Source organism: Capra hircus, chromosome 28 (genome assembly GCF_001704415.2).
Source record: "Capra hircus breed San Clemente chromosome 28, ASM170441v1, whole genome shotgun sequence".
In the NCBI taxonomy this organism is placed as follows: Eukaryota; Metazoa; Chordata; class Mammalia; order Artiodactyla; family Bovidae; genus Capra; species Capra hircus.
Genome location: NC_030835.1, coordinates 44,042,429 through 44,114,517, shown reverse-complemented (window position 1 = coordinate 44,114,517; position 72,089 = coordinate 44,042,429). Strand labels below are relative to the sequence as shown.

At 46.2% G+C, this 72,089-nt stretch overlaps 1 pseudogene; it reads right to left on the bottom strand.

Moving 5' to 3' along the window:
• LOC102184591 lies at window positions 39,650-40,571 on the bottom strand (annotated as a pseudogene).

Here is a 72,089-nt window from a genome sequence, read left to right as displayed (position 1 = left end):
AGCTTTCTACTTACTCGGAGCAGAAGGCAGAGGGTTCCCCAGAAAGGAGGAGGGACCCAGCTGAGGTCCCCACCAAAAGCTCTATCAGACAAGGGGGCAGCCAGGTACCCTATCTTCACATCTCATCACACAACCTTCCTGCAACCATGTGTCCTAAATAGCCCACTTTTTTCAGCAGTGAAAATCATTTCTAATGTCTCATCTGCTAACAGGCTCTCTGTGCAGATTTATCCTGTGATGTTTGAAGCTCTTGCTAAAGCTGTCTATCAAGTGGAAGCTCTTGATCACTTACTATCCTCTCGTGGGGTATGAAGTTAACTCCCCACTTTTATAAACACATGACAGGGTCACACAGAAGGATTTTGAAATTTATGGCAAACAATACTATACAATGATCTGGCCCTAACCAACTTCTTTCAGATTTTTTCTATGAAGCCCTCAAACTCTAATTAGACTGTCCAGTGTAACCCTCAGCGAATCAGGGTCTTCTCAAGAAAAGATGGCATTAATTCACATGAAAAGTGTAATCATAATACAAATACAAGTAAACAATACAAATTATGAGCAGACAACAATAGATGACACTATACCCATATAGGTCACTTAAATACACAGTCCAATCCACAGCTCCTATGGGGTTGGAAGTGCCCAGTGGCTTCCCAGGACTTCCTGATTCTGACAAGTGACTACCTCCCCTCACCTCACTTCAGACTGCTGCTTTTACGTGAAATCTCAGGTAAGAGTTGGTGTTGGTATCCTTCTGAAAGAATATCTAAGAAGGTACATTATCATTTCTGGTTTCTTCATCTGCTTCGCCAGATGTTCTATAGTTCAGAAACTAAAAACCCTAATCCTAGCCTTCCCCCCATCCCCTGCAGCTGCCACTCTTACTAACCCTTCCTCCAGTGTGGGTACAGCCTCTTCCTCTTTATTCTTCAAGGGCTTCCCAGCTGGCGCTAGTGGTAAAGAACCCGCCTGGCAGTGCAGGAGACTTAAGAGACATGGGTTTGATCCCTACCTCAGGAAGATCCCCTGGAGGAGGGCATGGCAATCCACTCTAGTATTCTTGACTGGAGAATCCCTTGGACAGGGGAGCCTAGTGGGTCACAGTCCCCAGGGCCTCACAGAGTCGGACTGAAGCTACTTAACATGCACACGTGACAAATAGCAGGCCACTGGTGCACCCGTCTGTTCCTGATGGTTTCGGCTTAGGAACATCTGAGACCCCAGTGTTGGACTCATTTTTTTCCATGCTTCATTGATTACTTCTTCTCCCAGGCACTGTCTTCTCTCCCAGATGCCAGCCTGTTGGGGTATTGCAGGGAATCCATCCCCCTTCCCAGTTCGCAGGTCCTGGGACCAGTCGTTGTGTCTCTAGCTACCACAAAGGAAACAGAACATGGGCAAAGCAATGTCTGCCTTACCCTCTCCTCAGGTTAATTTTTTTATAACCTAAGAGTTATTGACATGTTTCACAGACCTGGGAAACTTCTTCACTCTTGGAAGAATTTTGCCAGACCAAATTGTCCTAAAATTTGGAATAGCCCTACGCCAAAAATTTCTCCATTTCCCCACTTCTGAGGCTATGTGTGTGTATTTTCACAGGTGTAGGTACTAGATAAAGATAATTTCTTAACAAGTTTGTTTTCATTGCAATAATCTAGGAATTCAAAAACAAATGTATTCTGGATTTTCTTGGTGACTCCAGTAGCCCTGCTGATGTTTCGTATTTATCTTTACTTATGATCAGCTTGGCACAAGTGATCACCTGCAGTGTTTCATTTGCATAACCTCAAAACCTGGGAGCTTGAAGGACTGGTCCCGGGGTCTGAAATGGTTTTCTTTAGAAAGACTGGTGTGTGTGCTCAGTCGCTTAGTCATGTCTGACTCTTTGCAATCTCATGGACTGTAGCCTACCACACCTCTCTGTCCATGGAATTTTCCAGGCAAGAATACTAGAGCGGGCTGCCATTTCCTATCCCAGGGGAACTTCCCAACCCAGGGATGAAACCCGCATCTCCTGCATTAGTGGGTAGATCTTTTACCACTGCTCTACCTGGAAAGCCCTTAAAAGGACTTCAGAGTACTTGATACTATAGTGAATATATAGTGACTGTGCATATACTGTATATATATAATGACTATATGTATGCTCTATATGCTACATATCATATATATGTATTATAGTTGCATTTATAATAATGTATACATGCAAGTCGGAGAAGGCAATGGCACCCCACTCCAGTACTCTTGCCTGGAAAATCCCATGGACCAAGGAGCCTGGTGGGCCACAGTCCATGGGGTCGCTAAGAGTCGGACACGACTGAGCAACTGAGTGACTTCACTTTTCACTTTCATGCATTGGAGAAGGAAATGGCAGCCCACTCCAGTGTTCTTGCCTGGAGAATCCCAGGGACGGGGGAGCCTGGTGGGCTGCCATCTATGGGGTCTCACAGAGCCGGACACGACTGGAGCGAGTTAGCAGCAGCAGCAGCATACATATAAGTATTCTCTGTGTGTATATAATAATATATACATATGTATTACATATGTGTGTATACAATAATATATACACATATATACACAATATATTATACATATAATTTGTGCAGGTACTGCTTTCATATTAGATAGTCGTTATGCTTCTAGACCCTGAAGCTGGTCGCTGTGGAGGGGCGCGGTTTTGTATAAGGATATAACTTCATTTGGCAAGTATGTAGTCCCTGTGCATGAGTGGCCAGCTTCAGGTTGTGGGGATGTCCCCCTGCTAGAGTCTCAACCCTCTACTCCACTGCTCATGCTTTTCTGCCAAGTTATCCCTCTTGCTTCCCTGCCATCTGCTCATCCATGGTGCACCTTATTATCTCAGAGAAGCTGATTCAGCAACTGCCTCCAGCGTGGCTCACTCACTCTTGTTACTCTCACTCCCCTGGCAGGACAGGCAGGTCCACTACCTGAGGCCACACCTTGGAAGGGGGAGAAAACTAATATCATCCAGATGCCTTAAATTTCCCCCTAATAGTCTCATTTTCTCATTCAATTGGTCTTGCTGTCCCCTAGAACTTATTCTTCTGTATTATTCATTTGTCATTTGATGTGTGTATTCATCAAAGAAGCTTTGTACTTCCCTAGCAAAGACTACTTTTAAAGTATATATTGTATTTGAGTCTTTCTGGGCAGATAAGTTTTTCTAACTTACTTTGGGAATTTTTGCTCCTCGCTCAAGGGATGAAGAGAAGCCACAGGCGGGCAGCCAGCAGGAAAGGCCAGCGCTTCAGGCAAAGGTGGGGAAAAGGCTCCCAGGCAGGAAATGGTGTGTCTGCTGTGTGCACAAGGCCAGATGAGAGCACGCACCTGGACAGGATGCAGAGAGATGCTGGCCAGGGAGCCAGGCCCCCCTTATTAGGGGCCTGCCTGCCTGCTAAGTCGCTTCAGTCATGTCCGACTCTTTGTGACCCTATGGACTGTAGCCGGCCAGGCTCTCTCTCCAAGGGATTCTCTAGACAAGAATACTGGAGTGGGTTGCCATGCCCTCCTCCAGGGGGCCTCCCAACCCATGGATCAAACCTGCATCTCCTAAGTCCCCTGCATTGGCAGGTTGGTTCTTTACCACTAGCACCACCTGGAAAGCCCCATTAAAGGCATATTCATGGGCAAAGTTCTGACACGTTGACCTTCCAAGGTCAACGCCTGTGGGGAATGAAAGGGAATACTGGTGTGGTCTTCTTGGATTCCAATTGGAAAAGGGTTTGGAAGTGAATAAGAGGCAGGGAGCTGGACTGTGGAGGGGCCCTGGTTCCTGATTCACAGATTCTACTGGTTTTAACACCTGTGAAGTAGGTGCACTCTCTTGAGTGTTTCAACTAGTCTCCCCAGATGAAGTCCGAGCCCCTAGGTGACCAGCACTCCTCCTGGCTTTAAGGGGTCCCTAGTCCCCCAGAACGTGTGCAAGAATGCTTCACTTCTCTTGTTTACCATTTTGTTTTTTCATGAATCACAGGTCTGTCAAAAATACCTTTGACAAGGGTATGGGATAGAGGGAACATAACTCAGCATAATAAATGTCACATAGGACAAACCTACAGCCAACATGATACTCAGAGATGAAAAGCTGGAGGAGGAGCTTTGAGAGGCTAAAAGATCAGCCAGCACTGTTTCTGGGCCCGCAGGACCCAATCAACTGACAGGGGTGCAGGGTCTGTGCTTGTATTTTGCCTGAGTTCTAGCACGTGGGTGTCCAGCAGTGCCTGGTGGGAAAGCAGTAGTGCCTACAGGGTGTGGATTTACACCTAAGGCACCCTCTAGGGACCTGAAGGAGGGACTGGGAGGACTCTGTGGAGGTGCCAAGATCCTAACTTTGACTGTTAATATAGATGTGATTTTCTGGGCCTTCTAGATGCGTGGGAATATCTGCGTAATGATTAGAAAACTATTGACTATAGCTGATAACACTGTATTTTCTAACTGAAGTTCGCTAAGAGAGTAGAACTTATATGTTCTCACCAAAAAGAGAAAAGAAAAGTAAATGAGGAAACAAAAAGAAAACTTGTTAAGTCAGTGGATTGAACCACTGATCTACTGAAGCTACGAAAGAAAAACTGGTTTTTAAGCTGGTCAGTTTTGAAAATTGGTTTCCATGTTCCCCATCCCAACACTAACATCTCCTTGCTGCCCTCACCCGTGTGCCTGTTTTTCTTTCACTGAATGTCCTGGAGTGATTCTAAGCTTAGAATCAGAACACATTGCATCCTTGCCCTGTACCCTCTGTATTGTAAGACGCTTTTGCTATATATTTCAGACACCATTGTCAGTGCCTCCAGCCAAACGCCAGGAGGCCCCTGGGCTGAGCATGTTGAGTTTATGCACCTTTGCAGCGAGGGGGGATACACACATGAGCCACCCAGTGCCTCTACCCATGAGCATCTTGGTCCAAGGGCTCAGAAAGCACACGCAGGACGAGGCTGTGCTGACTGATCTGGGGAAGGACCGTAAGGGGACTTGGGTTGGATGCTATTAGGAAACAGGAGCCATTTGTGGTTGGCTATCTTAACCAGCTCATGTAGAGTAAGGGCAGGCTAGGCCCACCTCCAGCCTGGAATTGGCAAAGAAGTTAGCCAGGGAGCATGTGTTGGTGCTCTGTGGTTGGAATATGCATGTTGTCTGAGTTCAGACCTGATTGCAGGGGAGTCTTGCCTCTGTCTTGCCCCATCATGGTCATACGTGGTCTTGTCCATTGTTGATGTTCTGGGATGTTGCTGTTCAACAGGAGAGCATCAGGCCTAGCTGCACTCCGCACCTGGAGGACCAGGCCAGCCCTGGCGTGGGGCTGCTGTTTTCACTGTTAACTCAAACTCACTGTCTGTTGAATTTATCTCTGGGACTTTTTATTTTTTTCCCTTTACCACCTGGTCTACTATCTAGGATGCAGCTGTGAATTTTGTGTTTATTTAAAAAAAAAAAAAATTATGTCTTTTGGAATCCCTCTTTGTGGCCTCCTTAAGTCCATGGCTCGTCTGTCGGGCAGAGATCATGACCCAACTCCCCTCAGCTTTTCTCATTGCCCAGAGCCCTGAGGTTTCAACCAGTTCTCAAGGTGGACCCTTCTCTCCCATGTCAACATTCTAAAGCTGGACCACAGCTCAAACACAGAAAAGAACTGGGTCCCAGCACTGATCTTGCATACTCAAGGGATACGAAAGTGATTTGCTCAGAGGAGAGGAGCTGGGTGGGAGGACAAACCTACTCTCCATGTTTAGAAAGGCCTTTGGCTGCGCTGGGCACCTGAGTTCATTTCCTCAAAGCAGAGCAGCCTGGGAATGAGGTGGGGCCTGGTCCTCTTGAAGGGTCTACAGGCTCCTTTCTCCCACCAGGCAAGCAGCAGGGATGTAGATTTTATGTGGATGCTTTGTTCTGTTACTTTCCTCACCCCGGTGCCTACATGACCACAGCACAGTGTGTCCTTTTGCAATCAGATGGGCCCCTGCTATGTGCTGCAGAAACTGATTTTGGCAAATGATCTTCCCAAGCCAGGAGGATGTAGGGTGTCCACTGTGAAACTCTCAAGAGCTGACCTAAGACGAGGTCCATGCACCCTCCAAACCCAAGCCATCTACATGCTTTGGCTTGACGTGGGGCTGAAGGTGGCCCAAAGAGCCACCTATCCAGGAATCCCCAAAGCTGCCAAGAGTGCAGATGCCCCAGGAGATGTGTTAAAATGCATATTCCTGGGTCCTGTCCCAGGAGTTCCAACCAAGTAGGTCTGAGGAGGTAACCAGGAATCTGAATTTTTAAGTTGTCTGGCCTGAAGTATTCTTATAAACCACTGGGAGGTTGGGAACCACTAATCTGATCCAGTGTTTCTCAGCTAAAGGAGGGTGTGTTCAGTCCTAGGAGCTTTATTTTCCTTCAGAAAATATGTGTCTGTGTGTCTGTACGTGTATATATGTGAGTTATGTGTGTCTGTGTGTTTGTAAGTATTTGTATGTGCGTGTCCATATGTGTGTCTGGGCATATGAGTGTATGTATGCTTGTATGTGTGTGTATGTGTATATATATATGAGTGTGTGTGTGTCTATATGTGTATTCATGCATGTCTGTGCACATGTGTGTCTATTTGGGTGTGTATGCAAGTGTGTATTTCTATGTATGTCTATGTAGTATGTGTGTGTCTGTAGGTATATGGATATGTGCACATATTTCTCTCTGTGTGTATGTATGTGTGTTGGTAGTCTGTGTGTGTGTATGTGTGCATATGTCTGTCTATACGTGTGTGTGTATGACTGTGTGCCTGTGTGTGTGTCTGAGTATGTGAGGGCATTTACGTGGGTATGTGTCTGTAGGTATGCATGTTGGTAAGTATATGTATATGTGTATGTGAACATATATCTGTGTGAATGTGTGTCTCGTGTATGTATGTCTGCTTGTGTGTGTAGGTATGTGTGTGTAGGTATATGTGTTTGTAGTTATGTATCATGTATATGGGTGTATTTCTGTACACACAGAAGTGGATATGTCTGTGGGTAAGTCTGTGAGTACATGTGTGTCCGTGTGTATGTAGGGATATATACATATATATGCATGCATTTCTCTGTGTGTATGTATGTGTGCGTGAGTATATATTTGCATGTATGAATGCATGTGTGCATGTGTGTGTTTCTGTGTGTGTAGGTGTGTGGTCTGTGTGTGTCTGTCTGTCTCTGTGTCTGTATGTATGTGTGTGTGTGTACGTATGTGTGCTGTATGTGTTTGTGTATGTGTGAAACTGTGTGTATATATGTCTGTGCATGTGTGTGTCTGAGTGTATGTGTATGTATGTCTGTTTATATGTGTACCTGCATTTCTGTGTATGTGTGTGCACGTGTGTGTGTGCGTGTGCACATGTGTGTGCCTGCATTTCCGTGTGTGTGCACGTGTGTGCCTGCATTTCTGTGTATGTGTGTGCACATGTGTGTGTGCGTGTGCACATGTGTGTGCCTGCATTTCCGTGTGTGTGTGTGTGTGCGTGTGCACATGTGTGTGTCTGCATTCCGTGTGTGTGTGCGTATGTGTGTGTTGCATGAGTCTGTCTCTGTGTATATGCATGTGTGTGTGAGTGTGTATCTTTTCTTCTCCCCACGTGTTGAAATGCTCTCTGGAGAGAAAAACAGTGAGGTTCTAGAAAAGCTGCCAGTGGTTATAATACCTCCCCTCGCACCCTCCTTTCCTGCTGTGGAAATCACTAGAGGGGAGCAAACTCTGACACCCCCTAAATGTGACTCTTTGGCATAAGGATTATCTTGAGCTGGTTATTTTTAAGAGAAGCTCTGAAATCCAAGTACGAGTTACCCTTTGTCAGCAATATTTACATTTATAATGGAAGTCTCCACGTGTCAGAGTTTCACCCTGGTGGACCAGGAGGACAGGATGACTCTAAATCTCTAGAAATCCTCATCGGTGGAGAAGGCAATCTGCAACTCTGATCTGCATAACAATCAACAGGCTCTGTCTGGCCGGCCCATAACTGCCCCTCCCCCAGTATCCTCTTTTGTCTTTAACTGGAGATGGTATTTAAGGTGGTGGTTGGACTGTGGAGCAGAGAGAAGAGGGGCGTTTCTTAGTTTTCCTGGGTCTCTCCCACGTATACAGGAGGTCACATGTTATTAAACTTGTGTCTGTTCTTATTCTGCTAATCTGTCTTTTTACAGGGGCTCTCAGCCAAGAACCCAGAAGGGTGGAGGGGAAAATATTTTTCCTCCCCTGCCCTATGGATCAAGTGCGGGTGTGCAGAGCAGCCCTGAGGCTTGAGGAGGCAGGCCGCCTGCTTTCAGGCTCTGGGTCAGCCGAACCCTCGACATGGCCCCCTGAGCCCTGGACTGCTTACAGTCCAGAGCCCCTTGCTCAGGACGCTGGGGAAGATCAGAGTGAGGACTGGGCCTGGAAGAGACTGGAGGGGTTCCTCCATGAAGATTCTTCAGAATAGCCTCAAAGGGTGAAGAATCAGCTGGGCTGGGAGGAGCCGGTCCTCAGAGGGAGAGGGATTCAAAGTGATGCACAGCTGCCTGCTGGAGCAGAGGGGCCCAGAGGTTCCCAGGGTTAATTAACTTGCAAAGTGGTTTTTACTCCTTATCTCTTCCCAACACTTTCCCCAGGCGGCCCCAGTGCTCTGCTCCCAAAGCTGCTGCTGCTTCCTTGACTCAGGCACCCCAAGAAGCTGCTATTACCCCACAGCCTGTACTAACTGGGCCCCTCAACTGTGAATGCATCCCAGCATCCCAAGGTTCCCTGACGCCTGAAAAAGAAAACACAGCTTCCAAAGGCCCCCATTTCATACTGTTCACGAGGTTCTCAAGGAAAGAATACTGAAGTGGCTTGCTATTCCCTTCTTCAGTGGACCATGTTTTGTCAGAACTCTCCAACATGACCTGCCTGTCTTGGGTGGCCCTACATGGCAGGGCTCATAGTTTCATTGAGTTAGACAAGGCTGCGGTCTATGTGATCAGTTTGATTCATTTTCTGTGATTACGGTTTTCACTCTGTCTGTGATCTGATGGATAAGGATAAGAGGCTTATAAAAGCTTCCTGTTGGAAGAGACTGACTGTGGGGGAAACTGAGTCTTGTTCTTCAAGAGATGGGAATACCAGACAGTCCTTACCTGCCTCCTGAGAAATCTGCATGCAGGTCAAGAAGCAACAATTAGAACCAGGAAAGAAACAACAGACTGGTTCCAAATTGGGAAAGGAGTACATCAAGGCTGTATATTGTCACCCTGCTTATTTAACTTATATGTACAGTAGCTCATGCAAAATGCCAGGCTGGATGAATCACAAGCTGGAATCAAGATTGCCAGGAGAAATGTCAATAACCTCAGATATGCAGATGACACCACCCTTATGGCTGAAAGCAAAGAGGAACTAAAGAGCCTCTTGATGAAAGTGGAAGAGGAGAGTGAAAAAGCTGACTTAAAACTCAACATTCAAAAAGTGAAGATCATGGCATCCAGTCCCATCACTTCATGGCAAATAGATGGGGAGACAATGGAAACAGTGAGAGACTGTTTTGGGGGGCTCCAAAATCACTGCAGATAGTGACTCCAGCCATGAAATAAAAAGACGCTTGCCCCTTGGAAGAAAAGCTGTTACCAACCTAGACAGCATATTAAAAAGCAGAGATATTACTTTAGAACAAAGGTCCCTATAGTCAAAGCTATGGTTTTTCCAGTAGTCATGTCTGGATGTGAGAGTTGGACCATAAAGAAAGCTGAGCGTCAAAGAATTGATGCTTTTGAACTGTGGTGTTGGAGAAGACTCGAGAATTCCTTGAACTGCAAGGAGATCAAACCAGTGAATCCTAAGGAAATCAGTCCTGAATATTCACTGGAAAGATGGATGCTGAAGCTGAAGTTCTAATACTTTGGCCATCTGATGCGAAGAACAGACTCATTGGAAAAGACCCTGATGCTGGGAAAGATTGAAGGCAGGAGGAGAAGGGGACAACAGAGAATGAGATGGTTTGATGGCATCACTGACTCAATGGACATGAATTTGAGCAAGGTCTGGGAGTTGGTGATGGACAGGGAAGCCTGGCGTGCTGCAGTCCATGGGGTCACAAAGAGTTGGATGCAACTGAGCAACTGAACTCAACTGAACAGAAAGGCCCCCAGCTCTCTGAGAAAATGCAGACATAAGCAAAAAGAGAGAATTGAAGAGATGTCATTGAAATTTCCAGGTGGAAATGCTGTGGTACAAAGGCCAGAAAATCCACAAGCACAGGCCTCCCAGCCACTCACAGCTGGTGGTGATGGGCCCCCTCAAAGGTTGCAACTTCAGCTGCTGGACCTGCCCCCAGCCTGTTCACTGAGAGCTCAGGCTCAGCCTGTTGCCAACTGGCCATTCCCCGTGTGAAGGAGATTTGCTCCAGGGCCTTCTCAGGGTGTCAACCACAGATAAGCGGGCAAATTTCGTTATCATAGATTTGTGAACTGGCCAGTGAGAAGAGGTTTAGCTCTGTCATGGGGATTTCCTGTTCCTTTGGGTTTCTTGGCTCAGTCAGCATTTGCAGCATGGATTGGCAGTGAAACTATTAGTCACTCAGTCGTGTCCAGCTCTTTGCAACCCCAAGGACTGTAGCCCACCAGGCTCCTCTGTCCATGGAATTCTCCAGGCAAAAATACTGGAGTGGGTAGCCACTCCCTCCTCCAGGGGATCCTTCTGACCAAGGGATTGAACCTGGCATTGCAAGCACCTTCTTTACCATCTTAGCCACCTGGGAAGCTCAGCCACCTTAGCTTCCAGGGAAGCCCAGGAAGACAATGGATAGGCAGAAACAAGCTTAATTCCCAGGGTTAGTCCAGCTCAGTCTCTAAGCTGCAAACTTGGGTCACTCAATCTCTGTTCATCAGGCAGGAGTTCACTATGAAATGTCATTCTTTCTAATGTCAACATTTGGTGCAGAGAAGAGGCTTTGAGGGTGCCAGGGCTGGAAGCAGAGACAAGTTCTAGGAATCAGCTTCCAGCATCTCAGCTGCTTCTGAAACTGCATCTTATCAGTTCCCCAGTTACTTCTAAAAGTCAGACCCTCTGTTGCTTGACATCTTCATGGGATTCAGGTGAAAGGTTTGCCAGAGTCCTTAGCTGCAGGTGACTGGAATCTATACTAACTAGTGAGACAGAAAGAAATCTAGAGAGTTTGGAGTTCTTAGGAAGGTTGAAAAGAAAACAGCCTGTAGTCAGAACTTCCAGAGGCAGTCCCTTCCCCAGCGCCACCAAATAACCCCCTCTGCAATGACAAGCAATGGATGGGACTTTTACAGTAACAAGAGACATTTTTCTTCCCCAAGCCATTGTTATTTGAGGCTTTATATCACTCTCAGCTAAAAATATTCATACCCAATTAACAATATATTTGATTTCATTAAGCACTTGCCGACTAAAGACTGTCACTTGCCACCCAGCTCCAGAGGGTTGAGTCCTTGGCCACTGCAGTCGCTGACCTAAGAAGCTCAGGGTGGAAATCAGGATGAGGCCCTCTGTGCTCTGGGAAAACTGGCAGAAACAGGCCTTCAGATAATTAGATATTTTCAGAAGAAAATTTTATGAGCTTGGATTCTTGTGTTTTCCTGTACTTAGAAAAGCTCTAAAACCATTATGTAAGCTATCTGCTCCCCACAGCCAGAAGCAGCCTTCTGCTGAGGTGCCTGCTTGGGTTCATGTTCCTCCTTCTCCAAAATTACATGCATACAATTTCCTCCTGTAGCTCTTCAGAGCAGTTTCTCATCTGAAAGGCTGTCTCCTGGGCTATAGTCCTCAGTAACACACAGAATAAACTCAACCCACAGCTTTTACATAATGTGGTGGGTTGTTTTTTTTTTTAAGTAGATAACACCAAACCCTAATCACTATTCACCTAATACACACAGACTGATTACTCCTATGCGCTCTTCTCTGCACATTTGTGCTCTTGAGGAAAGACCCATGAAGGGCTGCAATCTTCTGAGGCAGGCGCCCTTGAGGGACACCCTAGTGCCTCATGGACATGCATCCTCTGAGCACCTCCCCAGCTGGGCAAGGAATGGGGAAGGCTTCCCATAGGATCCTCTCCAAACTGAGTTCTGGAAGGAAAGCTGTTGGCAAGTTGGGGACAGATACCTAAGGCATGACAGCTGCGCGTGCAAATGTCAGAAGCAGAAAAGAGCTCTATTTTCAGTGCAGTGAGAAGGAAAAATTGAGAGCTTAGCATGGGAGGTCTGGCCACTGGAAGCCTCAGGACGATGAGGAAACTTGGATTTTGTCCTGAGGGTAATGAAGAATTATTTTGTAACCTGGGAAAAGTGATCAGCTTTGCAATGTGGGATGCCTGGTCAGGCTGAGGGGTGGCCTGTCTATGATTAGCAAGAGGCAGGGCGCTCAGAGGAAAGGCTGTCACAATGCTTTCAGCCTGAGAGAAGCTGTTGCTGTGTCGGGGCTGCAGGAGACACAGGATGTGAAAACTAGAGGATGGGTGGGCCTGGGGCCACTGGCCTCTGAGAGGAAGGGACTGGGGGAGCTGTCATGTCACCCAGTGTAGGGTTTTGTGAGAAAAGCAAACACGTTTATAAGGGAGGGTCTGGGGCCCCTCTGAGTGGACACATCCCCTCACTGTCCAGGGAGGAGAAGGCTGCGCTCATTCACTGGTGCTTGATGGTTTGCAAGACCAGTGCCCTCTGGATAAGAACTGGAGGCTGCATTGTATTTCCATGGTTTGGAAAACATTTTGACACTTTGTTTAAACCATGCTGCTGCTGCTAAGTCGCTTCAGTCATGTCTGACTCTGTGCGACCCCACAGACGGCAGCCCGCCAGGCTCCCCCATCCTTGGGATTCTCCAGGTAAGAATATTGGAGTGGGTTGCCATTTCCTTCTCCAATGCATGAAAGTGAAAAGTGAAAGTGAAGTTGCTCAGTCGTGTCTGACTCTTAGTGACCCCATAGACTGCAGCCCACCAGGCTCCTCCATCCATGGGATTTTCCAGGTGAGAGTGCTGGAGTGGGATGCCATTGATGATTACCCCTGAAAACAGAGTACAATGAGAACCCTCAGCCCAGAGGAATTAGACACTGGTGTTGGATGGCACAGCCCCTCTGCCCACCCTCTGACTGTGGATGGGAGCAAGCAGGGCTCACCAGCAGCGGCGATGCACAGGGGAGGTGGCTCCCCATCCCCGCCCTCCAGCCACAGCCTCAGGGAGAGAAGAGTCATGCACAGCAGCACCATGCTGTCAGGAGGCTGAGGAGTCAGTGCTGGTGAAAGAATGACATCATGCTTTAGAAGGACTTTCAGGTTCTCTGCCCCAGGAGAATATATTAATCGCAAACTTTTGGCACCAGTCTTGCCGGTCACTTCCCTGGTCTAGCTCTCCTCATCCTCTAAACCACCTCCACCATGGCGGCTCCTCTACCCCCGAGCATGTCCTCCCTAAGCCATCTCTTAAAGCATCTACCATACTGCCCTGTAGGGAGGTGCCATGTGTGTCTTTCCTATGTGCTAGGACCCATTGCACTTCACTCTTAGCCCCCACAGCCCAGCGTGTGCCTGGCCACACATGGGGCTGCACGCAAGCACCGCACAGTTATTAAACAGAGGCTGCGGGATAAATCGATTGTTAAACAGCCTCATCTCCATACACGGCCGCACAGACTGTATGCTAGGCAACCTGCAAAGCCACACATACTGGCTCTGAAAAAAGACAGGACCTGATTGGCTGGGCTTCATGAACAGCCTTTGAAAGTCATTAGACCATTGCCCACTTTGAACCTGGGCAAATCGCCCATCTTAACAAATTCCTTGGCATTGCTACACACTCTCACAAGGTTATATTCATATTCATATAAGCCAGCAAACATTGTCGTATTTAAAATGGCAATCTTTCCTTGCCTTTCACCATTCTTAACTTGACCCAAGGAATCTCTTTCATCACCTAACAAAGATATTTTAGCTCAGACCACCCTATTTCAGGGATGGTGACATACTCCATCAGGCAGGCAGGACCTAACAAGTTTCCCCTCCTAAACCATCGAAAATGGTTCCAGATAAACCCGGGCCTGCCAAGAGCCCCAGCTTCCAACATGTCACAGAATCCCTGTGTTCACCTTTGCCTTGCCCCAGAGAGACTGCTATCCAGACCAGCAGGAGGAGGGACCCTGTGTCTGAAGTACACTTCCGTGGGGACCATGCATTCAGTACCTCCCCCACCGGACCCCGCTCCATGAACAGTGCAGCAGGACAGAGCAGATTGGAAACTAAGCGCTTTCTCTAGGGTAACTGATTTTCCATCACTGGTCAGCTCATGAGGGACTCACAAGAGGAGATGACAGCTTAGAGGACATCCAGCAGCCCCTAGGTTTATAGATGAGGACTCAGATGGGCTCAGACCCCCGGCCAAACCTCAGGCATAACTGTGGGGCTGTCACAGGGAGGCAGAGAGAAGAAAATTCAGCCCCTGATGTCTTCCTGCTTCCCTGCCACCCTCGTGTTTCCTTAGGGAACTGGCTCCAAGGCCACCTCTGAGAAGGAGCTCTCTCCTCACCCCACCACACCCATGTCAACCGAGACACTCATTCCCTTCTTCCTGCCCATCCTTCAGCCTGGAGGCTTCGTCACAGAGCTGGTCCACCTGTTTTCCTGCCTGGAACCACCCCCCACCCTGTGCCTTCCCCCCTTCCATCTCAAACTATCTCCTCCCTGGCTTCTGGTCCTCGCTCAGATAATGGATAGCGGCTCCAGGGCAAGTAAAAGAAGTACAAAACATCTTCTGAAGCATTAAATACTAATATTAATATTTAATTGCAATTAATATTAAATTTAAATGTTAAAAATATTAATTTCAGAGACAAGAAGAACACATAGAAGATTATTAGAAGACAAAGCCAGGAAGGGTGCTTCTAACCTAATTTATGTAATACCTGGCAAAGTTCATTCACATACATCTTAATTCCATCCTCTCGACAAGCTCATGCAGAGCTTCTCTTCCCAGGTTACAGGTTAGCCTGGCAGAATTGGGGTTCAGACTAGAGTCCCACAGGCCCCAAGCCCCAGGAGTTCCTCTCCACAGCCCCTCCAGGGTGGGGGGCAGATGCTGCAGGACAGCCACTGTCACCACTGTGAGCTGAGAAGCCAAGGAGTCTGATCAGAAAAGCAGATGCAGGAGGGGCTGCAGAGAACCGAGACCACTCAGAAGATGCTACGCCTAGTGCCTTTGACGGCAACACGGAGCTCCGCTCAAGGCGGCCAGCGCTATCAGTCATAAGACCTTGTCTCTAGGGCAACACGGAGCTCCGCTCAAGGCGGCCAGTGCCAACAGTCAGAAGCCCTCCCTCCAGAGGGCTGGGTCAGTGAGGTCATGAGCCCTCTTCACCAGAAAATCTCGACAAGGAGGGACCAGCACCTCCAGACCTGGAGACTGTTGTGTCAGCTGGGATGTGTGCTCTCCTTCTGCCAGCCTCAACCTCTGGTCCCCTGGCTTTGTCTCCAGGTGGGGAGTCCCTCCTGGGGACCGAGCCCGTCCCTGCCTGCCCTTGGGCCCTGGGCTGAACTTCTGCGAGGGAATCCGCGTCCTTGGAGCCTCCTATAGCTCCTGTGCCTCATCTCAACCGGGGAACCCCTTGGAGACGGAAAAAGGAAAAGCAGGCACGCCCACTTACATCCTATGGAGAAAAGTGAAATCTTTCTGACAAGAAGGTGGAGAGCCCCAGCAAACCTGATGGAAATAAATGCTTCCAGATTCAGAAAAAGACCGTCTCTGTGACGGGGATGGGTTTCCAGTGGGGAGGTTGGTGCTGGCTACTGAGAGCCAGCCAGTCAGGTTGGCCCCACTGGCATGAGGTCTGGGCATGGCCCAAACATGTCTAGTGAGTGACTCAGCCCCTGTCAACCTCTCTCCCTCCGGGATGCGGGAAGGCAGTTGAGGAAAGCCGGACCAGTCTTTCTGGAGGTGGAGGGATGGATTGCTTTTAATTCCCCCAGAGAGCAAACCAGCTAAACTTTGCCGAAGTATTTAGAAAAAAGTTCAACCAAACCGGTAACAGGGCCTCCAGAGCATCTTGAGAAAAACTTCCCACTCAATAGAAATCACATGCAAATTCTTTCCTGCTGACGGTGCTGACACCAACCTGTACCTCAAAGCTGCAGCCTATTCCCAGGCCTTGTGCTGAGATGCTGGGGACCATAAGATAGAGTCACCTGCCTCAGATAACCCTTTGAACAGAAAGTGTGAGTCACTCAGTCATGTCTGACTCTTTATGAACCCATGGTCTATAGCCTGCCAGGCTCCTCTGTCCATGGGATTTCCCAGCAAGAGCACTGGAGTGGGTTACCATTTCCTTCTTCAGGGGATCCTCCCAACCCAAGGGTTGAACCTGGGTCTCCTGCACTGCAGGGAGATTCTTCACCATCTAGGCTACCAGGGAAGCCCTTGAACAGAAAATTCCCCAATATTTGACTGCTTTTGAGTCATGGCTTACCCTGTGCCTGTCCTGTGCGGTCATCATGAGGGATGAGACAGTATTTCTCTCCTGGAAGAGTAGCCGGTGAGGTGAGTTCTTCCTGGACCACACTGAGGAAGGGCTGGGATGGGGAGGGGCTGACAGCTGCTGGGCACTCACTTGGTGCCGCTCAGTTGAAGGCAGAAGAGAGAGTAAGTCTCCCCTTGTGACAGGAGAATTCAGACCCCAACAGAGATGGAAAAGTCAGAAGTCACAGAGGGGGTGGAATGAGCTCTATTGTTAAAGCACCATTCAGAGTGGGAAGGAAGTGGGAGGGCAGGGGCGCCTAGGAGCCACACGAGGAGGCTGAGTGAGGCTCCTTCCTCTGCTGTCCTGCGAGCCTTGGTGCTAATGGGCCCGGGGCTCCCTGACCTTCACCTCCCCTCCAGTGCCCACAGCACCATCTCTGGGCCTCAATAAATGTCTGAAGATTAGATGAGTGGATGTTGTTCATCTCACAAGTCCATCAAAAGGACCCTCAAGGGAACGGCCTAGTCAGATTAGATTTTTAGGAAAACATCTCTAGCAGCTGGTGAGAGAGAAGCTAGGGTGTGGGGGGGGGTGCAGATGGAGGCAGGACATGTGTTGGGGCCCATTATGATGCTCCCTGGCCTGGGTCTCCTCCTTGACTCCTCCAGCACCACTGTGTCACCGCCCTCATAGACCCTTCCCTGCATCAGTAAAGGGTTCCAAGCAAACATCACGCTGCAGCCCCAAATGGCACCTGTTAGGAGTCCTGGACTCACCTGTGGGTGGGCTGGGCCTCTGGCCGGAAATGTGGCAAGAAAAGCAAAGGCGGCAGATGGCCTGTGAGCAGTCCCATCCTCTGTGCTCACCTGCTCAGGCTTCTGTAACAAACGACACGGTCAAGGGACTTAGACAAGTGGGATTTACTCTCACAGGTCTGGAGGCTGGAAGTCCAAGATCAAGGTGCAGCCCACTCAGGTCCCGGGGAGGCCTCTTCCTGGCTTGCAGGCAGCTGCCTTGTCACCGTGTCCTCACTCAGTAGATAAGAGAGAGCGCACTCTGGTGCCCTTCCTCTTCTTAGGAAGACACTAATTCATCATGGGGGCCCCACCCTCATGACCTCAGCAGACCCTCATTTCCTCCCAAAGACCTCATCTCCAAATTCCATCTCATCGTGGGTAGGGTTTCAGCATATGAATTTGGGGGCCTCAGTGAAGCCCATGGGATCCTCCTCACTTGGGGGGAGTTCCCCTGAGCAGACAGACTCCCCAGGGCAGGGGCTTGCAGTCTGTGTTCCTAACCATCTTCCCATGTGACAGAGCCAATCGTGTGGATTTCGGAATCTCCTCATGGTGCCAGCTGGAACAGCCTAACTGCTTGAGGGAAAGCCAACCTTCCTGCAATAAAAATGTTCTTCTGTGTGGGCTCCCAGGGCACCCAGGGGCTCCAGCCTCCCTGCAGCTTTCTGAGTGGGGATGACTATTCAGAAAGAAAGAATGGTAAAACAGTTGTTCCCGTGTGATAACAGCCTTGCCGGGGGAACAGGAGAGAAGTGACCACTGACCCCTGACCCCCTTAATCATTCTCTCATGAGCACACATGAAGACTGATGGAGTCTGGCTAATCCTGAACCTCTTTAAGGATTAGATGGCTGGTTCCTTAATAATTAATCACAGCCCTATTTGCAATTATATTCTCAAGATAACATTTTTAGGTCAGCTTGCTTTCTATTTCCATAAGAATCTACTAATAATGGGGATTTCATAAGAAATTTTTAATGATTTCTTAAGAAAATGGAGAGAAACCTGACATAAAAAGATTGTCTTAAGCAACAGAATTATGAATAGAACTGTAATTACTCAGTTTATAATTATTTACAAAGATACTCTTTAAAAAATTTTTAAGTAAAATGCATATCATAGAATATGCATGTAAATAACATAATTTTGCACCATTCAGAGAGGTTTTTAAAATGTGTCATTGGAAAAAAATATAAAAAAGAAAGTATATATGTATAACTGAGTCAACTGGCCATATAGCAGAAATTACAAATGTTTTTAAAAAATGAAGAGGGAAAACAGAAATAAATGAATAAAATATTTCATTGTTGCCTCCCCAAATTCCTGAACTCCCCAAATTTATGCTGGGAAAATGGACCCTTCCTACCTCACTTCCTTGGGCCTCAAATGCCGATTTTGCTTCCTCTCTGCCCTCAGAAGAAGGTGATCTGACTCTTTCCCAAGCCCCTTCCTGTTGTCCCCCCACAGAATCACATCTTGGTGGTTATATTCTTCTTTGGAGCATCATTATGTATGAGCTTATCTCTGGCTCTCACTAAATCTTTATTCCCTGAGGGTCTCGAAGATGGGGCATCCATACCTTGTGTTAAATGCTATGGTTTATCCACAACCCACACTTTATAAATGTGTGTGAAATAACTTAAATCAAAATGTGACAGAAAGTGGCCCATGAGCATCCAAAGCCTGGGCAGTGCATTGCCAAACTGGAATCTCAGTTTAATGTCTTATCCAAGCTATAAAGCTAGCAAGATTTAGTTCCTCCCCTAAAAAAAAGGCTAAGTTTTACCATCCTTTGCTGCATGCCCCTGGTTGTGAGAATACAAGCTGGTGGTCCCTGCCCTTGACTCCCCCAGAGCTAGCCACCACACCACCCTGAAGGCATCCAGCTACACCCTGGCCTTGGGACCTACATTCTTTTTCCTGAACCCAAAGTCATGGTATTAAAAGTGGAGCTTCTTGCACCCAACACCCTGCTTATCCTTGAAGCCAGCTTGTCCCTCCTAAACGGGTGCACATCCTCAAAGCCCACGTTTTCATGTTTCTGAGGGCTGTTTTCATGACAAACAGAACTAGAAGACTTGGGAGGTAGAGGACAGACAAAAGCTAGATGGGGAAGGAGTGTGACTTTAAAAAATCAAATAAGGAGAGAAGCATCTGGTGTTTTTAAAGATGAAGAAATGTATTCCATCTGCTATTTGCCTCCATGTGTTGCAATGAGAGAAGAAAGAATTTTTGAAGGAGCTTGAAAAGTCATTTTCAAATATCTTCCTGAGTTCTATTACTTGACTAGACAGTATTTCAGGGAACACAGGAGGGTCTGAGGATGCCAGTTTGCTTTGTAAGATGAGGAGCTCAGCAAAACGAAGGGCACAGAAGGCTCCCTTGGCTGTGGTGTCTGGGAGGAGATGGTGGGGGTGAGGGATGCCTGAGGGAGTCAGCCCAGGGGTGGGAAAGGAGAGGGAAAATTTAACTGGAGAACAGAGGCAGGAAAAGGAATTTAAAGATGGGCTATATTTGATTAAACAACTTAGACAACAAGGACAAAGTCCCCTTGAAGCTCGTTTCAACAAACAATTCTAAATGACAGTACCAGAGCTTAGGGGTTTTCAGAATGGAAACCTGGCAGAAGGAATCAGACATTTGCTTTCTTAACATAGTGATTGACTGACCAGCCCACAGTTGAGCTCTGAGGGCTGGCATATTGGGAACCATAAATGGTACCCCGGGGGGAACACAGAGGGGTGGGGTACCCCAGGAGGGTTGATCTCAATGAGCCCAAACTTCTGATGGTTAAGAAAGTCTGCAATTAAACTTTTAAAAAAGCCTTCTTAAACTTCCTTTCTGCCCATCCTTCATGTTGTGGCTAAGTTGAGATGGAGATTGCTGACATTAAGGAGTGGATTCGATTTATTCAGATGAATCCCCGAAAAATGATTGTGGATCTCGAAGAAGTTGAAAAAGCATTTAGAGAAGAGTCTTAGAGGGACAGATGTGTATTTCTTCCCCTCCTTTATCCCACTCCATAGTTTCTTACAAAACTGAGAAGAATCTCCCCAACCTTTAGTATTTGGGAGTCTATACAATCAGCTAGTAAAGTGGATTTTCCTGTCTTCTGGTGGGCCCAGGGGCATTTTTCATCCCCAACTCACCAGCTTGTTTCTAGTGACCCAGAATTTCTTTATCCCAAAGGAGACCCCATATGTAAGTGGGGAGAGGGTCCTGGGCTTGCTGAGGGCTCATTTGCTGAAGTCTGTACATGGTGAAAGGGAACCCAGCATTATTCATCTACAACCAGAGGAAGAAGGCTCTGGAGTGGGTAGAAAGGCAGGGACAGACAGACCACATCCCTTACAAAGAACCTGCTTCTTACCATCATGAACTGCTTCCAGAATCTGTTCTAATCGCTTCCTCTTAGCTTCTATTTGGGCCAGTAAGCCCCGCAGGACAAGGCCCATCTGGGTTAGCCTTTTATAAAATTCCTTGCTCTACAGCCAGTTCTACATTAGTTCATTTTGAATATTTTATTGTTTGTCCATTTTACAGGTTAAAAAAAAATAGAGGCTAATTACAATAAGAGATTTTAAAAAACTCGCTATTAATAAGTACTATGCGCTATTATATTTTTATATGCATTATTTTCTTTGAATTTCATAACAATCCAGTGAGCTCAGTACCGTTGCTATAGCCAAAGAATAGATGAGGACACTGAAGCTCAGAGAGGTTTACTTACTGCGCCAGGTCACACAGCTAGTGAGCAGTGGTGGTGGTGTAGTTGCTCAGTTTGTCCGCTTCTTGTGACCCCAGGGACTGTAGCCTGGCAGGCTCCTCTGTCCATGGGATTCTCCAGGCAAGAATACTGGAGTGGGTTGTCATTTCCTTTTCCAGGAGATCTTCCTGACCCAGGAATCAAAGCCGGGTCTCCCGCATTGTAGGCAGATTCTTTACTGACTGACTGAGCTATGAGGGAAGCCCTGAGCGAGTGGGCGGTAGAGCCTGGATAACGAGGCTGCTCAGCCTGACTCCAAAGCCTCCTCCCTCTTACCTGTCTTCCCCACCCCCTTGTCCCTCTGCCTTAACCACTACGGGAAGTTAGTTATAGAAAGGGACAAATAGGTCTTTCAAGGTTTACTTTTGCTCTTGTAGAAAACTGAAACCCAGCAAATTAGAGACACAATATCACCAGACTCACCCTTGGATTCTTCTAGAAAATCAGTATCTGAGAAAGCATAAAGGCTTCCATGAACAGGACAACTAACAATAAAACACCAAACAGTGAAGATTCTCAAGCCCTGGAGGAGAGTGGTCAGGACAGTGAAGCAGAGGCAGGCAGTGTCTAGAGAGACTCCCACATCGGCAGAGCCCCGAGCCATGGCTCACAGGTCCCAGCCCCACTGCCCACTTAGCCAGTGCCTACCTCTGCTGGTTGCATGTTAGCAGAGGGGACGGAGAGAGAACGCAATGGAAACAGACCGCAGGGCAGGCCACACGGCTGTCCCTGTGGCATGTGGCTGGGACCCTCTGACAAAGCCAGCCCCAGACGCGGGGCCAGCTTCCCACGGCTGCCACTAGATCAAGTGCTCCCAGGTGCCAGGTCGGGCTCAGGGCTGTACTGCAGGTAGGGCAGGAAGGGACAGCTTGGAGGGATGGAGCCCCTCATGGGATCGCTGGGAGGCTAATGCAGGCCAGAAAGGGCCCAGGTCCACCCGCCATGGCCGCACCGCAGGACCAGGCTCCGGGGGCCTGGCCCCCCGCTGCCATCCAGTCAGAGTCCCAGGCTTTCTCCAGGACCCCGTCAGTGCCTTTTCCCTGCCTCTGTCTCCCCACAACTCCATTTCCAGTTAGTTTCGTCGTATGTCTCTAATATGTAGGACTGACACCACAGCTCATGCAAAGGCTTCGGGAAGGACAGATTGGTTTCCCAGCGTTTGCAGAACAGGAAGACACAGCAGGAAGAAGTTGGAGCAGGTGCTGAAGGTCAGTGAAGGTCAGTGAAGCTCAAGGGTGTTTCAGAGGCCCCTGTGCAGGCAGTCGTGGTCACGGCAGAGAGGGGGAAAAGCACCTTTTCTCTCTGGAAGGTGGCCTGGTTCTCAGAATTTCCTTGAGGTGCTCTCTGTAAGCTTTCAGACTCCTCCCTCACTCCATCCCATCCTTGGGCAGCTGCTAAATCTGAAGAACATGTTACAACCTGCCCAGGCTCAGAGCAAAAGTGGGCATAACATTAGAAACCCCTGCTCCCGGTCTCTCCCTCCCATCCTGGCTTCTCTGCCATCAAACTCCTTGGACATGTTTCAGTTCAAAACGTGATGATTTCTAGAGTCAGCCAGGCTGAAAGCAGCAGGTGCCCCCACCCCAGACCTGACTGCCCACAGTGATGCTCAAATGCTGGAGTTAATTAAATCCATTTAGCGCCTACCCCAAGTCTTAGCACAGGCTGCCTGCATGGAGATCAAACCCAGGAAACATTTAAATGCCATCTCCTGCCCAGCATGACACCTGAATCACATCCATCATGGAAAAATCCAGGCAGAAAAACAACAGTACATGGAAACCACTTATGCAACAGAGTCTGTGGGGCCCAAGTCCTAGTGTCCAGCCAACATAGGGCATTCAGATAAGGGGCTGCCAGCTGGGTGGTGGCTGATGGCTTGTGAGATGAAAGTGCCCATCTCTTCCCTGTGTCCCCCTGCTGGTTGAAGCCCAGGAAGTATGACACTGCCCCCAGCACCATCTTGCAAAGAAAGAATGTTCTGCTGGCTCCTCCTGACCTCCTGGTGCCAGAGTCCCCGTGTTACCCAAACTTGACTCCTCGTCACCCTCGAGTCCCCACTTTGCCTCACCTCCTCACCAGGCTGCTTCACTGCCCGTGGGCCCCTCCCTCCTTCACTCCTGTCTCTGCCTTGGCCTCTATAACCCGGTCAGTAACTCATCTTTCTAGATCTTAGATCAGGTTACTGTTATACCTCGACCGAAGCCTTTCTTTTGCCAGTAAAATGTGATGGACACAATTCATGTCGCTCCCAGGCAGGAGCCCCAGGGGTCCACATCTGCCTTATCTGGTCCTCTGGCCACAGAGTCTGGCCAGGATCTGAGTCTGCTTCAAGGGCCCAGGGCTCAGCACAGAGACCCAGAGGCAGCAGCTATGAGGTGTCTGCAGGTCCAAGGAAGAGCAGCATGACCCCATCTGCCCTGAACCATCAAGAAACAGGAGCATCTGGTTGTTTTCTTCTTTAGAGAATGTCACACATCCTCTAGATCATGGCTAGTACATGAGTTAGAACCTGGAATGTAAAACAGGAAGGTTAAGATAGTATCATAAAAGGAATATGACTGGCCTGTGCTCCTGGTTCCAGAGAGGGAGACTCGAGTGCAAACTCAGAATCTCCCAAGTAACAGGAGTGTCATTATTATTCATGAATCCAGACATCACATATCAGTTTATGCTAATGAGGCGACTCATGGGAGCCCCTAGGTAGTCCCGGGATGGGGGAGTCAGGTTGAAAGACCTAAAGTGTGATTGATTAGAGGGTCGGGGCTCTGAGTCTCCGATCACCCAAACTCCAGACCTTCAAGGAGGGGTGAGGCCTGAATAGAGTCCAGTAATGTGGCTGCTGATTCAATCCGTCATGCCAAGGTCATACAGCCTCTGCACACTGAGGTAGAGTGGGCTTCCTGGATGTGCTGGGAAGGTGCTATGTGTTGATTCCTCAGGGTGAGAACACTTGGCGACCCGTCAGAACCTGCCCTCTTCATCTGGCCACTTCTAATTTGTATCCTTTATGATAAAACTGTAAACATAGATTATAGCCCTTTCCTGAGTTCTGTAAATCACTCTAGTGAATTATCAAGTCTAAGGGGCTCATGGGGACCTCTCAGCTTTGTGGCAGGTCAGTCAGAAGCCAGAGCAGTCTTGCCAGAGACCCCAGCCTGTAATCTGCGGGGTCTGCTCTCACTCCAGGTGCTTAGCCCCAGAATTGAACTGCAGCCCACCTGCAGGCAGGGTCATGGGAAAATAGGTCAGAGCGTGGATGAACCTGGGAGGTGCAGCAGGAGGGAAGCCTCCAGATGGTGGGGTGGAGATGACGGCTGTGGAGAGGAAGGGGTACAGCTCCCTGAAACCTGAGCCAAGTAAGCTTCTTAGACCTCACATTCCCAGCTCCTTACAGCCACACGAGACTCTTGCCTTCCTAGCACTGGGCTCAGCCCAGCATCAGTGGCTTTACCAGGGAAAGCCACCAATGTCTCACATAGAGAGGGTGAGGTGCCTGCATGGAGGGTGAGGACAGCCCCACCAGCACTCCAGTTCACTCTGTTCTGCCCGTGTCCTTATTCTGGGCATTCATTCATGATGGGCCAGGCCAAAAGCCATAGTTCCCAGGTCCCTCAAGATTCCTCCTAATTTGCCTTCTAGGAAATTCAAAAAGCTCATCTGAACATCAGGACACAAGGAGAAACTATACATACCACCTACAATAGTCCAGTTCTCTTAAATAAGCTTCAAAAACTCTGCACCCAAAAGGTGGCCCAGATTGAAAGTAGATCATTTCAAAAACAGCCGGATGAAATAAGACGCCACTCGAAATAACAAGCCAATATGTAGTGAGAGTGGGAACTGGGAGCCTGGCAAAGCTTTAGGAGCAGGGGTGGGGTGGCAGGCAGGGGGTGTCCAAGAAACATGGCAGAGCCCAGTTCCTCACGGCCTTGACATCTATTTGCAGGAGTAAAGTTTTGGAAAAAGCCTTGCAAAGCAGGCCATGGTTAAACTGCCAAGAGGGCTAGACAGACCAAAAGTCAGTCTGGTGAAGAATTTAAAGAAAGAATTGAGCCTCAAGTAAATGTCACAAATGCTGTGCGTCTTGAATGGGCTCTTGACAAAGAAAAAGTTTTTTTTTTAATTTGATATTTTCATTGTATACTCTTAACCTACTGGAATTGCATGTCCATGTGTTGTCACAAAACATCTGGACAGTATGGTCAGGATGGCTGGACCGTGACACTGACCCAGAAGATAGGCTGAGTTCTTAAGGATGACTTTCCTAAAAGGACAGAGGACCAGCCAGGTGCCCTGACACCCCACTTCCTTCCTCTTTGCTCCCTGACAGTCTGCCTTTGCCTGTTATGTGTAGCACCTTGCTGGGTATACAAAGTATCCAAAAACCAGCCCATTGGAAATCAGGAGCAAAACAATACTGACACAGAGTCACCAGCACGAAACTGAGTCGGACAAAGTAACATTAAGATACCTCACAGAAATCCGGACCAGGAACAACAAAAATCCAGAAATCTTTGGGTGAGGTGAGAATGGAGATTAAAATACCATCTGCAGAAAATCCTTCCTTCATTTTGTGAGGGAAAAAATTTTTTCTCTGTCCTTCTAGGTCCTTCTGGCTGGTCTAGCAATTAAACCGACATAAGACAGATTAACAGGAGAAAACAAATTTAATTCCACACATGCAGGAGCCCCACAAAGACAACATGAGTCTCTCTTATAGGCAATCGAGGCTCACACACCATTCTGAATTAAGAGGAAGGGACCGGGAGTCTGGGCTCCAAAGGGGAGGAAGACAATTCACAGGAGGACCAGGAAGAGTAAGTGTTTGCCAGGCCATGGGAGACAATGGAACACAGAGAAGTCTCTGGACATACAGGCGCTGCCAGGTCCCCAGCTCACCACAGCTGGCGACACTCTCTGTGGTCATCTCTGATAATGGTTCTCTTCCTGGACCTCTTTCTAAATTCTTCCAGCAGTTAAGGTTACAGGTCAAGAAGCAACAGTTAGAACTGGACATGGAACAACAGACTGGTTCCATATAGGGAAAAGAGTACGTCAAGGCTGTATATTATCACCCTACTTATTTAACTTATATGCAGAGTACATCATGAGAAACACTGGGCTAGATGAAGCACAAGCTGGAATCAAGATTGCTGGGAGAAATATCAATAACTTCAAATATGCAGATGACACCACCCTTATGGCAGAAAATGAAGAACTAACAGCCTCCTGATGGAAGTGAAAGAGGAGAGTGAAAAAGTTGGCTTAAAGCTCAACATTCAGAAAACTAAGATCATGGCATCCAGTCTCATCACTTCATGTCAAACAGATGGAGAAACAGTGAGAGACTTTATTTTGGGGGGTTCCAAAATCACTGCAGATGGTGACTGCAGCCATGAAATTAAAAGATGTTTGCTCCTTGGAAGAAAAGCTATGACCTACCTAAACACCATATTAAAAAGCAAAGATAATACTTTACCAACAAAGGTCTTTCTAGTCAAGTGAAGTGAAGTCGCTCTGTCGTGTCTGACTCTGCGACCCCATGGACTGTAGCCTACCAGGCTCCTCTGTCCATGGGATTTTCCAGGCAATAGTACTGGAGTGGGTTGCCATTTCCTTCTCCAGGGGATCTTCCCAACCCAGGGCTCGAACCCGGGTCTCCTGCATTGTCTAGTCAAAGCTATGGTTTTTCCAGTGGTCATGTTGGACTGTAAAGAAAGCTGAGCACTGAAGAACTGATGCTTTTAAGTTGTGGTGTTGGAGAAGACTCTTGAGAGTCCCTTGGACTACAGGGAAGTCAAACTAGTCAATCCTAAAAGAAATCAGTCCTGAACATTCATTGGAATTACTGATGCTAAAGCTGAAACTCCAATACTTTGGCCACCGGATGCAAAGAATCAATTCATTGGAAAAGACCCTTGATGCTGGGAAAGACTGAAGGTGGGAGGAGAAGGGGATGACAGAGGATGAGATGGTTGGATGGCATCACTGACACAACGGATATGAGTTTGAATAGGCTCCAGTAGTTGGTGATGGACAGGGAAGCCTAGCGTGCTGCAGTCCATAGGGTCGCAGAGTCGGACACGACTGAGCACTTAACTGACGGCTTTCCTCGTGGCTCAGGCTGTAAAGAATCTGCCTAAAACATAGGATACCTGGGTTCAATCCCTGTGTCAGAAAGATCCCCTGGAGAAGGGGGAATGGCTGCTCAATCCAGTACTCTCGCCTGAGGAGAATTCCTTGGAGAGAGGAACTTCGTGGACTACAGTCATGGCGTCACAAAGAGTCAGACATGACTGAGCAACTAACACTGTCATTTTCCTGAAAAAAAATCAAACAAGCAAAAATTTTCCTGAATTTTTTCGGCCTTAACTGACTTCAGCTCAAAGTAATCCATAGGCCAAAGTGGCACCTCTGAACAAGACTCATTCTGAACCCCTCATTTAAATGAGCTCAGCCAGGAGGACAGCTAGGATCTCAGTCAAGCTATTGGGAAAGGACCCAAACAGCCACAGCCAGAAAAGGCCTACGGGCCCAGCCCTCAAATGGGTGGGTGACGTGGGGACCCCTGGGGCCAGCGGGGGCAGTGGCTGGCATCACGATGTGGCAGGTGGGCCAGGGCAGCAGCACTGGGTCCCGGTCCAGGTGGGCTGTGACCAGGGCAGAGCCCAGCCACCTGCCTCAGAAACAGGACCGAGGACACAGCCTCTGGGTGAGTTTAGATCAGAGCTCAGTCCCAGGGATGGCCTGGGAGAGCTCACTTCACCTTTGGGGAATCTCCTTCCATCACTCCCTTCCTCAGTCTAGGTCAGGAGTCCCTGCTGAAGGCTACAGCTCTGTTCCTGCCTGTTATTCCCTGCATTCAACAAGTGCTCAAAAACCATTAGTTGCTGCTGTTGCTTGTGGATTGTAAACCAGGAAATCCAGACAGAAACCTGGTAAAGAGCCCATGGGCCCATCTGCACTTCGAGAGCCAGCCCTGAGAGTCAGGCCAGTTTCCACACACAGATGAGACCTCGGGCTGCCATGGAGACTCAGGACACAGCCATCAGCTACTCAGAGCAGCGTAGAAACTCCTAGGGGCTGAGCCTCGGCTGGAGGGTCAGTGTGGTCCAGGGACATCAATGCCTCGGCTGGATGGGGCTGCGGAATGTTACAAGCTGACACTCCTTGTTAGATTTGCACTGCCCACTTAGAACAAAGACCTTCTCTGCATAGCAGAGGTTACTCCAGTAGCAGTGCACAGAACAACCCTCTGAGTAATGGGCTGTCCTCCTTTCACAGGGAGGAAACTGGGCTTAGACCCCGGCAGGTAGCCTCCAGGCCCCATGTCCACCTTCCTGAGGACCCCCCAGAGGTGAGTGCTCTGCAGGGGCTAGGGTCACAGGTGGAGGTTCCCGGCAGCCTGTCTCCGCATCCTTGCTCCAGCAGGAGAGCCTCACCTCTCCACAAGGGGTTCCAAACATCCTCCAGAATTATACCTTAGAGCCTCTCCATTGACCAGAGGGGCTGAACTTACCCAGGCTTAGTGGGGTTGGGTTTCCCCACACTGCAAAACTTGCCCTGCCCCCAGGGGAAGCCCTGGTATCTGCTTTTGCTGGGTTTCTCTAAACCAGGCCCTGTATTCTCTGAGCTGAGAAACTTGGGGTGGAACCAGACAGTTGCTAACATCTCATCTGTCCCTAAGATCTCAAGTCCCTTGGGTCCTAAATTCATGCGCAGCCACAATCCCAAAGGAAACCAAAAGTGGGAGATTTTGCAGGGCAGGGGGGTGAGGTACAGAGAGATTGCAAGAAGCAGAAAACAGGTGTGGGAAACACAGCAAATGGAAACGAGACAGAAAGGAAAGCCGTGGATGTTTCCATGGTGAGATGCGTCTGCACGTGTGGTAGTCTGCTTGGACTGCAGTAGCAAAAGAGCCACTGGGTGGCTGAGACAGCAGGAGTGAGCTGCCTCACAGACCTGGAGGCCAGAAGTGCCAGACCAGGCGTGCACAGGGTGAGCTTCTTCCAAGGGCTGCGTGGGGAATCTGTTCAGGTTTCTCCATTCATTCCTGGCGGCTTGCTGGCCATCTTTGGTGTCCCTTAGCTGGACATCACCCCAATCTCTGCCTTCACCTCATGTGGTCTTCCCCCTGCGTGTATGTCTGTGTCCAAATTTACTCTTTATATGGACACCAGTTGCATAAGATTAGGTCACCCTAACGACCCCATTTTAACTTGATGACCTTTGTAAAGACTATTTCCAAATAAGGTCAACATTCTAACGTACCAAGGGTTAGGATCCAACATCTGTGGGGGGACACCATTCAACCCATAACAGTATGCATTTTTCTCACTTTTCAGAAGGGATCTAAGCCTGTGGATTTTAAAGAATTTTAAAAATAGTACTTTAAAAATCAGTCTATCAAATGATTGTCAACTGCTAATGATCAACCTAGTGTTGAGGTGGAAAGCCATGGGGTACTGATCCTGTCGCATTAAACCCAATTTCCCACACACTCCCTTTCATGATCCACGTCTGGCAGAGGCAGACTCCTTGGAGCACCGGCTCTCTCCTGTGGCCAAAACCCATGTTAGGAAGCTCCCTTCTCTGTCTCTCTCTTTCCCACCTCTTCCACTAGAAGATGATGACTGTCTTCATTCACTGAAGATTCAAGTTCGGCAACAATTAAAAGAAAACTATTTTACTTGGCAATGTAAAAGTTGCCTTTTATAATCAGAATGCCCATCTTTAAAAAGTCTACAAATAACAAATATTGGAGAAGGTATGGAGAAAAGTGAACCCTCCTACACTGTTGGTGGGCATGTAAGCTAGCAAGTTAGTGCAGTCGCTATGAAGAGTAGTATGGGGATTCCTCAGAAAACTAAAAATGGGGCTGCCATATGATCCAGTCATCACATTCTGGGCATATATCCAGACAAAACTATAATTCAGAAAAGATATATGCACCTGCTATGTTCATAGCAATACAATAGCCAAGACATGGCAACAAGCTAAATGTCCACTGACAGATGGATGGATAATATATATATATACATATATACATCACTAGGTTGATCATTAGCAGTTGACAATATATAATATTCCATGGACAGAGGAGCCTGGCAGGGTACAGGTCATGGGGTTGCAAAGAGTCAGACACAACTGTGAGACACACACACACACACACACACACAGTCAGTTAAGAACAAAATAATGCCATTTGCAGCAACATGGATGTGACTAGAGATTATCATACTAAGTGAAGTAAGTCAGAAAGAGAGAGACAAACGCCATATGATATCATTCATATGTGGAATCTAAACCACGACACAAATGAACCTACCCATAAAACAGAAACAGACTCACAGACACAGAGAAAAGACTTGTGACTGCCAAGGGAAAGGGAGCTGGGGGAGGGACAGACTGGGGGTTTGGATCAGCAGATGCAAATTATTATGTCTATACAGACTGGATAAACAGCGAAGTCCTACTGTATACCACAGGGAACTGTGCTCAATATCCTGTGATGAACCACAATGGAAAAGAGTATTTTTAACAATGTATGCATATATATATACATGCATGTATGATGTACATATGTGTATAACTGAATCAGTTTGCTATACAGCAGAAATTAACACATAGTAAATCAATTACACTTCAATAAAATGAAAAAAGCTCTACTTTTAACATCATTTGCTTTATTTACTTTTGGCTGTGCTGGGGCTTCACTGTTGCATAGGTGCTTCTCTAGCTGAGTGTGTGGCTCCTCTCATGCAGAGCATGGGCTCTAGGCACTCAGGCTTCAGCACCTGCAGCAAGTGGGCTCAGTAGCTGTGGCTCCCTAGCTCTGGAGCACAGGCTCAACAGTTGTGGCACACGGGCTGAGTGTGTCTCCTGCATTGGCAGGCGATTCCTTACCACCAGGAAAGCTCTGAAATGAAATTTTTTAATTTAAAAAAATAGTAGTTTTCCTAGATTGAACTTGAGGATCTGATGAGACCAGTAACAGAAATATTTGAGCAGATGAGCTTGAGAATATTGAGCCCCTAGATTTTCTTAAACCCAGTGGACCACCAGAAACAGCCCAATCTTTTTTTCTAGAAAACAGTATTCCTTTGCCTAGAAATCAAGCAGTCAAAGACCTTCCTGAAGTAGGTGATTTTTGCACTATGATGTTTTTTCTCCTCAAGAGTTGTTCATACCTTCGCTTATTGATTCCAGGTCAAAAGTCCCCTGGATCAGAAAATGTAGCCCCTGCTCCAGAACACAGTTTGCATGTTAAATGTACTGCAGCCCTGGTTAATAAATACTATCAAGAAGTATGAAAACAGGGAAAATAATTTTGAGGGTATTGGCATCACAACAACAGACTGGTTCCAAATAGGAAAAGGAGTACATCAAGGCTGTATATTGTCACCCTGCTTATTTAACTTATATGCGGAGCACATCATGAGAAACGCTAGGCTGGAAGAAGCACAAGCTGGAATCAAGATTGCCGGGAGAAATATCAATAACTTCAGATATGCAGATGACACCACCCTCATGGCAGAAAGTGAAGAGGAACTAAAAAGCCTCTTGATGAAAGTGAAAGAGGAGAGTGAAAAAGTTGGCTTAAAGCTCGACATTCAGAAAACTAAGCTCATGGCATCTGGTCCCATCACTTCATGGAAAATAGATGAGGAAACAGTGAAAACAGTGTCAGATTTTATTTTGGGGGGCTCCAAAATCACTGCAGATGGTGACTGCAGCCATGAAATTAAAAGGCACTCCTTGGAAGGAAAGTTATGATCAACCTAGATAGCATATTGAAAAGCAGAGATATTACTTTGCCAACAAAAGTCTGTCTAGTCAAGACTATGGTTTTTCCAGTTGGTCATGTATGGATGTGAGAGTCGGACTGTGAAGAAAGCTGAGTGCTGAAGAATTGATGCTTTTGAACTGTGGTGTTGGAGAAGACTCTTGAGAGTCCCTTGGACTGCAAGGAGATCCAACCAGTCCATTCTAAAGGAGATCAGTCCTGGGTGTTCTTTGGAAGGACTGATGCTAAAGCTGAAGCTCCAATATCCTGGCCATGTCATGCAAAGAGTTGACTCATTGGAAAAGACTCTGATGCTGGGAGGGATTGGGGGCAGGAGGAGAAGGGGGTGACAGAGGATGAGATGGCTGGATGGCATCACCGACTCGATGGATGTGAGTTTGAGTGAACTCCGGGAGTTGGTGATGGACAGGGAGGCCTGGCATGCTGCAATTCATGGGATCACAAAGAGTCAGACACAACTGAGCGACTGAACTGAACTGAACTGAACTGAAGGGAGATAGGCTGGAGAGGGAAGAACATATTTGACACGGGAGCCCTCACACGGAACTCAGGTGTCCACATTCTGACAAAGACGCCTGGAGCCAGTCCTAAGAGTCTACGGAAATGCCTAGAGGGCACACCCTCCACTAAGATGACAAGGAATGCATGTGGGATGGCTATACGGACAACTCTGAAAAGCCTGCCGAGGGCCACACTTTTTAGAGGAGATTTGACAGTGAGAGATGTCATAGAAGTCGGCTCCCTCCTATCAGTGAGGATAATGGAATAAGAGAATCACAGAGATTGGGGGGCACCCAAATTAAACAAGGAAAAGGATGTAATCACTGAAGACCAGAATAACAATCAAGATACTATTAGTGCTTGACTGTAAGGATGTGTGGTGATGACTACTGGATCACGTGTTGTCAGCACAAAACAGATGGGAAGCCAGCCAGGGTACCACTCAATTTGTACAAAAACCTGCAAGCGAGCCCTTCATTCAGTTCTCAGATCTAAACCATTCTCCAATGAAGGAGAACCTGGATCCTCTTGAAGGAAGACTCAGTGATGACATCACAAGCATTATGTAGGAAACCTCTCCCATCTTTCCCCCCAGGTGGCCAGATTTCATCTGCCAAAGTCACTAAGCCCTGGGGGAGAGACCTAGACAGTCACTTCCTGGACTATTAGCTATGGGTCTGAACGGACATAGATGGCAGGTCTGAAAAGCCATTATGCTCCTCCAGTTAGAGTTGGGAGATATGAAGACCAGATGATAAACAGAATATTTCCCTAATTCATCTCTGTCTCCAGGGAATGCTGCCCAAGGTAAAGGACCACTTAATGCAACTTGCCCTTCTCATCACTAAGAAGCACGTGCTTGACAAAGAGCTCCAGATCTTAGGGGCATCAAACATGATACTGGAAATACTCCTCTGACCCACTGTTAGGTGAATCCAGATGCTACCAGTCTGGAGTGGGTCACTGAGCAAGAGCCATATAACCCACCAGGTGCCAGAAGATTTTGGAACAAGGACTCTCCCTCTCTTTTGTTGAAGATGAGTCCCTGCTGTCACCACTGAAAGTGGTCGAATTCATGTCTCAGGACATCCCAGGAGCCATCAAAGTTTAGGAACTTGGGAGAGACTTCAGGAGCAGACCTGGTATCTCCATAAGCCCCTCCTCATTCCTGCTCGCAAGGGACTGACTTCCACCAGATGTGGCTTGAACCCTGCCTCTGCTTCTTAGAGAGTCTGTCCTGCAAAGTTACCCGCTCTGTGTCCAGAATTCACATGCTTGGATTTGTTGTGGGGCTCAGTCTCCCCAAGGACAGAACAGAGGACGGGTGAGCAGGTTGCCTGTCCCCACAGGATCCTCCACCCCATGCTCACCATGGCATGGGCAGGAAATGATTAGGGCCCGGAAACGATCAGGAAACCTCCCCAGGCCTGTTTCCTCACCCGGGAAGTGAGGATGAGGTTATCTGTCCCACAGATAACCAGTGCAAAGCACCCGGAGCACAGTCACTACTTGCTGGTTGCCTGCCATCTCTTTATCCCCAGGGCCAGCTTCCAAGCTGCTCACGTTGTTTGTATAATCTACAATCAATTTTGTTAACCTGCCAATTTTGACTTAAGCTTCCTAAGGATTTTCAGCTCCCAGGGGCAGAGCTCCCTGCTGTTTGGCTGCTTCTGTGTTGTATTCAGGGCAGGACCGCAGGTACAGAGGCCCAGACCGGCTCGTGGCGGGATGTGAAGACTCTGCGGTCCCCTCACTTCTGCCCCCTTGTCATCAGGCATTATCTCAGCAGCCCCAGACCCATCAGGGAAATCTGCCCTTCACCCCGTGCCAGGCCATTCTGCTCAGACTTTCAAATCAGGCCATTACCAGCCTGGAGCTCAATTGTTATTCACTGGGCCTCAGCTTCCAGCTCTTATCTAATCAAGGCACAGACCTAGTTATGCAGCCAGTATTTATATAACCCCTTCCTGCTTGGGGCCCCTCTATCCTCCAGCTGCTCCCCTGGGCACAAAGCTATGGTTTCACTTGATCAAGTGTCCCAGGTAACAAGCCATTCCCCACACACCCCCAACCTGTTTGTTTTAGCAGGACTGGCAGGCAGGGAAAGAAAGCACTGAGGCCTCTCTCCTGGAGCTGGGCCCCTGGAGAGAGCCTGTCCTGCAAAGTTACCTGCTGTGTGTCCAGAATTCACATGCTTACATTCCTTGTGGGGCTCAGTCTCCCCAAGGACAGAACAGAGGCTGGGTGAGTAGGTCGCCTGTCTCCATGGGATCCTCCACTGCATGCTCACCATGGCGTAGGCAAGACATAATCAGGGCTGGCTGGGCATCAGCTTCAAACTCCTCACCCAGCTCTTCACTCACAGTGTCTTCTTTAACCGTGACCCCAGCTCTGCCAAGTGTTATTATTTCTATTGTTCAAATGGGGAAACAGAGGCAGGCAGCTTATGAGTGGCTAAATCATCCTGACTGGCTGACTGGCTGCATGTACACCACGGCCCCAGTCCAGCCTTGCACAGCTGGGTCCACCCCTGAAGATCCTGCTTCATTAGATTTGGGGTATGCCTTGGAAATCTGCCTTTTTAAGGCTCTCCAGGTAATTCTGCTGCATTACTAAGGTTGGGACGAGCCCCAAGTTTCTTTCCATCTTTGCTTGCTTTAGCTGCTAAGTCGCGTCCAACTCTTTGCGACCCCATGGACTGTAGTCTGCCAGGCTCCTCTGTCCATGGGGATTCTCCAGGCAAGGATACTGGAGTGGGTAGCCTATCCCTTCTCCAGAGGGTCGTCCCGACTCAGGAATTGAACTAGGGTCTCCTGCATTGCAGGCGGATTCTTTACCAGCTGAGCTACCAAGGAAGTATGTGTTGGAGAAGCTGAGCGACCTTCCATCTTTAGAAATCCTCTAATTCTGAGAGATGGTAATCAGAAAGGACAAGTTAGAGGCCCTGGGCCCCCCTCACAGGCCCCCCTTCACTGCTGTCCCAGCCCTCTCAGTGCCCCCACCCCAGCCCCATCAAGTCAGGCAGCTGTCGTCACAGGACAGCTGCTACCTCTGGGTGAGGCTGGCTCTGAACATAACGCCAGCTTCCTTCCGAAGCCTGCTTGCTGCCTGAGGGGAGGGGCCCTCAAATATTATCTCCTTCCAGCCCCAGAAGACAGAGGACAGAGGAAAGGCTTGGGTAGTGGAGCCAGAACTGGGGCAAGACAGAATTTACAAATTTTCACCATAAATTTGCCACTCACCAACCTATCCTCGGAGCCTAAAAGGTAAGGGGGACCCATCTCTGCTCAAGGTCAATACCCCCATCCTCACCCTAACAGACCCCGCTGACTGGCTACACGCACAGCCTAAAGCGAGGACTGAGGGTGAACACGAGGGCTTTGGGAGAAGTCTCCAATGGAGAGCCCCATCCCGCAGTGCGCCTTTAAAACTGTCTGGAAAAAAGTCCGCACAAGAGCAGAAGTGACGGGTGTCCCTGTGCAGAGGCCTTGGGGAGAACCCTGAAAGCAGCTGGGAGGCCCCTGAAGCTCCCTTCCCAAAGGCCTCTGTGCCACACGAGGGTGTGGCTCACACAACAGCGAAGCCGCTGGCCCAATCTGGCCAGGCCACAGGGCCCCGGGTTCCGGATCACAGCACTGAGACGAAGGCGAAACCTGAGTGAAGCAGGGTTCAGGGTGAGTTCCTCCAGGGTGGCACTTCTCCACGCGGACGAGAAGTTTGTGGTGCCTGGGGATGAAGCCCACCTCCAAGGAGGGGCTTCCAAACCATGTGCGCAGAAGGTGGAGCACTCTCGGTGTCTGTGCCTTCCCCCCGCCCCGAGGTCTGAGCCGTGAGGATGCCGCGGAGGCGAGGATCTCACACGCACGCGCACCTGTGCCCCTCCGCATCCTCACCTCCTCATGTGCACACTCACTTCCTGCTTGACCCTTCCTTCTGTAAGCTGGGGACCCCAGACGACCTAGGCCTTTCCCTACCCTCTGCAAATAGCACCGAGGAAGTCTCAGTGAGCAGAGAAAGGAGGCTGTGTAGACTTATGACGGTCTACGCAGTAGAGCTCTCCCGCTCCGGGTGACATAGCAAACAAGCTCCAGAGGGCGTCCTGGAGGCGAGATTCAAGGCCTATACTTGGAACGAGGTGCCCTTTGGCTTGAAACTGGTCTCAGGGTTCCTCCCCTTCATGGGCCGTTGAGGACCTGTTTCTGGACCTTGTGCCCCCAGGTGTCAACTGCTCTAATCTCCCAGCACACATGAAGGAATTTCTTTTAACTCATGACGTTACAAATCAACAGTCTAATAAGGTGACCAAAATTGAATTCATTCTATAGTATAAAATATCAGTGGGTTATTAAACAGTTCAGTTAAACATAAATACAGCGACGTTTAGATGTGTATCACCTTCACGTCCTGAACGCACACAGCTGCAGTGGGAGCCTCTTACCACCTTGCCTCCTCTTGGTTCTCAGCCGGCGGCCCAGCCCTGGTTTGTCCAGCCTCTTCCCTTTTGTCACCTGCTGTTTCCTCCACCTGTGTGTCCTGAGCTAGTCCAGACTAGCCCAGGTCAAGTTGATCTCTGAGTGTCAGCAGGGCCAGGCTGTCTGCAGAGACTGCTCAGCTCTCCATTGCCCTGCCTCAGGGTTCAGCTGTAAAGGGACAGAGCCTTCCTACAGAAGCGCACTGCATCCTCAGAGTCACGCCCCCTGACTGACACAGAACCGCAGCAGGAGGAAGTGTGCAGACCTCAGGGACGCCGAGCAGGGGAGAGGGCTCCCTGGTGCCTGTCAGAAGGCTTCCTCTCTGTGATGGCTCCCTGTCTCTTCCTCAGCATCAAGTCTCTCCACCCACCACCCGCAGGGATTACATCCACAGCTAAAAAGCAACCAGTCGGTGCAAAATCTGCCTCACCGAGGTTGTGGGTTTACCCTCTTCATGCTGAGTGTAAAGTGACCAAGATGTGTGGGAGGATAAGACTGTTACCAAACCGGGTTTGTTTCCCTGACACCCAACAAGCCAAACACTGAGAAGCCGAAGTGTGAGGCAGAGAAGGGGCTTATTCATGAGGCAGCCACTGAGGAGATGAAGATCAGATCTCACATCCACCTCCCCCAAGGCAAGAGGCTTGAGATACACATCGGATAAAGAAACCGAGTGGTCTGAGGCATGGGGAAAGGTGACTGGAGGAAGGGGAAAGGGGAAGTAATTGACATTCTATGCAGGTGTATCCGAGTTACATGCTTCTTCATGGGATGGATGTTCAAAGATGAAGGCACTTAGCGTGCTCTGAGGTGGAGTTTTGACACTCTGACATCAAAGGCTGCTCATCAGACACCTGCACAGGCCCAGTTTTAAGGTCAGGGATCCCAACCAGTCTTAGCTGGCTTGAACTGGACAGGAGCTGACTCCAAGAGCCTGGAAAACAGCTTATGCGCCCGTTGCTATAGCAGCCCAAACATCAGCGGTGCTATCTATAGGCGGCAGTTAGTGAGTCCAAAAGATAACTAGGGCGAGCTTGGTCAGTGAAGGCAGGTTCCAGGCCAAGGAGGGTTTACCAAGCTGTTCTCTCACCTGCTGTTCTATAAGACAAGCTCAAGAATTTCTGTTAGTCACCAGTTTCTGTTAACCCTATGGGGCATGGTTTCAGGATAGATTTTTTAACCCTAAAGAGCACGATTTCAAAGCAGCTAGACTGCTTAAGGTATAATCCCAGAGAACCAAAAGTACCTATTAACTGAGTTTTAACAAGAAAAATCTTCCTTTGTTTTGTTTTAGCCCTAATGACTTTTTAAAAAATCTTTCTGAAATGTGAACAAGCAATATCATGTACAAGGAAACAAATAGGGTTGTTGACTGGGCACCAGGAGATCTGGGTTATTTTTTGTTTTTTAATATTGGAGTATAGTTGATTCACAACGTTGTGTTAGTTTCAAGTGTATAGCAAAGTGATTCAGTTATACATACACGAGGAACTTGAAAGAGAAGAGATCTGGTTTCTTTGGCCAGATTTTACAATTATTTAGCCATGTCTCCAGAAGTATGTTCTGGGCCTGCGTCTCCTCTGCGTAAAGCCAGGGAACTGGATTGGATGGTTTTCAGTGCCCTCCCCATGTGTATGGGTCTAGTTCACTTTTCTTTTTTTTTAATCTACTTATTTATTTTAATTGGAGGTCAATTACTTTATAATATTGTGGTGGTTTCTGCCATACATTGACATGAATCGCCCATGGGTTCCCCATGTGTCCCCCATCCTGAACCCCCCTCCCGCCTCCCTCCCCACCCCATCCCTCAGTATTGTCCCAGTGCACCGACTTCGAGTGCCCTGCTTCATGCATGGAACTTGGACTGGTCATCTCTTTCACAGATTGTAATATACATGTTTCAATGCTATTCTCTCAAATCATTCCACCCTCATCTTCTCCCACAGAGTCCAAAAGTCTGTTCTTTACATCTGTGTCTCTTTTGCTGTCTTGCATATAGGGCCATCGTTACCATCTTTCTAAATTCCATCTATATGCATTAATATACTCTATTGGTGTTTTTCTTTCTGACTTACTTCACTCTGTATAATAGACTCTAGTTTCATCCATGTCATTAGAACTGATTCAAATGCATCCTTTTAAGACACCAGATCTTAAACTCATCAGTGCCTGACATCCAGAACAGCAGAGATGGGAACACATTAGCCAGATTTAAATATTTAAATCATAAAAGGTTTCAGTCTGTTGTCCATCAAATGTTAGAAAGCATCAGACATAATTTCCAGTTGAGTAAGTGAAGCCATGATAAAAGGGGAGAATATTCTTGGGGAACTTTGAATGCAAAGCAAACTCCAAGTCAATAATTTCTGGGTCTCTGTGTGCCTGCCAGACTGACTCAGACCCCTGACAGGACTTCATGACAGTGTCCATTCCCCATAAGCTTCCTTTCCCCTCACACTCTGAGTTGGAGCACAGGGCCTCGTGAATGTTCAACTTACACTTCAAAGCAGAAGGAGGGATTCCCTAAGGCTCAAGTGGTAAAAAATCTGCCTGCAAAGTGAGAGACCTGGGTTCGATCCCTGGATTGAGAGGAGGTAATGGCAATCCAACCCTGTATTCTTGCCTGGAGAATCCCATAGACAGAGGAGCCTGGCAGGCTATAGTCCATGGGGTCGCCAAGAGTCAGGCTCAACTGAGCAACCAAACCACCACCACCACCACAAAGCAGACAGACCAACCTGGGACATTAAGGCCAGAAAGTTAACTTGAAAATCACACAGTGATAGCCTCCGTTTTAATCAATGTTCTATTACACACATGGCTATTGATTTTTAAAACTGGTTTCATGTTAGGTGTATCTTACATTGAAAACAATATAGCCCATATTCACATTAGTGTGCAATCTCCACTAATTTCTGACAAAGAGAAAATACACATATTCGACTTTTTTCTGGCACAAAACCTTGATTGTCAGCTGCGGTCGTCAGAGACAAAGGTGCTCAGGAGTCTTCGCAAAGCACGTCGTCTACCTTCACGTCGTTCTCATCCACCGGGACCTGGAGGCAGATCTGCTCTTTGAAAGCCAAGGCTAGGGGGTAGGGTTTCACGTCCTGGGACTGCAGACAGCACTTCAGGTAGGCGTCACAGTAACCCTTGCCCGTCCCAAAAGTTTGCTCTGTTTGTCGAACCCAAGACCTGGCACGAAGATGAGGTCAAGTCCCCCTGTTGACAAGGCCTCCTCCAGAACCTCATCCTCACCAGGCTGCTGAATGTTCCAGGAAGTTCTGGGCAGTGAAGCGATTTCCTCTGGCGATGCTAACTTCAGCACATCCATGTGATTGCTCTGCTACTGGTACCGTGGTATAAAGCAGGTTTTGCCTTGTCGGAAAATGTCCTTGATGGTCTCCTCTGTCTCAGTTTCATCTGGCACGCTAGTTCACTTTTCAGTCTAACACTGAGGACCATGCAAATCTCCCTTCGATCATAGAGAGCTGTGCAGTGTGTGACTTGCGAGCCCTGGGCCAGTATGGGAGTGGGTGATGGGTTTCCCACCATGCTCAAAGCTAATTTGCCTGCTAGAGGGGGTTAGAAATGGAAGAAAGGAGATCTACTCCAAGGGGATGGAGCTCTAGATCCCTCCCCCACTTCAACCAAGGCAACCCCACTTATATTTTTATATGATAGGATACAGTCTCCGCTCTCATCTAACCAAAAGTTACAGTACAAAAACCAGTGCATAGAGGATGCTGGAGGGAGAGGTCATGTTGGATCAGATAAGACCCTGGAACTCACTCTCTTTCTATTTCCTAAATGCTTAACGAGAGCTGGTTTTCTTATCAGTTACCCTCCCTTGGACTGCAAGGAGATCCAACCAGTCCATTCTGAAGGAGATCAGCCCTGGGATTTCTTTGGAAGGAATGGTGCTAAAGCTGAAACTCCAGTACTTTGGCCACCTCATGCAAAGAGTTGACTCATTGGAAAAGACTCTGATGCTGGGAGGGATTGGGGGCAGGAGGAGAAGGGGACGACAGAGGATGACATGGCTGGATGGCATCATTGACTCGATGGACGTGAGTCTGAGTGAACTCCAGGAGTTGGTGATGGACAGGTAGGCCTGGTGTGCTGCAATTCATGGGTCGCAAAGAGTCGGACATGACTGAGCGACTGAACTGAACTGAACCCTCCTGATGGGGGATGGCACGGGTGGGGGAACTAGTGTAGAAAAGATTTCAATCAATGGGGAGAATCTGCTTGGTTGTGATTCCGCCATCTATGGCTTTCTATGCCAAGGCCAGCAGCAGTGTGTAAGTTTGACTGCTTCCCACAGCAGCCTCTGGTTACCCCATGGAAAAATGACACCCCAACATCAGGAAAAATTCCTTTGCAGGGATTACCTCCTGCTCTTGTTTTCTCCAACAGAAGTGAGGTGGGCAGCTAGGAGGAAATAATGTCTGATTCCGGTGAAGCTCTGATATGCTTTCTGGGTGCTTGTGCACTCAGCCACTCAGTCACATCTGACTCTTTGCAGTCCCATGGACTATAGCTTGCCTGCGAGGCCCCTCTGTCCATGGAATTTTCCAGGCAAGATTACTGGAGCAGGTTGCCATTTCCTACTCCAGGGATCTTCCCAATCCAGGAATTGAACCTGCCTCTCCTGCATTGGCAGGCAGATTCTTTGCCACTGAGCCACCTGGGAAGCCATATGCCTTCTACTCCACCTTTAATAACACTGGCTTCCTAAACCACACAGCACCTTGTTCCAGCTGCACTGAACGCATGGATGGGCTCAAAACTATGCTGTTTTCCCTTTTCATTTATCTCCTCACCTCCTTTTATCCTTCTTTTCTGATTTCTTAAGAGTAGTGCCTGCCACGGGGATATAGGTTTTTCTAAAATTCACGATGTACTCCAGTTCAGCCCTTCTGAATTTACTCAGGATGGTCCACACCTGCAGCTGATTTTCTGCTCCAGGGCAATGGTTTGTTCACTCATTCTCTCAGGAAACATATTTTGGGTACTTCCACAGTGCCAGGCTCTGTTTTAAGCACTAAGGATACAAAGATAAAGATAAATGCACGCACATTTCTTGACTAAAGCTAAATATGAGATAGTAGGGGAGACAGACTGTCACAAAGCATGATGCTGCTGAGAGCAGTGGGGACAGGAGGGCCAGGACCTCAGAGGAAGCATCTCATCCAGACAAAGAGGCAGAAGCTCCCTGAGAAGTTGCTCTACAGCTGCATTCTCAACACCCAGTGCTTCAGCAAGGAAGACACAATGGCTTGAGACATCTAGCTCTCCTGACCTCACATAAGGAGCAGTGGCCTGCACAAAGAGCTAGGTCAGGTCCCAACACTGCCTGCCGCCCAATGGTAGGTACTGCCCATGAGCAGATCCATGAAAGTACCATACTGGGCATGTGTTGCTGGATGGCGGTGGTGGTAGGCTATAGCACCCAACCTTCAGGGTCGGGGTGGAGGCCCCCCAGTCAGCACAGACTGTCCACAGAGGCAATCAAATAGGACCCTTGACTCTCCTGTGAGCCTTCCTGCTGCAGTAAATGTTCTGGCCAGCCATCCTGATATTGCTTACCCAACAGGCAGGCCAGAGGACACTTAGGACAATGATGTAATGAGAGAGACTCGATTTTTCATTGATTTATAAAAGCAATTATACAACCTAGATGGAGAAAACCACAACTTTGTTGGACTACCTGCACTTATTTCTGTGGTTTAGACTTGTTTGGAATCGATGGGGTCATGAACAGACCAAATGTTCTCGGTGCTTCGGGCTCCCTAAAGATCTCACTCAGCCTGTCCCAAGTGTAAGGAACTTGTGTGCTGACAAAGCTTGCCCTGCTTTCCTACCTGCCTCCAGGTCCAGAGAGTGGGGACTTTGTTGCCCTCAGTTCACTCTACAGACACCCTCATGGGTGATTGAGTGACCGGCCCGCACACCTCCACATCCTCTTCTCTGTGTCATTCATTACCACCTCAATTAAAATTAGGCACAGTATCTTGCAAGTTCTGAGAAATGAGGAGACCTCCCTGATGGTGGGGTGGGGAAACATCATGTTTTAAAAGGCCTCCTTATCCGGCACCAGTGGCATCTCCTCTGGTGTCTCTGAATCCATCTGGACACTCTCGTTTCTGTGGCTCTCTGATGGAGCTCCCTGCTCTGCTGCAATGTCAGACCACTTTCCTTCAAGCCCCTATTCCCTGCCCAGAGTTCAAGGCCCATCTTAAAACGTCAATTCATCTAAGCCTTCATTGTCTATCCCAGCCTTCACTGAATACTTGTCTCTAGATTTCTAAAGCATTTTCAGTTATTGCTATACAACTTACACTCTTGAATATGCCTAGTAGACCCCAGAGCCCCTACAATCCAGTTTCAGCAGGTTTCCATGAAAGGGTTTCCTGTAGCATTTTTTTCTTTTAACGAGCAGTAAAGCAATTTGATTTAAAACCTGGGACAGCATTTGTAAAATATCCTGTCCTATCCTCTCCTTTTCAAGTCTCTGGCACCCACGGGTGCTCTGAAGCTTCCCACGCCCTGAACATCCCACCCCTCACCCCTCTGCCCCTAAACCTTACATATGCACAGCATTTCCAGATCCCTTGTTCCCATCCCCTGTTTATCAACTCTTGATGATACACATAGACTTAACCTCTTTACCAGCCACATGAGGCTGGTTTACACTCCATAGCAGACTTCCATGCTCAAAAGCATTCTCTCCAGCTTCAGTCTGTTCTGGGTTGTCAGAACCCCAGCATCAGAGCTTCAGAAGCAGCTCTTCCTGTGACATGCTGGTCTCATAGCAGAGGAATGAGAGAGATGGTGTAGCCATGCAACTGCTCTCGAGTCTCCTACTCAGAAATGGTGGAACTGAGCAGTACCCTGTGGGGCTTGTGGGCGCAATAGCCTTTCTGTGTCCCCTGTGTTTTAGTTTTCTTCATCCAGCCTCCATGACTTTCCCTGAGTTCCAACTGGAAAGTTCAAACAGTTGCAAATCAGGGAAGGGAGGGGATACAGAGACAAGGGAGGAGAAGTCAAGAAACAGCAGTGCAGCCTTGCAGCCAGGGCCTGGTTTCCCCTCAAGGGATACGGATTATAATATTTTTAAGCTGTTTGGCAGATACTGAAACCCCCACCAGGTTGGAGAAGTTAACTGTATGCTTCCCACAAGTCCATTGACCCCCGGTAGGTTTGAACCCGAAGGTTGATGATTCTGACTCCCTCTTACCTCACTACCAACCATTCAGAAGAATGTTCATGAGCTAAGCACACCTTTCTCTTTGAACCATTTCTATGAAACTCCTCACCACCCACTCCAGGTCAAGTAATACAGGTTTGAGGGTGTGAGCCCACTGTGGTCCCCTTTACCTGGCAAAACAGTGAAACTCTTCTCTTCTACTTCATGAGAAACTCTGTATCTGAGATTCAATTTAGTAACAGGATGCAGAGGCTGGATTTCAGCTACAGCAGCTCCATATTGACCATCCTGTTTCAGGGCATTCTATATCCAGGAGGGATGATGACCTCTAGATTCCCTCCATGATGTGGTGGAAGACTCATGACAAAGGATCTAGAGATCAGTAAATGAGGACATCACTGGCCCAGGTAACTCGGGTAGTGACCCTGCCCCTGTCATCCCATCCAGCCACCTGCCTGTCTGGGGCCTGGCTGCTGCCTCGTAGCAAATCAGGAAGCAAGCCAGTCCCAATACCCCTTCTTGCTGCAAGAAAACTTGTGTCAATAACTGGAGTTCATCTGCCCCAAGTGGTGGGGATCTTCTTTCTAGAAGCAGAGCCACCTGGTAAGCGTTCTCTTAATCTTTAGTCCAACTTTTGCTGGATTTTATAGGAAACACTTTCCCCAGAGGTGGGATAGAATGATGAGCCCATCATCAGCCAGGGGAAAGTTCCTTTGAAGCAATTTGTTTGTTTTCTTTTCTCTCATGCCTCCCTTTTGTCATTCTTCAATCAGGAAAAAAGTACTAAGTTGTTCCATGAGATAATTAAGGGGGAAATGATTGCACAGCATTTTAGGAAAATATCTCAACAAATGAAAAATAGCAGATTTGCTAGAGGAGGGCAGTTGAGAAAACAGGTCTTTGACGAGAGTTCAGAACTCCCTGATAAGCATTTTGCTGAAAACATTAGTCTTTACTCTTCCTGCCAAAATTAGGCACCACTATTCTTTCTCGGTAATAACAACCTTGGAGCTTACTAAACAATTGTGTCAGAAAAAGAGTTATGTACTTTAAGCGTGGAGGTTCATGATGTAGAGGAACACTGAAAATTTCCAGAACCACCCTGTCCAGGAACTATTTTGCCTTTTGCCTCTGACCAGATATCTCCAAAAGAACATCTGCTCTTCAGGGAAGGGAGGAAATGACACAAGGGAAAAGACTTGCACAAATAAGTAACCTCTGCCCAGGAGATCGCTTTAAGTAAGGTAGATGGAAAAGGAAATCACTAGAGATGTTGAGAGGTGGGGGAGTAAGGAAAGAGAGGGAGACTCAGTAACCCCACTGATCAGCTTCAGAGATGCTTGAAGTGTCCACACAGATTGAGCTCACACACCACATCCTCAACCCCTCTGTGATGGCACATAAAATGTATTTGACTCTCTCTCCCTTCTAGTGATACCAACCAGGGTTCTTGGCCTCCCCCAATCAATAGAAATTGACTAGAAGCCAGATGAGAAATTCAGGCAAGGCTTTTATGGGGTGAGGGTAGGGGCATGTCCAGGAGTTGGGCTAGAGGGGTGGCTTAGGTGGTTTTCCCACCCCTTTGGTGATATTGTGTGCAGGGGGCATGTGCAGTTCTCTGCTTTCACTCCTGACACCCTGTTTCTTGCTTCCAGAAGTGCTTCATAAGTGGCAGTTGGGGTTTTATGGTCGTTTTGTATCTTGGTGTCTATAACTTGCCTCAGCTGAGCATGCTTGCAGTTCCTTTCAGTCCCTTATAGTTTCTTTGTATCCTGTTGCTTGAAGAGCTGTTTATTCAGGTACAAGCACTGCAGCAAAGGGTCTCACGTCCAGTCTGTCTCACTAGGACTGGGCCACGTGAGACACTGGGCCTTGCCCCACTCAACACACAGGGGGACAGATGAACAAGGAGTAACACGCATTTGCAGCCCTTCTGCCTGACTACTTGGGATACTACCACAGCCTTATCTTCTAGCATCCCAAGATGCTAATTCCATGACCTCATACTTTTCTACCACTTCCCAGGTGGTACAGTGGTAAAAAAAAATCTGCCTGCCAATGCAGGAGACGCAGGAGACATGAGTTCTATCCCTGGGTTGAGAAGATCCTCTGGAGAAGGAAATGGCAACCCACTCCAGTAGTCTTGCCAAGGAAGAGAGGGGCCTGGTGGGTTACCGTTCATGGGGGTCACAGAGAGTCAGACATGACTGAGTGGGCACAGTGCACACTTTCCAGGAAAGGGGCAGCAGATGAAGTGCCCGAGCCCAGCTCACAGCAGGAAACTGTGAGGCAGCTTCAGCAGAAAGAGATTCAGGGAGGCAAACGGTAGTGATGAAGTAAAAGCAAAGAAGGAAAGACATCATTTCTTGGCAATGGCACTTCAGAGATGCTTTATTGCCAGGAAGGTTGCATTTACACCCAACGACGGATGCAGAGAGAGAGAGCCTGTGAGAGAAACAATGGTCCACTGTATATTAGTAGCTCAATCTAATCAGATACAAAAATGTAAGTTGCTCTCCGTCTTGTCCCACCTTTGATCTGGTGGACAGCGATTGGAAACTACCTTCCCCAGCAAGTGCTCAGCCAGCAGTTGTGTTAGCGGGTGGACACTTTACCACAGTGAGGAAGGGAGAGTTGCTCTCTTCTGTCACTAATGATTTGAGACTCCTGTTTTAAAGCTTCCTTCTGACTTAGTTATCATGGCTTTTGGTGCAAGAAAAGCCTGGAAGATGCCTTGAGTGTGGGAAAGGAACAATGGATCCAGGCAGATGATGGCAGGAGCTGAGAAAGGGAATGAGAAATAGAGGAGGTGGGGGCAGTCAGAGCAGGGAACCAAGTCGGCACCTGCATGAGGGACGTCCATCTCGGTTGGCGGAGCTTAGATGCCCAGAAGCTCCTTCAACTTGGGTGTTTTCACCTGGTCGCTACAGTGCACCCTGTCCAGCCTTATATCATGATCTTGGTTCCACATACCTTGCACACAGATGCACACACATATGCACACACATGCCATAATACAAAGGAGTCTCCTGGCATTGTGCACAGTGGAAGACAGAGTGCCGCCTGTGCCAGGGGTTAAGTTGAACAACTTGAGTTAGACATGGGTGTCAGCACTCATTAGGAATACACATTCCTTAAGAAACAAAGGGATTTTGTGTATCTGTAATAAAGTAAGTTTGAGGCAAACTATGTACCATAAACTCTACCTAAGATTGTGTAACACTGTGGTGGCCAGCCTCCAGGTGGCCCTGAATGTCCAGACTCTTGGTCTTCACACCCTTGTACAGTCCCCCCACACTGACTCAGGGTTGGTAAGTGTGACCAGTAGAGAATGGCACAGGTGATGGTGTGTGGTTTCCAGCTCTAGTCATGTAAAGCACTTCAGCTTTTGTCTGGTCCTCTGGGGAAGCCACCATGCCATGAGGACTCTCAAGCACCCCCCATGGTGCACAAAGGAAAGAACTGAGGGCTCCCATCAGGAACCAATACCAATTTGCCAGCCAGGGCAGTGAGGCATCTTGAAAGTGGGTCCCCAGCCCAGTCAAGTCTTCAGATGATCCAGCCCCAGCACCCACCTCAACTGCAACCTCATGAGAGACCCTGAGCCAGAACCACCCAACAAAGCTGCTTACAAATTCCTGACACACAGAGACTATGCTCTTGTCGTTTAGTTGCTAAATTGTGTCCGACTCTTCTGCGACCCATGGACTATAGTCCACCAGGCTTCTCTGTCCATGGGATTTCCCAGGCAAGAATACTGAAGTGGGTTGCCATTTCCTTCTCCAGGGGATCTCCCCGACCCAGGGATCGAACTCACATTTTCTGCATTACAGGTGGATTCTTTACTCCTGAGCCACCAGGGAAGCCCTGCAACTGTGAATAGGAAACCTACTGAGGTCACATCCAAGTAACAAGGAAGGATGGAAGGGAGAACTCTCTTTAGATAAAAGGACACTTGTACCTAAAATCCATATGTTATAGATGTTAAAGAGCATCTGAAGTGTTACATCATCATCAAAGGTTTGGTGATGCTTCCAACTGGCCTGGTCTGGATATCTTGGGAAAACTGTCTCATCAGATGTCATCTGTTTCAATTCCAGGAAATCTTTACTTCCAGGTCACAGGATGATGTGCAGGTCCAGTCAGGGTTTGAGGCTTTCTTTAGGTGCATCCTGTGAATCCAAGTGTCTATTCCTTGAAGTTTGGCATCACAAGGTTTGGTTGGCAGTACTTGATAAAGGCCTTTTCCCTGAAGTTAAAGAGAGTTATTCTGGAGATATCTTTTGAAATAGAGGAAATCTCCAGTTTGCCAGATGTGACACTCATGGTCTTCATCCCCTGAGGACACACTATGAAAAGTTGCTCTACCTAAACACGGTTATTTTTAGTAGAAGCAGTTAGGGCTTTGCAGTATTGGAGTAGCACCTTTTTATCAGCTGTGGATCAAAAGCAGTAGTAGCCAAGTGCCTTGGACACCCTCTGACTGTCTCACAGGTTGAGTTTATGGTTTCAAAAGGAGTGGATCTGAGATTAAGGACCAATGACTGTGCTTTTGGCCAAGGTATTTAAGGGCCTCTCCAAATTTTGCAAATTGAATTTTAATAATGTATTTAGTGTATTGGAGTAAATCAGAGGATTGAGGGTGGTAAGTGTATTGAAAGTGTTTTAAAGCCAGCCAAACATCACAGACATATTAAAACTTCTTATCAGTAAAATGGGTTCCCCAATCACTGTGAAGTTCAACAGGAGTGTCCCACGTATGGATAATCTTTTTCTGAAGGACTTTGGCCACAAGAAGAGACAGTAGCCTGTCTGCAAGGGAAGACTTCAGTCCAGTGTGAAAGCATACAGACCATGACTAAAGTTAATTTATATCCATGAGATAAAGGGAGTTGTATGAAATCCATTTGCCGGACCTCAAATGGTCCATTAAGCTGTTCAAAATGTCCCAGGGCAGTACCAACAGGCTTCCCTGGATTATTCTTTGGACAAGTAGAAAAAGTGAGGAAGGAATTTTTTCAGCCTGGTTAATGGTTGCCCACCATATTGGTTCATGAAGGCTCTTACTGTGTCATAGACTATAATGGCTTAATGAATCTACAGTGGGCTGGAAATTTTATAGACTGAAGTTTGCCTGCTATTGGTCTCTTTAAGGACAGCATTTCTTGCAGAAATGTCAGCAAGATGATTTCCCTAGCTTCAAGAGAGTCAAGATTAGAATGCCTGAGAATCTTAATAATAGCTAAAGTGGTAGGCAAAATCATTGCATCTAATAATTCCTGAACATGGGAGCCAATTTTAGTTTCTTCTGAAAGGAAGGGAGCTACGTTGCTTCCACAACATTCCAAAATTATGAACTACTCCAGAAGCAAATCTGTTATCAGTTTAAATATTAGCAGTTTTGTCCTTGGCCAAAGTACAACCTGTTTAAGAGCAAATAATTCAGCCTATTCGGCTGAAGGAACCATAGATAAAGAAGCTGACTCAAGAAGATCCTGGAGAAAAAAAGATAAAGGAGAGGGTGACCTGACAGTCCCCCTAGGTGTCAGGTGGACTAGGGGAGAAACACTGAGCCAGTTTGTTTTCCACCATCCTTTATGGCCACTGGGGAACCTGCATCCAGAAAGAACTCATTTCCTTTCAAGAAGGGTAAGAGACTCCACCCTGAGAATGGCTCAAAGAGCTAGAAGTGAGGAGGCCTGAAAGTACAGCACCCAAATCACCCTCCCAGGTGCCTTCCAATTGAAAGGCCTGTGTGTGGGCAGAGGCCTGTGGACACTGGGCACCCTTCCAGGCCACAAGCGTGCCACCTCTGACACAGACCTAACCCCTTTCAAGCCTCACTTCTTCCATTTGCTAAATGGGCTAACAGTACCAGCCTCACAGGACTCTGGGTGGATAATGTGAGAACAAGAAGCCCAGGCCCTCCTTTCCCACCACCGTGCTCTACTTACGTCAAGACTGTATATTGTCACCCTGCTTATTTAACTTACTTGCACAGTACATCATGAGATATGCTGGGCTGGATGAAGCATAGGAATCAAGATTGCTGGGAGAAATATCAGTAACCTCAGATGTGCAGATGACACCACCCTTATAGCAGAAAGTGAAGAGGAACTAAAAAGCCTCTTGATGAAGGTGAAAGAGGAGAGTGAAAAAGCTGGCTTAAAACTCAGCATTCAAAACATGAAGATCATGGCATCCTGCCCCATCACTTCATGGCAAATAGGTGGGGAGACAATGGAAACAGTGACAGATTTTATTTTGGGGAGCTCCAAAATCACTGCAGATGGTGACTACAGCCATGAAATTAAAAGATTCTTGCTCCTTGGAAGAAAAGCTATAACAAACCTAGACAGCCTATGAAAAAACAGAGACAGAAGAGCAAGATGGCGGAGGAGTAGGAAGACGTGGAGAACATCCTGGATACATCAGGAAGACACCTTCAGACACACAGAAGTGTATGCAGAACACTTCTGCGGACGGGAGTACCTGACCAGCAGAAAAGAAAATATAGAACCATGCAAAACTCAGTAGGATGAAGGAACTAGGGTGAAAAACAGGAGTGTTAGTAGGACTGGACCTGCCCTCGGTGGGTGGGGGAACTGAAGCAGGGGTCCCATCCCCACATCAGGGCAATTGTCTGAGTCAGAGGAGAAACATTTAAGGCTGAGAGCTGATCTGTGGCAACTTAAATGGAATGAGAATCAGATAGTCCTTGCCACAGCCATACATAGCCCAGACAGGGACGCAGGTCTCCTGGAAGGTGCAGCAGCTGGGAGCTGGAGTTTAGCAATTGTGGAGCAACCCCAGGGTGAGGGCTGCTGTTGACTGCAGAGAGACAAATTGAGGGGGTGTGAGGGAGGAGAACGTGGTGGGAAATGCTGGTGGAGGAAAGCCAGGCACCATGGGAGCAAGGCTATACTGCTGAGTCATGCTTGGTGGGGTGGAGGGGCGGATGGGGGAGCCATTGCCATGCCTCTCTCTCTCCACACACCAGCATCTGAAGCTGAACAATAGACAGGCTGGCCCGTCAAACTCCTGACGCACTGAACTACAGAATAGGACCCCGCCCAGGGTGTCCCTTTAAGTGCCTAATGTGCTGATCTACAGAGTAGGAACCCAGCCAGGGTGCCCCTTTAAGTGCCTGATGCCCAAACAACAGAGAAAGACCCCAGGCAAGGGAGCCCTCTAAGTGCCTGAACTGGCAGAGCTATGGAGAAAGACTGGCCAAAGAGGCCTTCTGATTGCCAGCTACAAGAGGCTCCAAGAAAGATCCTGATAGGACCATAGCTCCTGCAGCAGAGGCAGTCCATGTCCCTGCACACTTGGTACCAGCAGGGTCCCCACAAGCCTAGCAGCTGTGCCACCTTCATGCTCAACTCAGACAGAGCTGACAGAGACCAAAAAAAGTCTTGCATCTATGTGCACACGGTCTCTCTGGTCACGTCCAACTCTTTGTGACCCTGTAGACTGTGGCCTATTGGAGAAGAAAATGGCAACCCACTCCAGTGTTCTTGTCTGGAGAATCCCAGGGATGGAGAAGCCTGGTGGGCTTCCGTCGATGGGGTCGCACAGAGTCGGACACGACTGAAGCGACTTAGCAGTAGCAGTAGCAACAGACTGTGGCCTGCCAGGCTTCTCTTTCAGGGGGGATCTCCAGGCAAGAATACTGGAGCCTATTGGCCAGTACTGGTTGCGATACCCTTCTAGAGCACTGCACTTCCTGCTGCCCTAGCCGCCAACTCCCCTGAGTACCTGGTGCTGCCAGAACCCCTGCAACCCAAGCAGCTGCACCACCTCCACACCTGACCCTCACAGAAGCAAACCCAAGCCCTCCAGGGCAGCCTCAGAAGCAAACCCCAAGGGACAACAGACACGCAGAGGGGAAATAAAACTATTATTGAAACCCAGGGGCAGTGTGGCTAAGGAAGAAGACCCAGAACCTTCCCACCAGCTGCACAAGCTGCAGATTAAATCCACATGATCAACTAGGCAGACTGAGTCTGTGGAATAGATAAAAGGCCACTGAGAGCTCCCACAAAAGAAGACGCACTAGTTCTGATAGCTGTGGACATTGGAGGCAAGAACACACAGGAGTAGGACCAGGTTAGAATCTGAGCTGCCCCCACAGCAGGTCCAGAGACTAGTACAGTGTTGGAGGGTATCCTAGGGAGGTAAGGTGGACCGTGACTCCCAGCAAGGGAAAGGACTCTGACAGCAGTGACTCAAGAAAAACATTTATTATCCTTATGTTTGAATTGTTCTGTAGGTTCTTTTGGATTTTTTTTCCTTTCCTTTTTCTCCCCCTGTTGTAGTTGTCAATTGTACTGGCACTATGAAATTTAATTAAGCTTTTGAGATTTTTTTCCCCTCAGTCACATTTTTTATTGTTGTTAGAAACCTCTGCCTCTATGTTGAGCTTTTGCAGTTTTGTAAAGTTGTCCTTTTTTTCTTCTCTCTTTTTTTTTAATTTTAATTTTTAAACCTATTATTATTTTTTCTACATTTATTCCTTTGTTTGCTTTTCCTACTGTTCTTTCCCCTTTGTAGTTAATCTTTAATGTATATAAATCTTCTTTATCTACCTCTATTTAACTTTGCATATCTATTCTTTCTTTTTTTTCTCTCCTTTCCTCTCAGCGTATTTGTTAGTTTTATTTTCATTGCTTTACTCCCCAGTTGGCACCTTGCTTTAGTTTTGTTTTCCACTTTGTGCTTTAGTTAGTTTTGTTCTTAACTGGTAGATGTAATTTTTGGTTTCCTTTATTCACTGGGTCAATCGATTGGACTTTATTTTTGTTGGACACTTATGTGTGTATTCAGTCACACTTTTTTTGTTGTTATAAACCTCTGCCTCTATGTTGGGCTTTTACAGTTCTGTGGAGTTTTCTTTTTCTTCTTCTTCTTCTTCCTTTTTTTTTCTCTTTTTTCTTTTCTCTTTCTTATAATTTTAATTTTAATTTTTTAAGCCCATTGTATTTTTTCTGCATTTATTCCTTTGTTTGCCTTTCCGCTTGCAGTTAAGCTTTAATGTACATGAGTCTACTTCATCTACCTCTATTTACCTTTGCATATCTAGTCTTTCTTTTGTTTCCTCTCAACATATTTATCAGATTTTATTCATTGCTTTATTCTCCATTTGACACCTTGCTTTAGTTTTGTGTTCCAGTTTGTGCTTTAGTTAGTTTTGTTCTTAACTTGTAAATATAATTTTTGATTTCCTTTGTTCACCAGGTCAATCTACTGTACTTTATTTTTGTTGGACTGTTTTGACGTTGCTTATGGGTGTATACGTATATATGTATATTCCATTATTTATTTTTTGCCTGATTTTTTAACTGCCATTTTTCTGGGGTTCATCTTTGGTTTCTCATTTTGGGGTATTTGTTTTAATCTCACTTAATGCCATAACGAACCACTTGTGGAATCTTCCTTTCTGACCAGAGATCAAGCCCTGAACCTTTGGAGTGGGAGCACTGACTCCAAGACCCTAGACTACCTGAGAACTAACGCTGCTGCTGTTGCTGCTAAGTTGCATCAGTCGTGTCTGACTCTGTGCGACCCCACAGACAGCAGCCCACCAGGCTCCCCTGTCCCTGGGACTCTCCAGGCAAGAACACTGGAGTGGGTTGCCATTTCCTTCTCCAATGCATGGAAGTGAAGTCGCTGTCATGTCTGACTCAGCGACCCCATGGTCTGCAGCCTACCAGGATCCTCTGTCCATAGGATTTTCCAGGCAAGAGTACTGGAGTGGGGTGCCATTGCCTTCTCCGGAGAACGCTAGGGAGTTATCAACTAGTGAAAACTCACACAAAGGAAACCACTTGAATACAAGACCTATCATCACCCAACCACCAGTAGCACCCTCATCTAAACAATAAACAAAACAAAAATACAAACCAAATCATCAGCAGACAGGATTACCACCTCAGCCTTGCCCATCAGAGGAAAAACAAACAAACAAATAAACAAAAACTCAGCACAAATCTCGCCCTATACAAAGTTTACACAAGCCACTGGACCAACCTTGCTGCTGCTGCTGCTGCTGCTGCTAAGTCACTTCAGTCATGTCTGACTCTGTGCGACCCCAGAGATGGCAGCCCACCAGGCTCCCCCGTCCTTGGGATTCTCCAAGCAAGAACACTGGAGTGGGTTGCCATTTCCTTCTCCAATGCATGAAAGTGAAAAGTGAAAGTGAAGTCGCTCAGTCGTGTCTGACTCCTAGTGACCCCATGGACTGCAGCCTACCAGGCTCCCTCCATCCATGGGATTTTCCAGGCAAGAGTACTGGAGTGGGGTGCCATTGCCTTCTCTGGGACCAACCTTAGGAGGGCAGAAATCAAAAGGAAGAGAGAATTCAACACTGAAGCCTGGGAAAAGGAGACCTCAAACACAATAGGTTAAAAAAAATAATGGAAAGACAGATAAATACTACACAAATGAAGGAACAAACTAGAAACACAGAAGTCCAAATAAATGAAGAGGAAATAGGCAGACTACCTAAAGAAGAATTCAGAATAATGATAACAAAGATGATCTTTTGAAAACAAAATGGAGAAAATGCAATAATCAATTAACAAAGACCTAGAAGAATTAAAGCAAAAGCATACAGAGACAAAAAACACAATTAATGAAATTGAAAATAGTCTAGAAGGAATCAATAACAGAATATCTGAAGCAGATTGAATCAGTGGGCTGGAAGATAAAATGGTGGAAACAACTTCTGAAGAGCAAAATAAAGTAAAAAGAATGAAAAGAACTGAGGATAGTCTCAGAGACCTTTGTGACAATATCAAATACACCAACATTCGACTTATACAGGTCCCAGAAAAAGAGAAAAAGAAAGGGCATGAGAAAATTTTTGAAGAGATTATAGTTGAAAATTTTCCCAACATTGAAAAGGAAATAGTCAATCAAGTCCAAGAACCACAGAGAGTCCCATACAAGATAAACCCAAGGAGAAACACACCAAGACACATACTAATCAAACTAACAAAGATTAAACACAAAGAAAGAATATTAAAAGCAGCAAAGGAAAAGCAACAAGTAATATACAAGGGAAACCTGATAGGCTTAACAGCTGATCTTTCAGCAAAAACTCTGCAGGCCAGAAGGGAATGGCAAGATATATTTAAAGCACTGAAAGGGAAAAAAACAACCAAGATTACCATACCCAGCAAGGATTTCATTCAAAATTGATGGAGAAATAAAAAGCTTTTCAGACAAGCAAAAGTTAAAAGAATTCAGTACCACCAAACTGGCTTTACAACAAATGTTAAAGGGACTTATATAGTCAAGAAATACAACAGAAGAAAAAAAATCTACAGAATCAACCCCAAACACTTAAGAAAATGGCAATAGGAACATATATATCAATAATTACTTTAAATGTAAATGGATAAAATGCTCCAAGCAAAAGACATGGACTGGCTGAATGGATACAAAAGCAAGACCCAAAAATATGCTGTCTACAAGAAACCTACTTCAGACCTCGAGACACATATAGACTGAAAGTGAGAGGATGAAAAAATATATTACATGTAAATGGGAAGCAAGCTACTCCAGAAAGCTGGAGTAGCAATCCTCATATCAGACAAAATAGACCTTAAAATAAAGAATATTACAAGAGATAAGGAAGGACACTACATAACGGTCTAGGGACAAATCCAAGAAGACATAACAATTGTAAATATATATGCACCCCACATCGGATCACCTCAACACATAAAGCAAACACTAACAGACATAAAAGGAGAAATTGACAGGAACACAATAAGAGTAGGGAACTTTCACACCCCACTCACACCAATGAACAGTTCATCAAAACATAAAATTAATAAAGAAATGCAAGTTTTAAATGATACATTAGATGAAATGGATCTCATTGATATCTTCAGGACATTCCATCCAAATGTAGAAGAATACACCTTCTTCTCAAGTGCACAGGGAACATTCTCCAGGATAGACCACATCTTGGGTCACAAATCAAACCTCAATAAATTTAAGAAAACCATATCAAGCATCTTCTCCAACCACAGTGCTGTGAGACTAGATATCAATTATAAGAAAAAAAAAAACTGTAAGAAACACAAACACATGGAGATTAAACAACTTGATTATAAATAACCGACAGGTTACTGAAGAAATCAAAAGGGAAATCAAAAAATTTCTAGAAACAAATGACAATGAAGACACGACAACTCAAAACCTATGGGATTGCAGCAAAAGCAGTTCTAAGAGGCAAGTTTATAGCAATACAATCCTACCCCAAGAAACAAGAAAAGCATCTAGTAGACAATCTAACTACACTTAAAACAACTGGAAGAAGAACAAAAATCCCAAAAATTAGTAGAAGGAAAGAAATCATAAAGATCCAAGCAGAAATAAATGAAAAAGAAATGAAAGACACAATAGTAAAGATTTAATAAAGCTAAAAGTTGGTTCTTTGAGAAGATAAACAAAACTGACAAACCTTTAGCCAGACTCATCAAGAAAACAAAGAGACTTCTTTTTTATTAATTTTTTTATTTTTTTTATTATTTTGTTAATCAAATCAACAAAATTAGAAATGAAAAAGAAAAGGTTACAGCAGACAATGCAGAAATACAAAGCGTTATAAGGGACTATTATGAACAACAATATGGCAATAAAATGGATAGCCTGTAAGGAATGGATAGATTCCTAGAAAAATTCATCTTCAAAGACTGAACCAGGAAGAAATAGAAATTATAACACCCCAATTACAAGCACTGAAATTGAAGTTGTGATCAAAAATCTCCCCAAAACACAAAAGCCCAAGACCAGATGTTTTCACAGAAGAATTCTATCAAACATTCAGAGAAGAGCTAATGCCTATCCTTCTAAAACTCTTTCAAAAAATTGCAGAGGAAAAAACACTTCCAAACTCATTCTATGAGGCCAGCATCAACCCTGATACCAAAACCAGACAAAGACAACACAAAAAAGAAAACTACAGGCCAATATCACTGATGAACACAGATGCAAAAATTATCAACAAAGTTTTAGCAAACAGAATTCAGCAACACATCAAAAAGCTCATACATCATGATCAACTTGGGTTTATTCTAGGGATGCAAGGATTCTTCAGTATATCCAAATCAAACAATGTGATCCACCATATTAACAAGTTGAAAGATAAAAACCACATGATAATAGATGCAGAAAAAGCCTTTGACAACATTCAGCACCCATTTACGATTAAAACTCTTCAAAAAGTGGACATAGAGGGAACCTACCTCAGCATAGTAAAGGCCATATATGATAAGCCTACAGAAAACATTATTCTCAATGGTGAAAAACAGAAAGCACTCCCCCTAAGATCAAGAACAAGACAAGGGTGTCCACTTTCACCACTATTATTCAACATAGTTCTGGAAGTCCTAGCTACAGCAATCAGAGAAGAAAAAAATAAATAAATAAAAGGAATCCAGATCAGAAAAGAAGAAGTAAAGCTCTCACTGTTTGCAGATGACATGATACTATACATCAAAAACCCTAAAGATAGTATCAGAAAATTACTAGAGCTAATCAGTGAATTTAGCAAAGTTGTGGGATACAAAATCAATACACAGAAATCACTTGTATTTATGTATACTAATAATGAAAAATCAGAAAGAGAAATTAAGGAATCAATCTCATTCACCATTACAACAAAAAAGAATTCAATATCCAGGAATAAACTTACCTAAGGAGACAAAAGAACTATACACAGAAAATTATAAGACACAAATGAAAGAAATCAAAGATGACATAAACAGATGGAGAAATATTCCATGTTCCTGGGTAGGAAAAAACCAGGAAAAAATATTTTGAAATCTTTTGAAAGAGTTTTAGAAGGATAGGCTTTAGTTCTTCTTTAAATGCTTGATAGAATTCTCCTGTGAAACCATCTGGTCCTGGGCTTTTTTTGGGGGGGAGATTTTTTATCACAACTTCAATTTCAGAAAAAATATTGTGAAAATGACTATACTACCAAAAGCAATCTACAGATGTTATCCCTATCAAATTACCAATGACATTTTTCCAAAACTAGAACAAAACATTTCACATTTTATATGGAAACACAAAAGACCCCAAATAGCCAATGCTTCTTGAGAAAGAAGAATGGAGCTAGAGGAATCAACCTTCCTGACTTCAGATTATACTACCAAGCTACAGGCATCAAGACAGTATGCTACTGACACAAAAACAGGCATATAGACCAATGGAACAAGACAGAAAGCCCAGAAATAAACCCATGCACCTATGAGAACTTTATTTTTTACAAATGAGACAAGAAAAAAATATATAATATGGCAAAGACAGCCTCTTCAATAAATGATACTGGGAAAACTGGACAGCCACATGTAAAAGAATGAAATTAGAACACTTCCTAACACCATACACAGATAATCTCAAAACGGATTAAACACCTAAATGTAAAACCAGAAACTATAAAACTCTTACAGGAAAACGTAGGTAGAAGACTCGATGACACAAATCAAAGCAAGATCCTCTATGACCCACCTCCTAGAGTAATGGAAATAAAAACAAAAATAAACAAGTGGGACCTGATTAAGCTTAAAAGCTTTTGCACAGCAAAGGAAACTATAAGCAAGGTGAAAAGACAACCCTCAGAATGGGAGAAAATAATAGCAAATGAAACAACTGACAAAGGATTAATTTCCAAAATATACAAGCAGCTCATACAACTCAATACCAGAAAAACAATCCAATCAAAAAGTGGGGGAAAGATCTAAACAGACATTCCTCCAAAGAAGACAAACAGATGTCTAACAAGCACATGAAAAGATGCTCAACATCGCTCATTATTGGAGAAATGCAAATCAAAACTACAATGAGATTTGTAGTTTCACCTCACACTGAAGTTTCACCTTACACTGAAGTTTCACCTCTGACCCTTTTGATGAGGGTCAAAATGGCCCTCATCAAAAAGTCTACAAGCAATAAATGCTGGAGAGGGTGTGGAGAAAAGGGAATGATCTTATACTGTTGGGAATGTAAATTGATATAGCCACTATGGAAGACGGTATGGAGGTTCCTTAAAAAACCGGGAATAAAACCACCATATGACCCAGCAATTCCACTCCTAGGCATATACCATAAGGAAACCAAAATTGAAAGAGACACATGGATCCCACTGTTCACTGGAGCACTATTTGCAATGTCTAGAACATGGAAGCAACCTAGATGTCCACCAACAGATGAATGGATAAATAAGTTGTGGTACATATACACACTGGATTATAACTCAGCCATAAAAAGGAACACATTTGGGTCAGTTCTGGTGTGGTGGGTGAACCTAGAACCCATTATACAGTGTGAAGTAAGTCAGAAAGGAAAGATAAATGTCGTATTCTAATGCATATATACAAAATCTAGAAAAATGGTACTGAAGAATTTATTTACAGGGCAGCAATGGAGAAGCACAGAGAATAGACTTATGGACATGCGGAGAGGGAAGTAGAGGGTGAGATGTACGGAAAGAGTAACATGGAAACTTACATTACCATATGTAAAATAGACAGCCAACGGGAATTTGCTGTATGGCTCAGGAAACTCAAGCAGGGGCTCTGTATAAACCTAGCGGGGTGGGATGGGGAGGGAGATGGGAGGGAGGTTCAAAAGGGAGGGAATATATGTATACCTATGGCTGATTCATGTGGAGGTTTGACAGAAAGCAACAAAATTCTGTAAAGCAATTATCCTTCAATAATCATAAATTAATTATTATTTATTTAAATTTAAATAATAAGATTATTATTATTTAAATAATTGATTTAATAATAATATTTTTTTTTAAAAGGCAGAAACATTACTTTGCCAACAAAAGTCCGCCTAGTCAAAGCTATGGTTTTTCCAGAAGTCATGTATGGATGTGAGAGTTGGACCATACAGAAGGCTCAAAGCCAAAGAATTTATGCTTTTGAACTGTGGTGTTGGAGAAGGTTCTTGAGAGTCCCTTGTATTGCAAGGAGTTCTAACCAATCAATACTAAAGGAGCAGAAGCTCCAATACTCTTGCCACCTGATGAGAACTGACTCATTTGAAAAGACCCTGGGAAAGATTGAAGGCAGGAGGAGAAGGTGATGACAGAGGACAAGATGGTTGGATGGCATCACTGACTCAATGCACATAAGTTTGAGCAAGCTCCAGGAGATGGCGAAGGAAGGTGAAGCCTTGTGTGCTTCCTGTTCGTGGGATTGCAGAGAGTCAGACACGACTGACCACAATAGACTAGTGCAATTTCTAGCACATTGATGATTATATACAACAGAAACCTCATTTACTAGAGGGATCAGTTGAGAACAGGATTTCTTACTTTATAAAAGGATTCACTTAAAATAGCTCATTGCTTTAAAATAGGCCCTTCCTTTACATTCAAGAATGCTTAATAAGCAATCATACATGAAGCCTATTGAATACTACCATGTCAGCCACAGGTAAAGTATTTGCACAAATCAGTTGACACAATTTTTCAGGAATATTCTTCATAGTAACAAGCATTTCAATATGATGTGCATCCCTGGTACCCCAGCGTCAAAGACAGTCTCAGTTCACTGCTGAAAGGCAGAGGCAGGCCACGGTTTCCTTCTGCTAACCAAAACAGGGCCAGAGCATGGATCAGTTCAGTTCAGTTCAGTCGCTCAGTCATGTCCAACTCTGACCTCATGAACTGCAGCATGCCAGTCCTCCCTGTCCATCACAAACTCCTGCAGTTTATTCAAACTCATGTCCATCGAGTCTGTGATGCCATCCAGCCATCTCATCCTCTGTCATCCCCTTCTCCTTCTGCCCCCAATCCCTCCCAGCATCAGGGGCTTTTCCAATGAGTCAACTCTTCACATGAGGTGGCCAAAGTACTGGAGTTTCAGCTTTAGCATCAGTCCTTCCAATGAACACCTGGGACTGATCTCCTTTAGGATGGACTGGTTGGATCTCCTTGCAGTACAAGAGACTCTCAAGAGTCTTCTTCAACACCACAGTTCAAAAGCATCAATTCTTTGGCGCTTAGCTTTCTTCACAGTCCAACTCTCACATCCATACATGACCACTGGAAAAACCGTAGCCTTGACTAGATGGATCTTTGTTGGTGAAGTAATGTCTCTGCTTTTTAATTGTGCCTGGATAAACAATAGTAATTTGATGGTGGAAAATGGCCTGTGATTACACTATCAAGAAGTCAGTTCACCTCATCTCCCTAGTGTTGACTGAAAATATAGTTACAACCTGAAAGTAGAGAATTCTTTTATTTGGTGTGAATGTTTAAGACCCTTAGCCTGGGAGAGTCAGTTGCCCTGAGAAAACTGCTCTCAGGAGGCAAGAGAGGGAGTCAGCTATCTATAAGTTTGCAACAAAGAGAACAGACAGTCTGAACAACAAAGATTATTATTTAGTAATAAGGAAAACCAGATATCAAGCTAAGAAACTTTGTGTTCTTCTTTGTATGGGAGGATGCAAGCCTCTGGGCTCACTGAATTCATTCCTTTCATATGCACCTCAGCTGTCTGGGGCCAAACCCTATTTCTTGACTGTTTACCTCCTTAATTTTTGTGCATCTCTGGGGTGGCAGGTGTGGCGGATGATGCTTATTCTACCCCACCCCACCCCACCCCCAAGCTCCTCAGCAGTCACAGAGGTGGGTGGTGGCATCTGCTGGCTCTCAGGCACCATTTTCCTTTTGGGACCCCCTAATCACATTTGAAGGCTAGAAATCACTGATGGCTGTGACATTTCTTGCCCACTGATATGGCAGAAAATATTTCATTTCACACTAGATTTCATCTCAAATTCCCATCATTAAACAGAACTCCTGCCTGTTTCATGTAAAAAATCCTTCCTATTCCAGTATTACTCATAAAAATCCCACAGGGTGTGCAGAGCATGGGACTGGCTAACCACAACTGTGGAAACCTCTGTCCCCAGGAAGTGTGAAACAGTGGGGTACCCAGACTGTAGTTCACCCCTCTACCAGTCACAGATGTGAAATAGAATATCTCCTGCCATATCAATAAACAAGGATGTCACAGCTAACCATGATTCCTGCCCCCCAAATGTGAATTTCTAGCCATGCAGACAAGCAGTGCCACTTCCTACATGAGGAACTTGAGGATGTCATGGTGGTGATTTAGCCACTAAGTCATGTCCAACTCTATTCAACCACACGGACTACAGCCTGCCAGGCTCCTCTGTCCATGGGATTTTCCAGGCAAGAATACTAGAATGGGTTTCCATTTCCTTCTCCAAGGATTCCATCAGTTCACTCAGTTGTGTCTGACTCTTTGCAACACCATGAATTGCAGCACACCAGGCTTCCCTGTACATCACCAACTCCTGGAGTTCACTCAAACTCACGTCCATCGAGTTGGTACTGCCATCCAGCCATCTCATCCTCTGTCGTCCCCTTCTCCTCCTGCCCCCAATCCCTCCCAGCATCAGAGGCTTTTCCAATGAGTCAGCTCTTCCCATGAGGTGGCCAAAGTACTGGAGTTTCAGGTTTAGCATCTTTCCTTTCAAAGAACACCCAGAACTGATCTCCTTTAGAACGGACTGGTTGGATCTCCTTGCAGTCCAAGGGACTCTCAAGAGTCTTCTCCAACACCACAGTTCAAAAGCATCAATTTGTTGGTGCTCAGCTTTCTTCACAGTCCAACTCTCATATCCATACATGACTACTGGAAAAGCCATAGCCTTGACTAGACAGATCTTTGTTGGCAAAGTAATGTCTCTACTTTTTAATATGCTCTCTAGGTTGGTCATAACTTTTCTTCCAAGGAGTAAGCGTCTTTTAATTTCATGGCTGCAGTCACCATCTGCAGTGATTTTGGAGCCCCCCAAAATAAAGTTGACACTGTTTCTACTGTTTCCCCATCTATTTCCCATGAAGTGATGGAACTGTATGCCATAATCTTAGTTTTCTGAATGTTGAGCTTTAAGCCAACTTTTTCACTCTCCACTTTCACTTTCATCAAGAGGTAGTTCCTCTTCACATTCTGCCATAAGGGTGGTGTCATCTGCATATCTGAGGTTATTGATATTTCTCCAGCAATCTTGATTCCAGCTTGTGCTTCTTCCAGCCCAGCATTTCTCATGATGTACTCTGCATATAAGTTAAATAAGCAGGGTGACAATATACAGCCTTGATATACTCCTTTTCCTATTTGGAACCAGTCTGTTGCTCCATGTCCAGTTCTAACTGTTTCTACCTGACCTGCATATAGGTTTCTCAAGAGGCAGGTCAGGTGGTCTGGTATTCCCATCTCTTTCAGAATCGTCCACAATTTATTGTGATCCACACAGTCAAAGGCTTTGGCATAGTCAATAAAGCAGAAATAGATGTTTTTCTGGAACTCTCTTCCTTTTTCCATGATCCAGCAGATGTTGGCAATTTCATCTCTGGTTCCTCTGCATTTTCTAAAACCAGCTTGAACATCTGAGAGTTCACAGTTCACATATTACTGAAGCCTGGCTTGGAGAATTTTGAGCATTACTTTATTAACCTGTGAGATGAGTGCAATTGTACGGTAGTTTGAGCATTCTTTGGCATTGCCTTTCTTTGGGATTGGAATGAAAACCGACCTTTTCCAGTCCTGTGGCCACTGCTGAGTTTTCCAAATTTGCTGGCATATTGAGTGCAGCACTTTCACAGCATCATCTTTCAGGATTTGAAATAGCTCAACTGGAATGCCATCACCTCCACTAGCTTTGTTCATAGTGATGCTTTCTAAGGCCCACTTGACTTCACATTCTAGGATTTTAGGCTCTAGGTGAGTGATCACATCATCGTGATTATCTTGGTCATGAAGATCTTTTTTGTACAGTTCTTCTGCGTATTCTTGCCACCTCTTCTTAATATCTTCTGCTTCTGTTAGGTCCATACCATTTCTGTCCTTTATCAAGCCCATCTTTGCATGAAATATTCCCTTGGTATCTCTAATTTTCTTAAAGAGATCTCTAGTCTTTCCCATTCTATTGTTTTCCTCTATTTCTTTGTCATCAGCAATTATAGCCCTCTGGTGTAAGCCGAAGAGCCCTAAAAGTATTCAAGAAAGAGAAGAATACCTCTGTAAAAATGCAGGATGCTGGCCCCAGATAGCTGAGATGCATATGAAAGGAAATATTTCAGTTATCCCAGACTCTTGCATCTTCCCGTACATAGGAGAACACTAAATTCCTTAACTTGATATCTGGTTTTTCTTACTTAACAATAATCTTTGATGTTCAGACTGCCTGTCCCCTATGTTGCAAAATCTGTATAAACAGACTCCTCCTCCTTCTCTTCCCCTACCCCCTCCGCCCACCTCAGAGCAGTTTCTCAGGGCTACTGAGATGCTGTCTCCTAGGATTGAAGTTGTAAGATTTTCCCACAAATAAAGTAACTCTCTACTTTCAGGCTGTGACTACTTTTTTAAGTCAACTTAGTCCTGCTCTGTACAACTCCAGCTCTGGGATCTGTCCAGCTTGCAGCAACCCTCCAGGAAGATGGGTAGGGGTGGCCACAAGTCTAAAGAGCTGTAGGGCTCATAGGAGCCTGAATCCAGAGGACCTGGGTTTACTGTGCATGGAGAACCACTCCCCCCAGGTTCCCTCAACTCCAACCAGAAAATTTTACAAGTGCCGTGGGCATACAAAAGGAGCATGATGAAAGCCCACAATATCTGTTCTTAAAAGAGAGAGAGAGAGCACTCTGTAGCATGAAGATAATATCTAATATCATCATCACAAGGGGAATAATTCAGGCGAAAGTGGGTGCCCTCAGTGCATGAGGACTTGATTGCTCTGGTCAACTGAAAAAAAAACACAAACTTGAAAGTTGAGAATTACATTTTATTCAGTGGACATTCTAAAGACTTCAGCCCAGAACATAACATCTCAGATAGCTCTGGGAGTCTGCTCTGAAGAGACAAGGCGGGAGACAGGATATAGAGGAGTTTTTGCAAGAAAGACTAAGTAGTAATGAAACCAAGCAGAACCCTATGGGGCTCCTGGACACAAAAGCCTTTCTATGTCCCCTTCCCTGAGTTTCAAAGGACAGTTCAAACAGTTGCTCATCAGGTAAGGGAGGGAATGCAGAGACAAGGGAAGAACAGCCAAGGAACAATAGTGTAGCCTAGGGCAGGGCCCTGGTTCCCCCTCAAGGGATACACATAACATCATCTTTGAGATCTTCTGTAGAACTAAAGTGAAAGTGAAGTAGCTCAGTCTGACTCTTTGTAACCCCATGGACTGTAGCCTACCAGGCTCCTCTCTCCATGGGATTCTCCAGGCAAGAATACTGGAGTGGGTTGCCACTTCCTTCTCCAGGGGATCTTCCCGACCCAAGGATCGAACCCTGGTCTCCCACATTGCAGGCAGATGCTTTAACCTCTGAGCCACCAGGGAAGCCCAAACCTCCACCAAATGGAAGACTTGATGAAGCACTCTTCATTTCAGAGAAAGGCACAGTTTGCCCACCATCACTGACACCACGTGATCTCTGGATTGAAAGAATGTGGGCCCTGCATGCACCCTGATCCTTATCAGCACCCCCACCCCTGGACTATAAGGCTCTTTACAAACCCCCTGGCTTGGGACCCAGTTTGAAGACATTAGCCGACTGTGATTCCCCCATTTTCCTGGCAAACAATAAAGCTATTCTTTTTTTTTCACTTCATACAAAGCTCTGTCTCTGAGATTTATGTATTTAGTGTCGGGTACAGAGGCCAGATTTGGCTCCAAATTTTGTAGTTCTGACTTGGGCATGGCCCCAGGAGGGTCTCCTGGTTTGATTGAATGTTCCAAGGTTTTGTCCAAATCAGCTTCTTTTGAGAGAGTGGAGGCTAGATTGCCTGGGACCCTTGCCTAGAAAGGCTGCACCCTGGCCGTACACAGTCCTGGTAGCTGGAACTCCAAGGTGGGAGTGCAATAGCAGGACCATCCTAGCAGCTGCCAAGACCACTCCCTTCTTCCTCCTGCCTCAGCCAGCCTGGATTTCCTACTCCAAGTAATTATTTTGGGTGAAGTAGAAAAGAATTGCTTTATTGCTTTGCCAGAGAAGGGGGCCACATCAGCATAATGCCCTCAAAACCATGTGCCCCACCTCGGCGGGGAGGGGGCAGAGATTGTGAGGAGTCTTACAATCCAGGGATGGAGTTGCTGATAAGGTTCAGGGCGTGTGTAGGGTCCACATTCCTTCAATCCAGGAGCCACCTGGTGTCAGTGATGATGGGCAAACTGTGCGTTTCTCTGGAATGAAGAGTGCTTCATCAAGCAGTTAACATCCTGAGCCCCCTTAGGTGCACAGTTGGGTGTGACTGTAGTGGCTGAGGGCTTGGAAGAGGGCATCCCTTTTGTCTCCATCATGAGTTCCCTCAAGGCTCACCATTGGAGCAGCTGTAATGTGATGGCCTGATAGCTGCAACATCCTTGGTTTACTGGTATGGAAGGCAACGTTTTTCATTCACACTGTGTAGCTTGATATGGCAAAGAAGCCCCATGAAGAAGGCAGGTGTGGGATGCACCTTAAAGAGGGGATGATAGCAATAACTACTGCCACATCTGTGTCCTTCTGACTTCCCAGACTCCGTGCAAAGTGCCTTTCATGGGACTCTTTGCCATGTCACCCTTCTGCCAATACTTGGACATTGATATTAACAGCGTTTTCATCTTACATGCAGTAGCTTTGACTGTGAAATTAAATAAGTTAAATAACTCTGAAGTTAAACAGCCAGCCAAGGGGTAATTACATAATTTTAAGACAGATCTCTCTAACCCCAAAGCCCATGTTCTTAACTATAATTTCGCACATTAGGATTTGTAGGATCCTAGGTGCCCTGTGATTTTCAAAAAGGCAAGAGGAAATAGAGACTTGAATGAGCCCAGGATTTGTGATGGGGAGAAAGAAGGGCACCCTCGTTAGCCAGCAGGGGTCAACTTGCAGAGGAGGGGAGTGAGGTCAAATGTGCTTAGAAGGGCAAGATCACAGTCTGCCTTGAAGACTAGCCAGTGGAGTCAGTCCTTGGAATATATCCACAATAGGTGAGTCCAGGGCCAGCCAGGAAGTTATTGCAGAGATCCAGGTGAGGACAACAAGGGTCTCAATGGAAGTTGTGTTGAAAGGAAGAAGGAAGGCAAGCAGCAGAGAAGCCCTCCAAAGGGAGATGCAAGAGGGCACGATGGAGAGAGAGCAAGAGTCAAGAGGAGCCTTCTGTGGGCCCATGGAGCATGAGGCCCCAGACAAGAGGCCGCCCAGCCTCTGCCTCAGGATCCAGATCTGCCGTGGTGTGGGTCTCCCCAACTAGAGTGGAATTGCCGTCAGGTCACAGCTTGGTTTAATTTATTGATATATTCTCGAAGGGTCTCCTTCCAGTTCCAATTATTTCTCCCCTCTACATGTACATATAAATTCACACCTTTATTGCTCTTTCTTGTGTTTTAGATCTCAGGAGGAAGAAAAACAGGAACAGGGAAAGGAAGACTTCTTAGTTGCTGTGTGATATATTTCATGGCCTCTATGAGCCTCAGTTTTCATATCATTAAAATGAAGATAGTAACCTCCTAGAGGGGTTAAGAGGATACCAAATAGGTGAAATGCTTTGAAGTGTTAACCTCAGATATGCAGATGACACCACCCTTATGGCAGAAAGTGAAGAGGAGCTAAAAAGCCTCTTGATGAAAGTGAAAGAGGAGAGTGCAAAATTTGGCTTAAAGCTCAACATTCAGAAAACTAAGATGGTATTTGGTCCCATCACTTCATGGGAAATAAATGGGGAAACAGTAGAAACAGTATCAGGCTTTATTTGGGGGGGGCTCCAAATTCACTGCAGATGGTGACTGCAGCCATGAAATTAAAAGACGCTTACTCCTTGGAAGAAAAGTTAGCATATTCAAAAGCAGAGACATTACTTTACCAACTAAGGTCCGTCTAGTCAAGGCTATGGATTTTCCTGTGGTCATGTATGGATATGAGAGTTGGACTGTGAACAAGGCTGAGCGCCGAAGAATTAATGCTTTTGAACTGTGGTGTTGGAGAAGACTCTTGAGAGTCCCTTGGACTGCAAGGAGATCCAACCAGTCCATTCTGAAGGAGATCAGCCCTGAGATTTCTTTGGAGGGAATGATGCTAAAGCTGAGGCTCCAGTACATTGGACACCTCATGCGAAGAATTGACTCATTGGAAAAGACTCTGATGCTGGGAGAGATTGGGGGCAGGAGGAGAAGGGGACGACAGAGGATGAGATGGCTGGATGGCATCACGGACTCAATGGACATGAGTCTGAGTGAACTCCGGGAGTTGGTGATGGACAGGGAGGCCTGGCATGCTGCGATTCATAGGGTCGCAAAGAGTTGGACACGACTGAGCAACTGAACTGATCTGAACTGAATTAAAATGTATATATAATTTTAATATATGATTTATATATATACATATATATATAATTTTACTTATAAAACTAGTTAGAAGTTTTTACATTAGATGTTCCTCCTGTCTACCTGGAGTCTATTGTGAGTAGAACATTGAGGCAGACAAACAGAGAAATCTTGAAAGCAGCAAGAGAAAATAATTCATCCAGCGAAGTCATCCCAACAAGATTAGCAGCTGCTTTTGCATGAGAGATCATGGAAATGACGACAATGGATGCCATATTCAAAATGTTAAAAGGAAAAAAAAAAAAGATTAACCAAGAATTCTACATCAGGACATTCATAGATAAACAAAAACAGAGAATGCTTTGTAAGGAAGCATGATTAGAAATACTAAAGTAAATTTTTCGGTTGAAAGCAGGTTGAAATTGACTCTAGACAGTAATACCAATCCTATGCCCCTCCCCGCCAAAAAACACCAATATAGGTGATTATGTCATTATAAGAGATAGTATAAATGCATATTTCTTTTCCTTTTTTTAACTGGTTTAAAAATCAATTGTGCAGAGCAATATGTATACAATGTACTATCTAGACTGTAACATACAGAAATGCAATATATTTGAAAATAGCACCACAAAGGAGTGGGAGCAAAGTTGTGTTGAGGAAAGGAAATTACACCACATGGTGATGCAAATCCACAGGACCAGAAGAGAGACAGAATTTTTTTTTTAAGGGTTTATATAACCAACTTTATAAACACACACTTTCATGAAATTAGGCATCAACTACAGGGGGAAAGAAACCTGTAAAAAACACATACACAAACACATGGAGGTTAAACAATACTCTTCTAAATAACCAAGGATCACTGAAGAAATCAAAGAGGAAATAAAAAACACCTAGAAACAAATGGCAACAAAAGCATGACAACCCAAAACCTATGTTGTTTAGTCACTAAGTCGTGTCTGACTCTTTGAAACCCCATGGACTGTAGCCTGCCAGGCTTCTCTGTCCATGGGATTTCTCAGGCAAGAATACTGGAGTGGGCTGCCATTTCCTTCTCCAGGGGATCTTCCCAACTCAGGGATCAAACCCAGGTCTGCTGCACTGCAGGCAGACTCTTTACTGCTGCACCGCTGGGGAAGCTGCGGGATGCAGCGAAAGCAGCCCTGTTCCACCTTGCTGGGGTTCTCACAGCAAGGACACTGGGGTTGCTTGCCATTCCCGCCTCCAGTGGATTCCGTTTTGTCAGAGCTCTCCACTATGACCTGTCCATCCTGGGCAGCCCCATGGCATGGCTCAGAGCTTCAGTGAGTTATGCAAGCCCCTTCACCCAAGGTAGTGATCAATGTACCCTTAGAAAAGCGTAAGTCAAAGAGACATGTACCCCACTGTTCACTGCAGCACTGTTTACAATAGGGGCATGGAAGCAACCTAGATGTCTGCCATTAGATGAATAGGTAAAGACGCTGTGGTATGTGTACACAGTGGAACATCACTTAGCCATAGAAAGGAACCAATTTGAGTCAGTCTAGTGAGGTAGATGAACTTAGTCTGTTATATAGAGTGAAGTAAGAGAGAAACAAAGGAATATTAACACGTATATATGGAATCTAGGACAATGGTACTGATGAACCTATTTGCAGAGCACGAATAGAGACACAAACCTAGAGAACAGACTTGTAGACACAACAGGGAAGAAGAGGGTGGGATGAATTGAGAGAGTAGCATTGAAGCATATACATTACCATATGTAAAACGTATAGTTGTAGGAAGTTGCTCTATAACACAGGAAGTTCAACCTGGTGCTCTGTGACAACTAGAGGGGTGAGATGGGGTGGGGGTGGGAGATATGTTCAAGAGTGAGGGGTCATATGTGTACTTATGGCTGATTCACGTTGTTGTATGGCAGAAACCAACACAATATTGTAAAGCAATTATCCTCCAGTTAAAAATAATTGGTTTTTTTTACCCACATACTTTCTAACTTGCTCTCTCAGTTTCTCCAAAAGGCATAAAGTTATGTAAAGTAGTAATTACAACAATATATTGTTAGGTTTGTAACATTTATTAATGCAGCATTGGTAGTCCAGAAAGGGGAATGAGGGAATAGACCTGTATAGGAGTAATGTTTCTATATCTCACTGGAATTAAGTTAGTTAATAACAGCTAGTTAATAAATCTGAAATACATTCTGATAAGTGAAGAAGTACATGGTAGCCCCTAGGGCAACCATTAAGAAAAAATTCTCCAAAAAGAAAAACCATTGAAGGAATTACAATGTTACAATAGAAAATATTCACTTAATGCAAAAAAAAGAAAGAGAAACTCGGATCAAAGCTTACCTGTATTAAGAGATCTTAGTTGTGAGTTCCCCATCACCTACTTAAATTGGCCCCTTCCTCCAGCGGATCTGCTTCCACTGTCTGCCCCATCCTGGCATCCTTAAATGTTCATTGCCTTTTCTCTTTCATTTGTTTCCCCCACAAAACAGTAAGCCTCCCAGATACAAGGACGCTCTTGAGTCCCCATTGTGTAATACAGTATCTTACACTTCAGTGTTTAATAAATGTTCAATCAATACATACAAATTGACTCTAGTACATGGTCAGACAGAGCTGTGGTGGTGGGGCTCCAGATGAACCAGGGAAACGAGAACGTCCTGTTGCTGGGTGCTTCAGTCTTGGCTACGAGGGACGGGCCCCTATGTCACCCAACATCCTGCCAAAATAGGACGTTGCCATAAGGTACGAGGAGCCATAGGTGGATGCAGAGGCTCCCTGTGTACTCCATCCCGTTCCCCTCCTCTTCCCACACTTGAAAAGAGGAACCAGCGCCGCAGCAAAGGGAGGAAGAGCAGGTCCCAGTAATGCAGCCTCTGATTTTCAAACTGCTTCATCCCTTTCCTTAACTCACTCCCAAGACTGTATTATACAAGACCCCAGGGCCCCTCCACATGCTTTTTCTCCCCAACATGATTTGATCCAGGCCACAGCTCCGAGTCTGGGGTAGTGAGCTACACACCACTGCAGGCTCACACCTTCCAGGTGGCAGAGCCTGTAAAGCCATGACCCTGCCTTTCCATGTAGCCTGCCATGACCCAGGCTACATGACCCTTTCCCTGTCACCACGGAAAGCCTTGGTGCCCAAGTTACCAGCTTATTGGCTTCTCAGGAGGCAGAGTGGTAAAGAATCTTCCTGCCATTGCGGGAGACATGAGTTTGATCCCTGGGTCGGAAAGATCTCCTGGAGTAGGAAATGGTGACCCACTCCAGTATTCCTGTCTGAAAAATTCCGTGGAGAGAGGCTCCTGGGAGGCTACAGTCCATGGGGTTGCAAACAGTCGGACATGACTGAGTGACCGAGTATTACACTGCACAGCAGGAGCGCTCTCGGCTTTGAGAGAGCAGCAGATGCCAGACAACAAGCTAACGCTGTAGTTCTCTGCATGGGCTTTTCTGTTACCTGTGACTTCACCAGGAATGCACATTGAAATAAATGTTACCTTTAATTCAAAAATCTACTAATGGAAAGTGTGAGAGGCTGAAGCACTGAGGTCAGAAGCTCCTGAGAGAAGGATTGAAACACCTATTTTGGAGACAACTTGACAGTACTTACTAACAGCCTCAAGAATAATCATTTATTCAGACCAAGAAATTCCACATTTAGGTATTTACCCTAAGGAAATGACCATGTGTA